The sequence below is a fragment of the Homalodisca vitripennis genome, chromosome 6 (genome assembly GCF_021130785.1).
Source record: "Homalodisca vitripennis isolate AUS2020 chromosome 6, UT_GWSS_2.1, whole genome shotgun sequence".
Lineage (NCBI taxonomy): Eukaryota > Metazoa > Arthropoda > Insecta > Hemiptera > Cicadellidae > Homalodisca > Homalodisca vitripennis.
In genome coordinates, this window is record NC_060212.1 from 152,089,502 (window position 1) to 152,161,590 (window position 72,089).

Here is a 72,089-nt window from a genome sequence, read left to right on the forward strand (position 1 = left end):
AAAAGTCAACCTAAAATAGTTAAATTGACAAGAAGTACTAATGAGTAACATGTACTTGTAACATAATATACTAAACAATAATCTACTAATATAAAGTGCTAATAGCATTAGGGATACTCGGCCAGCATTAACTCACTGGAATATTACGGACCTTTGGATTTTTTAAACCGAGAACTCACCTTGACAACTTTGTCTCCAAACTAGTTTTCTAGTGACGCAGTTAAAGTTACTGTTCTCTTGTAATCCCACTATTGAACTGTTATATTGGCTCTAGCCCCTATATAGATAATGCTTACTGTTTTAGGAAAAATGTAATATTTAAAAATATTACTGGATTTACTCTAAATTTTAAGAATTACCATTCTCTGAAAAAGGTTTACCCTGAAACATGTTTTAGAACAATTTTTAAAAAAGTAGGTCATAAACATTATGGCTGAGGAAAAACATGTTACCTAAAATATGAATATAATTGAATTATAATTCTATAAAATGGCAGTCACGATCATACTTGATAAAGAAGAATTTTTCAAATAATTCAATAAATATTTAGACATTGTAATGAAACTTTGATAAATTTTGCACAGGGTTGAGTGAACTAATTTTATTATAATAATAGAAAAGATATTCCAATTATTCTTTGTGTGTGTTTTAAAGTGATGTAAAACATGGGTATATAAGCTTTCATTCATAAACTAGTAGGGAGAGAATCGAATAGAGAATTGAATTATATTCAAATGCAGCCCATGTATTCACATACAGTATTCGAGTACCTCAAAATGAATTCGAATACTTTTGAAATAAATACGATTTTACCGGTAGGATTGAATTCAAACATGCAGTATTTGTTCATTTGGACTAATGGTATTCAAATAAATTATTAAAGAGCCGTATTAATATGCATTGGAGGGGTTTAAATGAATACATATCTGGACTCTGAAATAATACGTAAGAGGAGATTCATTTGGAATAAATAATTACAAACGTTCAAACTTTACAAAATGTATAATTGTTCAACTACTGAATTAATGAATACATTTGAAAACAATAAAGACAAAAATAAATTTTCATTTCATATTGTGTTACAACAATATACAATAGAGGTCTTTTGCTTCAATCTATTTCCACAATCATTGGAGACAAAGCCTACAGTAAAAGAAGAGAGTCTTTCAGATGAAGTAGCAGGTAAACACAAATATTTTTTCATAAATCTTGGATATGACATGTTTGTAGCGGTCACAAAAAAGCAAAGAATTTTCCCACCTTTTTAAAATTGGCATTTCCAAAATAACCAAGGAAAAAACAGCTTGCGGAACGGAAGAAAGACAGGTCTCTGTCAGAAATACTCAGCGCAGATAAAGTATTCGAATACAAGTATTCCAATACACCGTATTCGATTCTTATAAGTATTCGATTCTCTCATCACTATCATAAGCCCTTGGTTATTAGTAGCGCCTTCAACTTCTCAGCCTTGCTTTAAAACATCGTTCAGGTACTACGATGAATTGAAATTTCCGTTTCAATTTGTGAAGGCGTCATATAAAACATCATTACTGTAGTACGGGGAATATTTCGTTCAGTTTAATCTAAAACGAACAGTGTAATAGCACAGAGAAAGAATCTAACATATATTAAGACCACATACAGAGTATATCAAACAAAACACACACACACACACGAGAGAGAGAGAGAGAGAGAGAGAGAGAGAGAGAGAGAGAGAGAGAGAGAGAGAGAGAGAGAGAGAGAGAGAGAACTAAATGAAAATAATCCAAAATATAACAGACTGGCAGACTTAATTAATCACAATCTGTTGTACTGTAAGTTTCCTCTGTTAACTGTTGCATCAGTTATCATTTTATAGTATTGTCTATGTTATGTCGCTATAGTCTGTTGTTATAACTTTATAGTTTATGTTCTGTTATTCATTATATAGTCTATCTGTTGTTATAACTTTATAGTTTATGCCCTGTTATTCATTACGTATATAGTATATCTGTTGTTATAACTTATGTCTTGTTATATCGTTATAATACATTTACTTGTTATTTATTATATAGTCTAACTGATTTTATTACTTTAGCTTATGTCCCTGTTATCACATTATAAAATATATCCTTGTTATTTAATATACAGTCTACAGATTGTGTTTTATAAAACTTATTTTAAGAGAGTGTGGAGTATACTCCTACTGCATGGTCTAGAACAGTATGTTGGCTCGTGTGTGTGTGTATGTGTGTGTGTGTGTGTATGTGTGTGTGTGTGTGTGTGTGTGTGTGTGTGTGTGTGTGTGTGTGTGTGTGTGGTGTGTGTGTGTGTGTGTGTGTGTGTGTGTGTGTGTGTGTGTGTGTGTGTGTGTGTGTGTGTGTGTGTGTGTGTGTGTGTGTGTGTGTGTGTGTGTGTGTGTGTGTGTGTGTGTGTGTGTGTGTGTGTGTGTGTGTTGTGTGTGTGTGTGGTGTGTGTGTGTGTGTGTGTGTGTGTGTGTGTGTGTGTGTGTGTGTGTGTGTGTGTGTGTGTGTGTGTGTGTGTGTGTGTGTGTGTGTGTGTGTGTGTGTGTGTGTGTGTGTGTGTGTGTGTGTGTGTGTGTGTGTGTGGTGTGTGTGTGTGTGTGTGTGTGTGTGTGTGTGTGTGTGTGTGTGTGTGTGTGTGTGTGTGTGTGTGTGTGTGTGTGTGTGTGTGTGATTTTGAAGGTATGCAATATATCCATAACGCGGGATCCAAACATTCTACAATACATTTTTAAATATAAGAGTTATTTTCAAGTTATTTGAAACTAAAAATCTCAATAAATACGGATGTTGAAATGAGTCGACACAAAATATATCTAAGAAAATACAGGTAGCCCAGATTAGAAATATTTCTAATATAAATTACGTACTTCATAACAAAAACGTGAAGAGTTTTTTTTAGATTTGATTGTGTACGGTAAGGGATATAATTCCGATTTTGTTTGTATGACACATTCAACGCGCATACAGACTCGATGGCTTAGGAGAATAAAACTATCAAAGTTTCCAGATGCATTTACTAACTTTAATAAAATTATAAGTAAACAATGATTATTCTTTGTATATTAATGTAATAACGATCAAACATTACGTGATTAATAATTCATTTGAAAAGCACGGAGATGTAACTTACATGGATAATATTATAATACAATACATTTATTGACTCACTGTAAACTAACAGTGACATGCCGCATTTTTCTGAAGATATCCAAAAACGTCCATGAAATACAAAAAGAGTCCTTATCCAACAGGATGACGCTCGGACAGCACATTAGCACAATGAGATGCAAGATTTGTTAATTGGCAATTTTCTTGATCATTAATTATGTAAGAAGAATGCAACTTATTGCACTGCCACCAACAGTGCCAGAATCTGCAATCACTCTACCCCACTAGATCTACCCCTAATGGATCGATCCGACAATTCGTACACTTGATAAAATAGTTTACATGTACAGAGAGTGTATAGAATATACACGCATATGTAGATATTTACTTTAGATTGAATTGTCGAAGTGAGGTAGAGGTTTTCAACCATTTTCATCTATGTTGAAGAATAACAATCTTCTTTGTTTGTAGGTTATTTTTGACGATGGAAGGATTGTGAAGGAAACAGGATTTTTCCGAACATTTGCCATCGTTCAGTGAAACAATAAATCAGCAACACTACGTTTCGAGATCTGCAATCTGATCTCTTCTTCAGGTAAAGAACTAGCGTACCACAACGCTTTGGTAAGATTTGTTTATTTTAACCTAGTTTGTAATATTATGTATTAGGTTAGTTCTTTACCTGAAGAAGAGATCAGATTGCAGATCTCGAAACGTAGTGTTTGAAAATTCAAAAACTCATTACATATGTAATTTAAAGACCAAGTTGAACTATTAAAACATTTATCAGTACGGATGGAGATGGAAAGAAGTCTATATTATATCCCCTCTCCCGCCATACTAGTGAATGTCGCAGTCATCTCTAGGAGGTTTGAAATGGTCTCACCCTAATTAGGATGATTTTAAAAAACTATGCTGTTTGGGTGAAGGTAATAAAATATTATTGTGAATGTAGATTCCTAGAAGACTACTTTAAAGGAACTCAGCTGTCTCTCTCCCGCCCTCTATAACACGGCTCCCTAATTAACGTTTATGTACTGCTTCTCAGACATCAACAGTGTAATTTTGAGGTAGAGCCAGGCCTCAATTTGCCTGTGCTTAGCAGACGCCGCGTGCGTAGCAACCGGTTTATTTGCGATTTTGCAAAATAGAGGTGAAAGCCCCGCCGGCAGTCCTGCTCTTCGTGCGTCATCAGCTCGGATATTCCTAGGACTTTTCCTTTGACCTGGAAACCGGTCAAGGTCCGGTTGGGGTCAGTCAGGAATGGAGGTTTTTTGCTGCGGCGGCAGCTGCGGCATGTCCTGGCATGTCTTGTCGCGCCGCATCTTGTGCCGTCGGAGGACTGCTTTGACTTCAGGGTGAGCTCTACGTTATCTTATTGTGTTGAAACCTGCTCTGGAAGACTTAAAATTGTTATATAATCTGATAGCTTGGTCGTAGCAGAGATCTACGTAAACATAGCACATCGTACAAATTATTTTACCGATCTGCAAATCGGTTGGTCAAATCGTTTAAAAATGTAGCCATAAGAGAATCCTGCCAGCTTCTTGATGCCAAAGTATTCAAGCAATACATTTTATGGGATATTATACTACTATTTTAATTAAGTTTCATGATGTGGAATTTAAGCCCTTTTATTTTTATAAGCTAATATCGAAAACTAGTTCAATTATTTTGTGAATTAATAGATTTGTGTGACCCATATTGAAAGGTTTAAAAATTTTTTAAATTAAATTAGTAGACAGTTATTAAACCCAATTCTACGCTAAATATGGAAAACATTGTAGAAGTTTAAAATGTATATTGCTGAAAATATGCAAAATAAATTTCGGTCCAACTCATTAGATAATCAATTCTACCACTAGTCAATAAACGAACGTTTCGAGAGGAATTCCGAAATATTTAAATGAACAAAATAGACAGCCCAGAGCTATAAGAATAAACGACTAAGTGAACCATAATTTGTAAAATAGGGCTTTAGAACATAAATTGTGTATGGTTTAAAACAATGTAAACCACATCCCTTATTGTGCACCTGCGTGTTATTTTACTAACAACATTCTCGTAAGCCTCAAAAGATGAAAATCGTTTAAAAATTGAAATTTTAATACGGTATACTGGCAATAGGCAATAAGAAAGTTTCCAAGATTAACGTTGTTTCTGGTTTCGTGTAATTACGATGGAAATTCGTTTTATAAGATTTTTGACAACATTTCCAATTAATTTATTGCAATAATTCGTGGTTTTGTAGCGCATTACATAACAAATAGTATAATTGTAATAATGAAAATACAACATAATATGTGCTTTAAATAACAACATTACATGGAATTATATTGCTGTTTCATATTAGATGTACAACATTTTTCCGCAACTTGTTTTTGTATTTTGTTTGTAACACACTGGTCCGTAAGTATTGAATAATAATGATAAAAAATTGACGGCACAGGAGAAAAACAACATAAACTAAAAATTGCCCTCTAGGAATTATTACAAAACATATGGATTTAGTGTGTGGCTCACGTATTATCAAACAAAAACCATAGATGGTGGTCGTTTTGCAAATATGGTGAGGGGCAAGTGCAAGCATTCTTAAATTAGTGCATAAAATTTAGAAATAGTGCTTTAGAGTGTGTGGAGGTATGTGTGCGCACTTCTTAGTAGCGTGATTTTGCTTTAGTGTAGGAATGCTTTAATTTTGTAATGGTATAGTTTCAAAAACCCACTCGCAACATTTTTTTGTGATTTTTTTACTTTCTTTATGGGTTATAAAATATTTTCCTTGCGCGCTCTTCAAGCTTGTCCCGTTTTTGTCCTGCATCGGGTCTACAACTGAATTCACACCATGTTATTAGTTTTGTTTCATATTTGTCACGTAGTTTTGTTGTATATCTAATAACTATATATTATGATTAATTATCATCACTGCCGCGCTTGGTAAACGGACTGTAGGTCCACGTCGTAAAACTGTCGGGGTAATTTCTTACCTGCTTCTGAAGGGGTGGACAGTGGGTCCCAGGCCGGGAGCGTGGCCTAACGGGTTTCTTTTGACGAGGGGTTGACAGGGGATCGCCGTACTCACTCTACTGCCCTTGAACGGTTGTTTCGAGATCTATATCTGATAAATATTATTCAGCAGACAACTGTCTTCTTACTAGTTCTTTCTGACTCGCTATAAAATAAGACATGTACAGAAAGATTTAAACAAACAGCTAAATGCATAAATCAAAGTCAGGCTTATTTTATTAAGGGGGTTCGGATAGAATTATCTTTACCATGTTAAATTTTCAATATTGATGACCCGTTTTCTCAAAAACTACTAAAGTTAAAGAGGTGAAAATGATTTTGGTACTTATATATCATGTATTAAAGATTTTAACACGAGGTTTCCTTTTAACTTTTTTCTTTGCATTTTTATGATTTTATTAATATTTTATCATAAAAACCATGCTGTAAAAAAAACTAAAGAATAAAAATAAAAAAGCCCATGTTAAAGTGTTTATAATAACTACAAGAGGATGTGGTAAAAACTGTAGAGTGTATCTCTTGTAGTTTCTAAGATATCGGGTCATTTATGTAAAAAATCACGGTTTTCGGGAAAACGCAAATAAAGATTTGGCCTTTAGGAAATTATTGAATTGCTGACCTATAAAATTTGTTTAGTACAACCCAGCACCATACGATGGACGGTCTGGGTCCTCTTCTTCAGAAAATGCTTCTTTCAACCTCCTTTTGGCACTTTCATGTCGTTGTCTGGCTTTTTTCTGGAGTTTTGAAAGTTTTCGCTCGCCCCTTTGCACTCGCAGTCTGTCTAGTTCACTCATTACTGAAGCTGTGTTTTTACTAACAGTCATTCCCAGTTCCTTCAAGACAAGGCACCTTGTGGCATTTCCTCTGTTAAAACTTAAAATGGCTTCATAAACACCAAACTCCAAGGTTTGTAGACCTACAAACATCGTTTTGGGTAGTCGTGACCAAATTACAGCATTGACCGACTCATTGGGATTTTGGGACTTACCATGCAGGCATTCCTTCAACAGGGCAGGATCTGCCAAATCCTGAATAATAGGCTTGATCTGGCTCATAATAACTTCAGGTATATGCATGTGCTTCAAATGATCATATATTTCATTGTTGGCGACAGCTCGCTGATATTTACACCAGCTCTCTTTGCCTTTTTCACAGAGCCCGTGCTGTGGATTTTCATTACTTGACAACAAATGAAAATATTCAGCCCATACTGCTTGCCTCATTTATCTAAATTTCCAGTATTCCTCCGATTAGCTAATCCGTAATATTTCTGAATGGCTAAGATGCGTTCATCTGTAAGGCGATTTCTTCCACCAATGGTTTTTCCATCGGCAAGGACAAGTTTTCCCGATTTTAGATTTAGTTTCTTTAGGCGAGCACCCATTCTTTTTTGTACATGTCCACAACACTCCATTTTCTCAATCACATAGTCATCTCCATAAGGCTTACTGTCAGCAACAGAGCTAAACGCACTGGAATCGCCATCCCCTAAATAATATTTATATTTTACGCCAAACTCAGTTTCTGAACTACCAAAGATTTGTTTTGCTCCATGTACTTCCATAGCCCCACTAGAGCTTATGAAATTAGCTTTACAGTTTTCATTGAGTATGTTTTGTAATTTATCTTTGCATGTACAGAACCTACTTACAATGGCCACATCAATAACATAACCCAGGGCTGCCCAACCTACGGCCCGCGAGTCAGTTTTATGTGGCCCGCCTTGTTGCCAAAACAACCAAATTTGTTTACAAGCATTTGAAACGTTAAATAAATACAAATTTTGAGAACCAAGCAGTCCAGCCGATTTCACGTAGAACGAGCCGTATTCATTTGGTGGAGTATGAGTGTTGAAAGAAGTAAAGTAGTTGCAGACAGATTTCACTGACTACGGTGGTGGCTGCTGGCTGGCGAATAGAGCGCGAATAAAGCACGGCACAGCGGGCGGTGCGGCGACGTAACCCCTACCCAACTCAAGGTCACCACTCGCCACGTGAGCACTAAGCAATTCCAAGGATCTCATTGAACTTTTTGTCAATACTGGTATTTTGATTTTAAAATATGTAAAACAAAACAACCTCACTCTTTGTCATTTATGGTGGTAATTTGTATGTCCTAGTATCCTAGTAGGATTAATTAAAATCAATGTATTCAATTTATTGGTGACTTTTTTATTGTTCCCTCAGAATTTGAGCAAACATCCAAAAGTCTGGGTTTGTATTTATTTCTATTAAAAGAACATAATATATTATAAACCTTTACCTAATAACTAATAAATAATAAGAAATTACAATAATCAGGAAACAAGGACCAAATAACTTAACACTCATATTTTGCACAAGATTTCTGGAACAAACCCCGGGCAAGACGTTTTGTTTGGGGTTCCAAATCCCTTGGGATGTTGGCCCGCCTGGCCATAAAGGCTTTACAATGTGGCCCTTGGGTAAAAAAGGTTGGGCACCCCTGACATAACCTGTATCTACACTTGTTACAGTCACAACTCCATTATTTGATGTGTGCCCCCTCTTTTGCCAGGTGCCATCTACTGCCACAGTTAGTTCTCTGCTTCCATCATTTTCCTGAACAGCTTTCTCTTGCTTCCTTCATTACAACTTTACAAACTTCCTTAGTGACTTTGCCAATAACTTCATAGTACCGAAAGAATCTTGCAGGAGGGTTCGGAAGATTGAGAACAGCGCACATTGTTTTAAGCCGCAGATTGTCCCTTACCTATAGTGCGTAAAACGTAAACCAGCCTAGTGTTTATATCATGTAACCCGGTACTCAATGTCTGTTCTGGAATTGCAGTACTCTACTTTGGAACCGCAACTGTGCACAATACAGCTGGTAGCTTGTCGCTAATCCACCGACCCTATTTGTACTGTAGGCTAGTTTTGCGCCACAAAACCTACATGCACTAATTTCCAGGAACTTACGCATAAGTGACTCTATATCTACTAGGTCATATATGTTCTCTGCTTCATACTCACTGTAAACTTAGTTCTCTATCACCTATTTTTCATCTTTGAAGAGATTACACTAGGTAAGTCATCTTGTTTTGGGGTTAGGCCTAGGACTACTGTTGAATCAACTTGATCACTTTTTGGCTTGTGTTTTTGAACCCAAACATTTTTCCTTTTCTTGAACACACTTTTAACGCTTCGTCATTTTACTTTATCAATAAACTATTTATCACTGAAAATATGTTATAATATTTACAATATCATAAGACACAACACAATAGCCTATGTTTGGTAAACAAAACAGATACGGCCACAATAAAACAGCAGAAACAAAATTGTCTTGTTTATAAACACTAAGAACTACCAATCTTAAAACATTCAACAGAAATAGAACTTACTAAAAACTGTGCACTATATAAATTTCATTGCAGAAAGTATAAGTTGTTGCTATGCAATTTGCTCCTGTCTTGTCAATTCACGGCAGAGATACTAAAGATTTGGTATAGACGCATGACATAAGCCCACTAAAAGTGGAACAGATTTTGGTGGGAGTGGTCTTAAAATGTTTCTGACATGTATATGAACACAAATATCTAATAAAATAAAAATGCATTAAAAAACTATTTTTCTGCCATCTGAACCCCCGTGTATTGTTGCTTTGTGGGTTCGTTTTCACCCCGCTATCATAACTACTATTCAAGTATCGTAAAATGCACGGAAAAATCAGGTAATTAGAATAAGAATTTTAAATAATATGAGCCTGTTAACTTTAGTTAACAGTTTTGTTAAACTATTCTGTTTATATTTTGTGATAGCACAATCATAATGTGTAATTATTTTACCACTATTTTCAATTTATTTATATTTGGGGTCGAAAGCATAGAATTAGCTTGATAAGTAACCACTAATTGAACCTAAAAGGAACCACTAATTAACCTTTTCTGCAACCACTGTTGAACACAGAGTAAGAAAAATATTCAGATAAGAAAATTAAAAGTGTTGGTAAAAATCTACTTTTAATTGTACACTTTAGCAAATATTGAGTATGCAGTGTTTGGTCAGTACTGTAAAGCTGATATCAAAGAAGCATGTAATAGGTTTCTAACTTTGTAAATTTACGGTTTAACTTAAAATAGATATGTAATATTTACTGTAGGGCTATCATATAAATCTCTAGCGCTAAACAATAATACACAAGGATGCAGTAAACTTCATTTTAATAACATTTCTGTTGAAAAATATTATTTTATTGTTAATCGTCCTCCTTTTAAAATTTTACTATGGCTATAAATACATATATGAGTAATACACGTTTTAATTTATCACCTACCTGGACTTTGGACAATGGTCCCACTTATTACATGTGCATATTTTATTATTTTCTTCAATAACAGTGTGCGTCGGTAAAGTAATTTTCTTCCAGGATTATATTAAATTTGTAAGTAGAAAGTTAACGAAAATTTTAGGTTAATCTAGCGTTAATATTCAATTAAGAATTTATTTGTAAAATTGTAATGAATCATGTATTGGTAATTCAAAAATAAAATTTTTAGTATGAGATCATAATTAGTTTTCATAATCTTTTGTAAAATTGTCCATACTGCAGGCATGTTTTTTTAATAATCATAAAGTTCGTTGTTAGTAAAAATAATCAACAAATCTCCCTAATTGAGTTATACCTCTTTTAAAAGTTTAATTTTTAATGTATCTTACCAGCTGATAAACATTTTAGTACTCGCACTCTTTTGTGTAAGCTAATAATATGTCTCTGTAGACAGTTTCATTGAATTTTTTGTTTATAGGTCTGGAGCCACTATTTAAGGTAATACAATATTTTGTCTATGTACTATTCATAAAGTAATTTCATACAATTATAAATGTGATATCTTAAATATGATCTGAAGTGTTTGTTTTAATTAATAACAGTAATAATAAAAACAATCAACTATCCATTTAAATTAAACGTGTACTATGAGTGACGTGTCTACTCACATATACAGTATTTATACTAACGATGGACCAAGATAAGGAATAATTAATACAAACTTACTGTAGATATTTATCATTCAATTAGGATATTGCCGAATTACACAGATAGTGATGTGTGGAATTTGTTCAAATATAATCCCAATTAGCAATCCACTTCAAGCAATCCATAGCTTGAGTTTTGGTTTGAGTAAAACTGTTGTTTATATTTACTGCCTAAGCAATACGCTGTGCGTGTGTAGTGGAAGTAATCACTGATATTCTACCACAGAATGAAGATGAGCGCAGGTAGAAAAGTTATTGCACGGCCAGGTCAGTTTTGAAAAGTAGGACAGTTAGTCCACGGGTGTCGGCGGTGACGCCGAATTAGAATATTAGAAATATTAATTGCAAACTCGAGTGAAGATGGACTCGATCCTTACACACAGGCTTTTTGTCCATGTGGCATCCTTACTTAATATAATCTGTTGGCATCATATATTTTGGTATATATGTAAAAGAGATGAACAAATAATGTAAAGGCAAAGATGTATTACTAGCTGTTACCCGCGGCTTCGCACGCAATTTTTAGAACCGAAGTCCTTATAAAAACAATTATGATGTAATATGAATGGGAGTCCTACAAACATTTTAAAACGTAAGTAGGCATACATCAGGTAGATATTATCAGAGTGGTAAATAGTATCAGAGTTTAACTTAATTATTATATCATGTTTTGGCACGTGTAAGAGCATTTCTGGTTCTAATTAATTATATACATAACGTCACAGCTGAATCTGCCTTGTAATCCCAATAAAGAAAACACAAATCTCGGATCACACAGGTCTCGGGAAACTTACTTTGGTCAAAAGGCGTATATTTCAGGTCTAAGATATTTCCAGTACCATAGAAGAGTTCGCCTTGTTGTTCCTGACGAAAAAGAAATACGCACACACACACACACACACACACACACACACACACACACACACACACACACACACACACACACACACACACACACACACACACACACACACACACACACACACACACACACATATATATATATATATATACTTACGTAGGACCGAGATGCCTACTTCGGTTAATATAGTGCCTACTTAAGACCATTTAAATTCACTTACCTACTATGTCACAGTTTTGCGTTACACTTGTTTTTTTGGACTGTAGCCAGGGAAAGAATGAATCGTTAAGGTATGTTAGTATTCATTTCTCTGTTTTTCCGTAAGCCATTGTTAAAATGTAATATCATAAGCACTCTAATAGTGGTAATTTCAGACCAAAAGCTATACCTGTTTTTCGAATTCAGCCCAATCCGTATAGCAGTATCAGCGTGATTCGAGGACCAAACCTCCAAACATCCAAAAATTCTCAAACTTTCGCATTTATAATATTAGCGGGATTACATTTTTTTAATTAATTTGTACAACACTGAAAGGATTCGGACCTTAATTTTCCATCTTTATATGTTACGTTAACAGAACACAAGTTTTGAGGATTAACATATAACCTTTACCTCGTGCGTCAAATGCCGTTTTAAATCATCCCATCGTTATTAACAAACTGTAAATAAAGAACTGATATTATGACTAGCAAAAAAGTAACAAGTCCCTTTTCAAGTAAAAATGTTACAATATACACAACATGAATTAGTTGTACCATATAAACAATGCACTAAATTTATCATACACTAACAGTTACCCGTCACGGAATTTCCGTAGGCTTTGCATGTAGACAATATGAGCATTTTTAGGTTCGAGTGACTTATATTTCCCAACACCAATGTTGAATTTGCCCTTCTTGCCACAATCAAGAAAATGTGTCAAAAAGTGTATATTTATGGGACTCCTGTGTTGATATCTGCATTACAGTACTGACCAAGGACTACATACTGAATATTTTCTCAAATTTTACAGTTAAAAGTATATTTTTATTAAAACATAATCTTTACCTGCATACTTTTGTACTCTGTGCTGCAGCACAGAGAAGTGGTTCCAGGAAAAGGTTAAAAAGACGTGATTGTTACTATCCAGCTTACTCTATGCTTTCAAGACTAATGAATGTATCAGCCGCTATCCTCAAACCTTTTTCGTAATATTAAAACAGGAAAAAACGTAAGAACAAATACTATTCACCCCCCCCCCCCCCCACCCCCCCCCCCCCCCACCCCCCCCCCCCCCCACCCCCCCCCCCCCCCACCCCCCCCCCCCCCCACCCCCCCCCCCCCCCACATATATAATACATGTGGTAAATATTTATGTTGTGTTTATGCTAAGTTCGAAAACATTGAAGTAAGATACATTTCAGTGTAAAAATTCAAATATTTTCAGAATATTAATTAGAAAAAAAAAATCACTTACTTAATGAAAAATCATGCAATAAAACAAATACACTATTTACCATATACACCCTACGATTATCAAAATATGTTTCATACTAAAAAAATACATTGAAACAGTTTTTATTTTGTCGAAACTAAAAACGATGCTGACATGGGTATGATATGATAGAAAAGGATAATAGTTAGTATTGATAGTTTGTAGCCTTTTCAAACTATTTTCTGGGTTGGCCACTATATCTCAAGGTCTCAGTCTCACATTTGAGTAATACTAATCATGAATTAAATAAAGTACAGATAAGTAATTTACTTGACTTAGGCATATGTGACCTTATTACTACAGAATTTCCTATTGTTGACTCGGGTTTTAATAAATGATGATATTCTCTTAATTGCTTCAACCTTACAAGAATAGTTTCATACTTTCAGTGCAATTGAAAGTTAACTCTTTCCTGACTAAACAAACATAACTAAACTATCCGAAACATAAGTACTTTATATGTTGCTAAAGTCAAGTTTATCGAATGTTTCAGTATCTATTTGGTATAGTTTAATTCATTGTGCACATGCATATATCATATTTTGTTTATTTGTTGGGGTGATTGATAGTTTAAATACATCACAGAAGCAAAGATGAAACAAAGACTAGCTGTGAGTCGCTGGGCAACTGGTTGAGTGAACCAAGAGTGGGTGAATTCATTTTTAGTTGCTGAACTTACAGCCTGCATTCAACCTAATACTCACTTAGTTTCAGCAAAACTAAAGGAAATTGATCCACTATCTAAAACAGTTTTTGCAACATTTCTCTTGATGTAAAGTTTTAGTTCGCACCACGATATTTTTAGTGTGGAAAGTTTAAAAAAGTACTATTGTGCCATATGTGTACTAAATTTTCTCAATACTTGAGGCTTCACTTTAACATTACGAATTCAAGCAGTGGCCGTAGATAAAAGTGATCAATTGTGTTTCAAGATAGACTTCTGGAATTCTTATTCATTACATGTCAGTTGTAATCTTAAGGAATGTTTTTTGTTTTGCTCCCAGTTGTGAAGGGGCAGTTTCGTAAGGAGGTGGTGTGACCTGCATTTCTAGCTGCAGTCATTCATGACCAAACCTTTTGAAATATTTATCCATTAATGAGAAGATACTCATTAGTTTTCTCATGGTACTGCCGGTGTACTGGCAGACAAAAACTCTCTCCCCCCTTATTCTGTTTGATTAAGATCCTCGCACAGGCCAGTGGCCCATGAGGACGGGCAGAATAAGGCATAAAAGGAGGATCGGCCTCTCCTTTAAAAAAAAAAAAAATAAAAATAAAAAAAAAATAAATAAAAGAAATTACATCTAAACAATGTGGTGAAATTAATATAATATTATAACATGTTAAAATTAAAATTTAACAAATTAATAAATTAACTACTTCTGTTATTCTTAAAACATATAAAATAAAATGAATAAGACTGATAATGTGAATATATGTATACAGTTGCCAAAAATCTTATACCCCTGTGATTTTCACATTCTTTCCATTTTCATTGCATTCTTTTTCAGTGCGCATGAGGTGAATGTGATAATTTTACTTTATTTTCTTCTCTAATCATTTAATTCATTCATGTTGCATCATACAATTTAATCTTGTAACTAATAAGTACAGTGACCATTTATAGTAACTAGTATTGTTATTTTTTCAACAGAAATTGGAACGTAAATGGCAAATCTAGAAAAGAATCTGAATGAGTTACTTCTTGAACTACGTCAGAAAAGAGTAAGTATGCTGATGCCTCTGTCATATAATTAAGTGTACATTTGTTATTGGTTCTTACTACTTGAGATTGATTACCCATGAATAGAGGAAATGATAAGAGGAACGTTAGTTGATTATAGAAATTTTGTTGTTTGAAATTGTTGTCCATGATTGTTTTATTATTTTTTGTTTTGTTTTAGAAAATTTCATTACTATATATAAATTTAGTCAAAATCTCATTAAAATTTATTGATCACTGTTTTGAATCCTAACTTTTTATACATAAATGACATATTATACTCCAATAAGAAGTGAGTTAAGAAGAACTGCGCAACTATTTGTAAGGAATCAATTGCTATGAAATTTAATGAAGGCTTCCCGAGTTCATTCCATAAATACTTGTTTACCGTTCTTTTCTTTTCGATCTCTAGCCTAAAAATTCTAAATTAGAACAAAATAAATGTTAAAGTTTGTTTTAAAATTATATTAAATATTGTTTTTATTTCACATAATGTTTACATTCAAGAAAAGTCCGTGACATAGTTATTATCCAGCCACAGGAAAAATAGAAGAGTAAAGATAATGTAAAGGAGAGACCACCCTCTCTTGGAATGAAACATTACAATGGGTTGAGGTGACAATAATCATGAAACCAATTTGTGAATCTGTAAAGGTTAAAATGTTGTAGTTGCTTAATTAGGACATAGCTGCCTTCTCCAGCTTGTTTTCCTTATTTAATATCTACTTTCAGATTATTCTCGCCCGCATGAGAGTAACTTGAGGTCTGCTTTGTCCTTTGTGAGAGATTACATTCTTAGTTAGAAGTTAACTCCTCCAACTCGCCACTAATCATTTTGCAAATTCAGATTGCTAATTAAATTAGGAGGGTCTTTCCTAAATTGTTTGGACAGTTAATTGCTCTGATTTTACTGCTGTTATGTTATGACAATAATAAATCATTTGATCAAGGACATTTCCTTCTAGAAATGAAAATTTTGAAGGTATATCCAAACTCAAAAAAGTATTACCAGCAACAGCCAGCAAGTATAGACCAATTTCCTTCATATACATTTTTTTCAAAGTTGTGCAAACAATTTTCCTCTAAAGATTACTGACATACTACAATGAAAAACTATATACAGACACAGTGGCGCACCCAGAAGTTTTTCTAGAGGGGTGTTGGGAACACCGTGGAGTTGGAGGTATGGGAACACCTCCAAATGAGCAGCGGTGCTCAGGAGCTGCCCTCCCCCAGGAAATTGTTGAAATATTAGATCTTAAAATGGTTGTTTTATGATACTTTTGAACTAGTAAAGAGAGCAAGTGGAGAGTCAGCGTGTATAAAGTGTGCAGTAAAACCACTCTACCACCAAGCACCAGAAAGTTTATACTGGGATAATTAAAATCTTCTGCAACAAATACAGTTTATATCACGTTTATTTAACTAAAACCAAATTGAATCATAACATTAACAATAGTTAAGTTTAAATCACAAATTAACACCAAAGCTAAATCTTGATGTCTACTCTTGTATCAAAAAGTAGGTATAGTTATCCGAATTTGAAAGTTGACCACAAACTAAGAAACAGGGTGGGCCATAAGACTTACTAAAAGGTGACGAATGTATACTAAAACAGTTTATAAAAGTAACCTGAAGGAAGGCGGCTCCGAGGGAGGCCAAGATAGAAATGGTGGAGTCAAGTAAAATCTGATATTGATGTAACTGAAGTTACAAGTCTGTTGCAAGTCTAGGCATAAGGGCATGCTACCCCTCTGCCTGCCTTAAATGGAGAGGCTGGTACAGAGCTGGCATCTCCATTTTCCAAGGACATATGACTTAGATTATTGCCCAAAATCCTTCGTCATGGATCTCGAGAGGAGATGGCCTCTACTACCAACATTACCCATCCAAAATATCCTGTTACTCCAGAAATACAAAGCACAAAGGTCCTTTTAAGACTAAGTGCAATTTCTCAGCTTCTTGTCCTACAAGAAAAAATAACTAAAGCTATAGAAGAAGATACAGGATATTGGTTAAGATAAAGGAGACATGATAGCGCGGTTAAATAATAACTCAGATATAAATGGTACTGGGTGTAAATAAGTAAGTTAAAGTTTAAAGAATTTTGTATTAGAGCATACGTACACGTTTATAAAACCAACAGTTATTACAAAATATTATAAATACATTTTTTTAAATATTTTGGTAAAGAGATGTTACTATAATTATGTAAAGTTACTATTAGGAAACAAAATTTATGCTCTGATAATCACTCAAGAACACTGGTAGACGATGTCAATAATCCTAATTATGTGCAGTAATCTGATGTAACTGAGCTGAAACATTACAACAGCTGTTTCACTTATCTGCTTACATCACAGTCTGGTGTTCACCCCACTAGATCATAACAGCTGATAAGTGCTTCCTGCTTAAATAAATTATTTTAGTCTTAGAAAAATTGATGGGCTGTTATTGTACACCCTGTTATTGTATAATTGTTAGACTGTTATACAAGTACGGTTAGTTGAAGCCTTAAAACTTGTGTGAATGTTGAGATTAGCTCCATTTCACCTTCCTCCAGTCCATGTCCTCCAGGTTCCAGGAGTAAAGTATGTCACAGTGAAAGATATCTGACACTTAACTGAGTTGAATGTGAAATGGAGCTAAACAAATGGACAGTAACAAATTAAGTTTTAAAAAATATAAAACATAACGAAACTGACATTCGCCCTAATCAGAAATGATCAAAAGTATCAGTCTTTTTAATAAATTTGTGAACTAAACTTTATATAATACTTTACAAATGCCACAGTATATACTGGGGTGTCTTAAAAGTCTTCCCCTCTCCCCTCCCCATTAAAATTTGGTGAACTGAGATGGAGTGAAGTGAGACTTCTTTTTTGTTACATCAACCAATTAATTACTATTTACAAATCTTGCTAATTATTTATAGCACTTTCTTGTCTTTGTAGTTGATGCTCAGACTCACCTCTTCTATAGTTAAAAATCTAAAAACAATTTAGTATTTGGTTATAACGTGGATTTTACTTTAAACATTTAAGTGTACATGTTTTGAATTACACACTAAAACCGTAGACCTTATAGTGACTGAGATTAAGTGTTGTTCATTGTAATCACAATAAAATTATAATTAAAACCATTCACCTCATTGGAGATCATAAGTCATTCTTAAGAAAATAATGACTGGTTGTTTTATATGTGAATAAATCTTTTTATCTTTGAAAGGTGAGAAAAGTGTCACAGACCCTAATTCATACCTAGATAGGGTATATACTGGATTTGTATAATATCTGGAAACACCTTAATACATTTTAAAACATAACTGATAAAATTTACAAACTGCACAGTGTCAATATGGTTACCTTAACTACTTTTCATGTAAATCTGTCATGACATGATTTACAGGAAATGTAGTTGGTGTCATGAAAATCTTCAAATGCAAGCCTAGGCCAATATGTATGTCATTTGAAAGGTATTTATTATTAGAACATACTTCAAATCACACTTCAAAAGGCTTTATTCATTACAAAATTATTGAAATATGATAGATAGCTGTTGAAATAAGATCAATATTGAACTTACAGATGGTCACCACTTTGTATAGGATAAAATGTTTTAAGAGTCACTATCAGAAAATAGAACACTTTTAAGTGTTAAAAGTATGAATGTCAAAAGTGTTAAAACTAATTAAAACTTTTTTATTAAAAGAAATATTTGGGAATAACACCCATATATTTCTTTTAAGAATTAAAATTCAATTTTTAGAGTTTTAATACTTTTTGAAGTTCATCATTGCTTTTACTACACAAAGTGATTACTAAAACATTTTTCTTATACATAATGATGGCTATTTAAAGGGTCATTATTTATATTATTGCAACAGCCATAATTTTGTAATAAATAAAACTTTGGAAGAGTGGTTTGTGGCATTATGTTCTAATAATAAATACGTTTACAATAATATGCATATTGACATAGGATTACATTTAAGATTTCCATGAAACATCCCCAAGTGCCATCTCCCCAGTGTAGGTGTGGGGGAATCAAATAAGATGGCGGATGCTTAACACCTAAGTAAAGTGCTCGCCTCGTAAATTCAAAGTCAAAATCTCTTTATTTATATATTTTCCAAGACTAGTAGTGGTGTCAAAATGATATAATAACATAGTGAAACAATGTAATAGAACTAAAGTAAAAATATTACATGTAATTTTTTGTCTTTATAAACATGGTTGTCTCCAATTGTAAAATTCATTCAAGGAATAAAACGGTCGTTCTTGCAGCTAGGTTTTTAGATGTCTTCTTAAATGAAGGTGGCTGGTCGTCTTTAACTTCTCTGGTAGTATGTTCCAAAGTTTTGCTCTTGTGTAACTCGGTTTCTTCTCCAGTGGATGCTAGTCTGTGTACTGGAAGGCAGATATTTCTTGCATTTCTGGTGTTGTACTGATGATAGTGTACTCCGCTGTGGGCAGTTTCAGGTGCTTTAATGTAGACATAGGTGACGGTTTCCAGAATATAAAGGTTGATGACTGTAAGAATTTTCAGTTCATGGAAAGCTCCTCTACAGGTTTTTCTAGGTGGTAATGTCCCCAGTATTCTGATGGTTCTTACAAAAAAAAACATTTATGGCTTTAAGACACCTTAAATGTTTAACATAGTGGTTCCACCCCAAACAACAATCCCATACCACAGGTGGGTTTCGAAGAGAGCGTGATATGCAATTCACGCATTCATTTAAGAGGGGTTTTTTTTTCATAAATGGAGTTTTTTTAGTGAGTTCACCAGCAAATACTCTACTAAAGTATTCACCAAGACAACATTAAACTGTAAGTCTACCTAATATTAAATAACACAAAAGGACCTGCAAAATATGACACCACTTAGCTGGCATGTTTCATCACTAGCCAGCACTTCACAACTCTCAGAATTAGTTATCAACTTATTATAAAAAACCTAAACATCTGTATTATATTTTATTAAACAAGATATATTGCATCATTTTAAGAAAATATATACTAAATCACTCCATAAAGATATTGATAATAAAACTAAATGATGTCAGTGCTGAGTAACAGGTGTCAGGCCATATGACGTGTGCCAGGCCACTGACCTGAGACATTCAATGTCAGCATTACCACACCTCTCATTGTTGATATTGCTTGCATTTGATTGTCACTTAATGAAACACCATTTACAATTTTGACAACAACCTACTTTGACAACTTGGAGTTTGCCAAACCAAGCTATAAAAAGAAACAGTATTTTTCATAACAATAATCCTATTTTGACAATTTGGAGTCTGCCAAACCAAGCTATAAAAACAGCATTTTACATTGCAGTAACCCATATCTGTTGCCTTCACTTTCTATACATGCAACACTTTGTACAGATATATGTTGTGTTTGCCTAGTAACATCTGAAGGGCGATAAAAACAGTTAAGATTGATTAAACTCTTCAAAAGAACATTCTTTTAACGTGGATTCAATTCAATTCTCAACAGGCAGGATAGGTATTGTAAGGTTAAAAGGCTTCAGCACTGGTCTACAAAAAAAAAAACCAGAAATAGCTCATACCAATGAACAAATTACATACAAGATAGCTTTGTTTTGGTGAAAGTACAACCGCTGAAGTAAAAAATCCAGTCTACATTCTTATCTCAACAATATTCCCAAATATGGGATCTCAGTAGTCGATAGTTACAAAAATAAAAATGTAATATATCTCTAAAAGAAGCCAAAGATGACTTTAACTCAATTGCCTTTAACAAAAGCATAATATTATATACAAGTGACCTGCCAATAAACTCCCCCACTCCAAAAGATATTTACTCATTAACAATTAGAAAAACACCAGATAGAAAATGACTGCCAGTGATGAAGAGAGGTTTAATATTGCTGCTACACTAGGATCTGCTCTTCTAGAAGAAAAGGACGGATTGCCATACTGGAGGCCAAGTTAGCTAACAGTGAGGCAAAGACAGAATAGATGGATCAGGATTAATATAAATATCAGAAAATTGAGATTGAAATTTTGTAGAAGACAAGCAACTGCCGACTTTATTAACAATGCTGATAACAAGCCTAAAGCGATCTGGGACACCATAAACAGTGAACGACAAAAAAAATGCACGGAATCAGCAATTGAACTGGAAGTTGACGGAAAGAAAAACTCAGAATCCACTCCAAATAGCAGAACACCTAAATACTTATTTCACAACTGTAGCGGAGGAAAAACACTGAAAGAATGCCGGTCAAAATATTGACCTCACTGACAACCAAATGGACATAATCAACAATGTTCTGATTTTAAGTTCGAAATGACAAATCTAACCGAGGTTGAAAAAAACAATTCTTTCACTGAAATCAAAACCCTCAGCTGGAATTGACGATATATCATCCACTGTATTGAAATATATAGTCGAAGAAATCAGGCTTCCATTGACAAACATAATTAACAAGTCTCTCTCTTACAAGGCATTTTTCCAGACGATCTTAAAGTAGCTAAGGTTATCCCGATAAATAAACAAAAGACATGCAAAGTTGCAAGTGATTATAGACCGATATCTCTTATTCCTACGATTTCTAAAAATAATTGAAAAAATTTGTTTTAACAAGATTGATGAGACACCTCTATTCTAACAATCTCTTATCTGAAACACCAACACGGCTTCCTACCTGGAAGATCCACCACTACAGCCATCATAAGTTTTGTTGAAGGTGTAATAGACCAGTTGGAAGAAGGAAACTTGACCACAGCTTTGTTCTTAGATTTTTCTAAAGCATTTGGACAGTCTGGGACATAACTTGCTCATTAAAAAGCTTTAAAACATTGGGAATTCACAAATACAGAAGAAAGGTGGTTTTCAAGCTACTTGAAAAATAGAACTCAATTGGTTGAGATCAAATATACAGTGAACAACACAACTTACCATGCAAGATCTGATCAACTTCCTATCAGTAGAGGGGTTCCTCAAGGATCCGTCCTTGGACCAGTACTCTATATTACTGTTCACTAATGACTTACCCAATCATCTCAGTGAGTATGCCTCTTCTACAATGTATGCAGACGATACTGCTTTGATGTTTGCAGAAAAGCAAACCTGATAATTTAGACTGTAGGGCCTTCATTGCTTTAAAATGTAGCCAAACAATACTGTCATGTTAACAAACTTGGCACTAAACGAAGGAAAAAACAAAGCAAGTACTGTTTAGTAGAGCACAAAATGAAAATGCTGACTCCCGATGTTAGAGGTGGAGGAAGAAACTAAGTACTTGGGAATTATTGTAGACAGTGCTCTATCTTGGACACCTCATGTTGATTTGGTCTGCAACAAATTGGAGTACTGCCCTGTATGTGCTCAAAAGAATTAGAGCTGTCACAGAACCTCGCAACAGCTAAAGTTGCTTATTTCTCACTATTTGAATCCCACATAAGATTATGGACTGCTTGTTTGGGGTGGATCAACTGCAGGAAATCTGAATAGAGTCCTAATAATGCAGAAAAAGGCTGTGAGAGTGCTAGCAAGCTTGGGACCAAGAGACACTTGTAGAAGTGCCTTTAAAGACCTTGGTATCCAAACTGTTACTGCCTTGTTTATCTTTCAGTCCATCAATCACATTCTCACAAGCAATGCTGAAAGATTCATTGACATCCATACCCACAACACCAGAAACGCAGTAAATTTCAACCTTCAATCTCACAGACTTGCAATGTTTGCCAAAAAACCTTCCTATGCAGGAGCAAAATTTTTCAATCTACTGCCAAGACATCTCAAAGAAGAGAAGAGACTATTCCCATTCAGGACACGTCTCACCACCTGGCTGGCCGACAAGACATTCTACTCCGTTGAAGAATTTTCAAATTGGAGAGATTTGTCAACCTAATTTATAATTACTTTTATCTATTGACACATATTCTGTACTCTATGTTCACGAATAAAGTTTGCTTTGACTTTGACTTGACAGAAAGAGATAGAAGCCCTTCTAGTGCAGCTGAATGAAACAAGCTCAGGTTGACAAAGAAAAACAAACAATGTTAAAAATCGTTGAAGACCATGACATAAAACAAGAGGCACTTATCAATTAACTAACTGAAAATGTTACACATTTAAAACAAACCATTGCATGCCTCAACTGTAAATTGATCTAACAAAGTATGACCATTCAAACAGCGCTCTGTCATACCACAGACATAGAGACTCAGACCTTAACCTGATTATTTACTACCACTGAATTCTACAGTACTAATAATGGAACTTGCTCAAATAAGAGGTAAACAGAATTCAATAATATATACCGTTATCACTTTTGATAAATGCACTGACAGTCTTTGCTTAAAAGTTTCCAAGGATATTTCAACTCAGACTGATAACTGTAAAAACATTACTGCCTGAAGGGCTACACAATAACAAAAACAATAACATCAGCACAGAACAATGGGTGATGACAACCTCCCAGTATTGAGTCCCCAACATTATTGCTTACCCAACTGAAGTCCCAGTAAGTTGAAATATTGGCTACTGTCCAAGAACTGGGAATAACTTTTAATTACCACTGTCCTATCGGTCAACATAACCAAAGCCCTGCCTAAGAAACTAGTGACAGAACTAAAACCACTAAAAATACGTCTCCTCCTTTCTTCTGATACCAATGATAAGCAATACGAAAACTTACAGGGGCAATTCGAAGGATAAGTTTAGTGTCTCCCTTCAAGTCCGCAAAGCTAAAACAAACTTTAGCACAACTATAGAACCAGTTGTTATGTTACAGAAAATTATAAATTTTAACTTTCAAACTGGAAATCACAATCCCAACCCACCAGTTTAATCTGTCTAACAAGTTAAACCTGAGGATAATGAAGGGTTCCACCCTTAAACACAAAACTCAAAGGCGAGCAAGAAAATGTTGAGAACTTTGTCTAAAAGACGTAGATTTCTTCATCCACAATATGTGCAAACACTGTAACTACAAAAAAATACAATAGCTGCTACTCTAACCATGGATTTAATTGATCCCTCAACCACACCAGATTCTTGCCAGACATTGGATCAGACAGAAACCTCTCTCCCACAAGCCTTTTTTAGACAATGCAAACCCAAAAAATCACTACCCATAGCCAAATCTGAAGCTAGGCCTGGACATCTCCTTTTCTTCCACCAAACATGGACAGAATAGCCAACAAAATTGAACGTTTAGAACATATGCTACACTGGAAAAACCCAGATATTGTAATAAACATAGAGCATGGACTAAAGGAAGGCACAATAAAACATGACAAATTGGCAGACTATATACTAGTCAGCACATATGGTAGGAATGAACATCTTAAAGGAGGGATCACTATATACAAGTACAACCAATGTGCTTATAAAATAAAAATTCTGGGACTAGAAGAACACAGTATTGAGATGGCATGCGAAGTCTCTGCCCTAAAAATAAACCTGACAGAGAAAAAGCACTTATGCATATTGGGAGTATACCAACCACCAGGTTGTCCTTATTACCTTATCACTACACTCCATGCTTATCTGAAATCCTTGACAAACTTGAAAATCTTTGAAAACTTTTAATGGGTGACATAAATATTGAGAACTTAGATATGCTTTCAATAGATCGGAAAGCACTAAACGAACTACTAAAGGGATATGACATCCACTAAATTGACCTTCCACTAACGAGAATTACTGAGACTTTGGGGTCCTCAATTGACATTTTATGTTCAGATTTGGAGGATTGCATAAATGTGGAGGTTACTACGACAGGACTCTTGGACCACACTGGACAGTTTTTTTCACTGAACATGCCTAAGGAGACTGGGAAAATCCTACATTTTACAAAGACAACTTACCCATAACAACCTTTTGTCCCTAAAGCATTTACTATCAACATAAGCCTGAAATCTTGTTCTTTCTTCACAAGATGTAGATGAAGCCTACCTACACTTCAGTGCAACAATCCAACTTGCACTTGACTGGACACGCCCCAAGAAAAAGTCTTGGGTGAGACAAAAAGAAAGAAGAACATATCAATTTCTCTGAGGAGATTTCAACCCTCAAACAAAAGGAAAGAGGGGGGGAGAGAGGGAGAGCTGCAGAAACAAATTTAAAGACTGAAAATTATTGACAGTGACTTCCATTGTGGAAACCATTATGCACTGCTAAACCAAGGATCCTCCTAAAAAAAGTCATCATCACTTCATCAGATAAGAAGTATACTATACACTCCCTATTCACTGAACTGCCTTATTTGGAAAAAAATCCGTCTTATGCGGTCCAACAAACTGCCTGACTACCTGAAAGATGACAACTCAAAAACCATGGAGAATCCTTCACCATTGCCTGACTACCTGAAAGATGACAACTCAAAAACCATGGAGAATCCTTCACCATTGGCTACAGAACGAGGCCCTCTACACACTTGGGGAATTCTACTCATGGAATGACAATGTTTGACAACTAGACATCCATCTATTCTGATATACTATTGACTCTGTAACATCTCTCAATTATATTGTTTAATAAAGAATATTGACTATTGTGTGATTGTTATTCCATAAAAAAAGTAGTTAACATAGCTATACAACATTGAACAAGGTTTTAAGGTTTAAAAATATTAAGGTGTGTTCAGAGATTGTAGAAGCCCTGTATTAATCAATAGCATCAGTTTATACCAAACTGGATAAGACACTATGTACTGTAGGAAGAATACAATGCTCTCCACCACAGATAACTTGATAACTAAAGTATTAAAAATATTACATGCGTGATCTTTGATGTTTAATTCTTTCTTCCTTTTATACTTATTTCTGTAATTTTTTAGTCTAATCAGAGTCCAGTCATATGTACAAACAAATATGGTTCTAATAAGGTTTTACTTTTTCCAATGCGCAGACTGATGTAGAGGAACTCCAGCAGCGTTACGATGCGGAACTTCTGACTCAACGGGAGCTACGAGCTGAGCTTGAAACCTTTCGTGCAGAGGGAAAGAGCATGCGTGCCCAGCTGGAACTCACAAACAAGGCTCTCCACCGGAGTGAGGAAGGCCATAGCAGTGCACGAGATATGGCAGTCCGCCACAAGCTCAGCCTGGAGGCTGCCACACGCACCATCGATGTTATGAAAGAGCAAGCCACTAAGCTGCATGTGAGTACTGCATAATTGTGTAGATTGTTGTCAGGTGTAAAGGTCATTTTAGGCAGATATTGTAGAAATCTGCTTATTGCAATTACTCATTACAAAATTTCAGTTAGATTTTGCATTTTTGCCAATCACGGCCCTCAGAACTTATAAATAATATTAAATTGTTATATATACGTTTTATATATATATATATATATGTATATATATATGTATGTATGATCTTATGGAGTATAATATAGGCTTGTTACACAATAACTATAGTAATATTTTAGTCAATTCAAAACTTGGTAAAAGATAGTACTTATACATAACTTGGATAAGGTTATTTAAATTGAATTATTTCATTAAGTTCATTTATTATTGATTTAACGATCATTCCACCCAGTGTTGATTCCATCTAAGATATTCTTTCTCTTATGTACTGCAAGGAAGCATACTCAAATCCCCATCAGTGTATAAAACACCCCCTGGCCTTCTGGCCATTTATAACTTGAACTCCATGTTAAAGTCAGTGTAAGGGCTTAATGATTGATGATAAGTATTCCATTTTAATTAGGAATCTTTAATTTTAGATTAAAAACAACCTTCTCCTTGGTTTTTAGCCCATAGTTAAAAAGTCACAAAAGGATCCCACTGCAATACAATACTTTTTAGTGACTGTCTCTGGCCATCTCCCAATCACCAGCAATGTTATGTGCTTTGTCAGAACTTATATTGTCTCACACCAAGTTTATCTTAATCAGGAGTGCATACCATTTTACTCTGAATCTTTATCTCCTATTAAGCACCACAAAAGGATCCATTCTGCCTCCAAACATTATAGCTAATACCGTATAGCTTAACATCATCCTGAAAGCTTTCAGTGGAGAGACAGAAATCCTTTCAAACATTCTTTAAGACTCGTATGTGTCTACACTACTTCAGTTTATGTGCAAAGGACAGGTTATCAGAACAAATTGAAATCAAAGACTCCTGTATATTATCTACTCAGCCACTGTAGTGCTGCAGTTATTTTAGGATTAGGATGACAGATTTTTTTTACGCGACAACGTCTTATAATTCGATGGAGCCGGCTGCACACACCAAAAAACATGATGTCATGCAGTGTTACCTCACTCTGAGGCGTTCCATTTAAGGCTTGAAGTGCAAGCGCGAGCGCGGAACATCTGTCTCTCTCCTACTTGAGTGAGCGATGCGTCCGCGTGGACAGCTGCTATACACTAATACATTTAAATGTTTTTGTCAAGTATGAAGTGCAGTGAAAAGTGAATGTGGTGTCAATTGTTTATAGCAACGATAATTGTGGCGATAAAGTTAATGATTCTTTCGATATTAAATATATGTTCAGTGATATATTGTCGAATATTCGTGCTTTCATCATTAAAATAAATAGGTCCGCTAGTGCAACGATCGTAGTTTATGCTATAATTAACAAAACTATAACAATAAGTTAACAGAACTATTTCACGATGAGTAAAAAATCAATGGCTTTACTATTCAATCGAAATAATTATCGAGCGTAGCTATGATTTTAAAAAATTGAAGCATAAATGTTAAATCTTCCACATATCATAACAGCGTGTCTGAAATGACTGGTTAGACCAGTCAGCCATCAAAGGGAACAATTTTCTCCTATATCAAACACATTGAGGCAGGCTTTTTAAAAGCTAAAGTTACAAAAATTTTAATGATGTTTCCAAATTTTAAATTTTATTTATGATATTTTATGAACAATTGACATAATTGTATTTATGCGTGCAAATAAATGTAACTTGATCAATTCCATTGTGATTTCCATTTCGTGACGTTGTCACGTTCAACTATCGTCAGTAAACCGACTTTACAGACAACCGGTTTTTTTGATCGAACTCTAGTCTATATCCCCATTGTGCAGACCCAATATGTTGTTTCTTGTACAAGATTAACATTAGGTTGAACCTTACATGCATGTGAAGAGCCAAAGAAGACTCGGTTTAACTGCTCATAAAACTGTATACCCTGATCATGGCAGAGGGGGCAGAACTCGTAGTAAAGTATGAGTTTCCACCTCAAAAACTGAATTGTATGAGTGTCAAGCTTGTTTAATGTCCGTATCACTTGGTAACTAGAATTGCTTTGCTTATAGTATTTATTTTACTATTTCGCTAGACACTTATTGTAGGTTAAATTATTTACACCTTAACGGTTCTAGCATTAATTTTATTATTCCCCCATACATGTCCAGCTCCCTCTATCTATAGTACGATATTGTTCCAACTCCCTTTTAGGTGGACCTAAAATTTAATCATAGGGGGAGTAACCTGAAGCAATAATAAGGTGGCATTGAATATTACAACGAGTAAGAATGATTAAAATCATGACTAGATCCCGACCTGTAAAATCAGAAATGGGCCTGAACACTTAATGAATAACAGTAATTGGCCAGACTCTCCTTTCTTTTCTGATGATTTTACGGATTTTCTTAAATTTATTTCAGAATATGCTATATGAGTTAAAATAACTGTTTTTTTCTTGCAGTATGTGTTCCTTGATTAATTAGTTTTAATTAACCTGACAAAACACCTGTACTTTTGTATATAATGTGCCAATTAAAGTTTTCTAATTGTCAGTAATTTTGATTTATATTATAATAATCTACAAATCTACAATAAATCTACAATAAAAGTCATGCTCAAATGATAGCCAATAAGACACATAAATTTCTTGGGGTAGAAACAGAAGTGACCTTTCAAAGTGTAGCAGTCCCACAACAACCAAACCCGGTTGATTGTGGAGTGTACACGATAATTTTCACTGATATAATTTTGCAGTTAGCTATTGACGATAAACTGGATAGCTTAGATATGTCATGTGGTAGACTACCATGCACAATAAAACAATCTGGACATTATGACAAAGCGTGCACAACTGGCATATTTATTACACAATTATACAAACCTACAATTAAACCCACAGACAACCTCTGATATGATGTTCAAACCCTTTCCGTCTCAGCCACTGCCAGCTTCTGATTCACAAAAAGCCAGTATGTTATCACAAAACCAAGGCAATGGTGATAGCAGGTTGATATATTTTATGATGCATGGAAAAAAGAAAAACATCCTAGGAAAGTGAAACCATACGAATTTGCCTGCAGAAGTTCTTGACTTCAACATGTCTAATAGATATAATGTGCTATCCCATTCAAATCTAGAGCAACCACAATTAAAAAACACAATGGAAAAAAGAAAAAAAACAAAACTAGACTTAAAAGTAAAAATAAAAGACAACTTCATGTCTCTGATGAACCTTTTCAAGAACAAGTGAAAGTTGAACTATATGCTGATAGTCAGGGCAGAGGGCTACCAGAAATTGTTGGTTTGTGTAGCAAAGGGAAAGGTTTACATGGACGGGCTGGTTTTAAACCCGGAGCTGATATTAGTTTATGTCTATAATCAAGCTAGCAAGGCACAGCACGACCCATTTTCCTCCTAGCAGGAACTAATAACCGGGGGGGACTGGATCCCTCCAAGACATCTATCAAGAAATGGAAATCAAGTTACTGGCTCTTAGTCAGTCGAGACCAGTCTGTATCACAACCATTCCTCCTCGTTTTTGATGTGCAATCCAATGATGCCATTCACTATGACATAGCACTTGCTAATAATTACATAAGGGAGCTTGTCTCCAGAATGAACAATGTAGATCTTATTGACTTGGAACTATTCGAAAGACATTGTTTTACAAAGCATGGACTGCACTTAAACTATAAGGGAAAAAAGAAGTTAGCGTTCAAGATAATTAGTTCAATTTAAAAATCTAGTTACAAAACAACACGTAACTGTTGCATCTGGAGATGGCAGCCTCACTGTAAATAACTTAGAAAATCCTTCACATGACACCGTAACCATAAAACATACTTAACTCAAACATGGCAGATGTTATTAAAAAACTATAGACACAAGAAAAAAGTGGGGGTTCGCTCATAGATCTCTGCTGATTTCCACGATAAGCGCCACATGACAGCTGGAGTGGCAGTCGTCTTTAAAAAGCAGTTTGGGAAACCTAATACTGCCCATTGCATCACTAGACATTTGGCTCTGCAGGATAGTCCGAATGGTGCTTCTGTGTATAGTTTGATAACCAAGAGTAGGTACTACAACAAAGCAACTGCACAGGATTACAATGCTGCCTTTTCTGACTTGGAAGCGAACTTCAAGAGTAGGGAACTGGATCACTTGGTATGTTCCCCAATTGGTTGTGTGCGTGATAGAGTAGATCTGTCACACTTTATATGCAACATAAAAAAATTTCAACGTAAAACAGGGCTTAGAGTCACTATAGTCTCATGTCCTGAAGAGAGTCTTATCGGACCCTGAGAAATGGTATGTCTCATGAAAATTTCTTAGTACAAATGAATAATCTGATATATGGAAACTCAAGAACTTCTTCCTCATCAGTTATTTTTATATAACAGCACAACCAATGATCATGCACCTGCTGAACAAGAAGATAAGGAACACAACCGTTCTTCACTAAATGTAACACCTCTGGCTCATGTTCAAACAACTGTAGCAGCCTCGAAAACAAGTGCAAAAGTTATAGTGGTTCCAGGTGACCTCACATACAGTGAGGCACTAAAGCAGAGTATGAGTGAATGTGTATCAGTGTTTCACCAGTTGTAATTAATGTAAATAAAAGTAAAGAAGTTTGTACGGTTCAACGAGGAAAGACCTGCTTGTAAATAATAGTTTAAGATCTGAATGTTTAGTTGACTCATGTAATGATTCTGACAATTGGTAGCCAAGAAGAATACAATAGGCCACAATCTAGTTTTTTTAGATTTGGGAAAAAACCGAGTAAAAAATAATGTAGTCCCCTCTAAGAATATTAAGATTAGTTCATTTCCTAAGGAATGTGAAAATGTAAAAATACTTTACCTCAATATTCAAGGTCTCAGTAATAAGGTAACTATTTTGGATAGTTTCCTATCTGATTTAAATAATGCTTATATTGTTTGTCTGACTGAGCATTGGCTATGTTATAACGATATATACTGTTTTCTTTTCCAACAGGGTACCATTGTGCTGGAGCTTTCAATAGGTCCAACCATATTAGAGGGGGTTCTGTGGGTGTTTGTCCATAACTCTTTGCAGACTAGAGTTTGTGACATAAGTAGATATTGCTCGGAATTACACTTTGAGAGTTCTGCAACTTTTATCGATGAACTGAATATGATAGTAGTAGCTGTCTATCATTCACCAGATGGTGACTCCGATATCTTTTTGGATGCATTAGATAACTTACTACTTTTTCTTTCTAACTGGAGGGATTACTCTGTGGTGGTCGGTGGTGATTTAAATTACAAATTTGACTTAACCACTAAAAAATGGACCTGCCTCTGCACTACAAAATCTTCTAAGACAGCACAACTTCCTTTATCTGAACCGTAATGCCACAAGGGGCAAAAATTGCCTGGATAACGTTTTTATAAATAACAAAAATATTTCGAGTCATGTCTCCTGCAAAATTATGGATTTTCCCTATTCTGATCATAATGGTATCCTAGTAGACATAAATAAATTCCTAAAATATAACAGTGGGTCCTCATAACAGTGTCAATAATTTTAAAACTATTTTGCCTAAAAAATCATTAGATAGTATTGTAATAACATAGCTCATATGACTGGGATAAATTCATGACCCAGCATAAACAATGTGATGCAGTTACATTTTTCAATAATTTTTTTTCAACCATTATAAATGTATTATTTTATTTTTAAAAAAACTAAAAAAATCAATCGAAAAAATTATAATATATCAGGAAATGAGTGGTATACCTCAGATTTGTCTGAAATGAAAAAAGTAATCTTATATACCTTCATAAAGTTGCAAAAGATGATACCCAGTTATGGCAAAAGTTTTTTTAAATCTAAAAAAAAATTACAGACAAGCTATTGCCTTAGCAAAGCAACGCCATAAATGAACATTTTAATAAATACAAGCAAAAATAAATGCAAGGCAGCCTGGAAAATTTATTAATAGCAACAACTGTTTTTTCCAATGCCAGTGATGATAAGCCTGGCATTAGTCCTGACGTTTTCAACCACTATTTCATAGACTCTGTTCTCAATATTAAAGCCAACTTTAGACAATGCAACAATTTCTGCAAGTGATTTGTTAATAAAAAGTAATATCAATAAACCCTCTCAGTCTTTTCAGTGGGCTAAAATAACATCAGATCATATTCTAAATTCAGTTCAAAAAATATGAAAAAACTCTGACAGCTGTGGACGTTTATTGTATGTCTAATAATATGATAAAGCAAATAACCCCTCACATTTTATCTCCATTGACACATTGCTTTAAACCTTTGTCTAAAAGATAGTTATTTTCCCGAGGAGCTGAAAATTTCAAGAGTTTGTCCGGTCTATAATAAAAGGACCTCAAAAATAAACCAGAGAGCTACCGCGCCCGAATATCCATTATTCCGATTCTTGGCAAACTGTTGGAGGCTCTAGTGCATAAGCAAATTAGCAATTATCTCGAAACTAACAATCTTCTTAGCTCCGTGCAATTTGGATTTAGGAAAAATTGTTCCACTTTTCAAGCTCTAGATAAATTGTTGCGGGATGTGTCTCTGGCTTTGGAGGATAAGGCCTTTGCTCAAGCCACTATGTGTGACTTGAGCAGGGCTTTTTGATTGTGTAAACCATAATGATCTTATAAGGAAGTTGGCATATTACGGTTTTGGTCAAATGCCGATTTTATTTTTTGAAGTCTTACCTTAATAACAGAAAACAAAAAGTTTGCATTGAGGAAAGCTGGTCTCATGAAGTAATCGTGAAGTACGGAGTCCCGCAAGGATCCAGTAACTTGGACCTTTGCTGTTTTTAATTTGTATAAATGATCTGCCTGCTTCAATTACAGCTTCAACCATCCTTTATGCAGACGACACTACATTTTTAAATATTAGCAAAGATTTAAAGTGAACTTAGTTTAATTTCAAAAAATTCTATTTCAGATGCTTCAAATTGGTTCACGAGCAATGGTTTCTTATTGAATGAATCAAAAACGCACAATATTATTTTCAGTACGAGGGACAGTTGACAGTCGTAACTTAAACATTAGTCTCTCAGACAATGTAAAATTCCTAGGAGTATACATTGATAGAAACATGAACTGGGGACTCTCATATTACGTATATTTCTTCTAAATTGTCAAGAGTAGTTTACCTCCTTAGGCGGACTAACCTTTTTCTGTTAGCACCGACTATGTCAAAAACCGCCTACTTTGCATTTTTTTCAATCAATACTTAGATATGGGCTGGTTGCATGGGGCAATGGTAGTAAGATCAATGACATACTGATCCTCCAAAAAAAAGGCCATAAGAATTATATCCAAATCATCTAGCATAGAACACTGTAAACCGCTATTTAGATTACTAAAACATTCAAACTGTCATAAACCTGTATCTATTTGATTTAATTCATTATATTTTCCAAAATCCAAATTTAATAAAGCCCATTGGTGATACCCATTCACACAATACAAGATGCAAGAATTTATCAAAAATAAAATTTAATAGATTAAGTAAAACTTTAAAGAGTCATCAGGTACTTTCCCTGAAGGTATATAACCATCTGTCACATTTAATCCCAAAGTTTGACAAACACTTTTCTTAAAGAAATATTATTTATGGCTTTTGGAGAACCCATTCTACTCTGTAGAGGAATTTTTCTCCAATAAGTCTGTTTTGTTTTAATAAGATTATGTTATGTTTTCAATTACAGATCCATCGATGTAACTACAGTGGTACCATTGTTATTTACTGTATAGTTCTTTGCATTGCCAAATAATGTAAATTATTATTAAATTACATTAAGTGCATTAATGCTGATATTGTTGATGTAACTGTGTTGAAACTTTTAACTTTTAACTATCTATGTTGGACTTGGCTACCAGAATGTGCTGTATTTATGACTTTGTCAATGATCATGAGATTTATACGACAATAAAGTGATTTTGATTTTGATTTTGAATGTTTTAACTGGATCATTATTTTATTCTTAAATTTGTTAAATTGTGATATTGTTTTAAAAATTATTTCAGTTGGAGAATGTAAAATTAAAGAAGCAAATGGAAGATTTGGAACGGGATATGAAGTCAGAATTGTTCTTCCGAGAGTCATGTGTATCCAAGCAATCTAAAAACCAAGAGATGATTGAATCACTTACTGTGTAAGTCTTTTGATCCAAATCTAAATCTAAATACAGGACTACTATTAAATTATGCTGATTAAATGTCAAAGAATATTTCATTAAAAATAGTAAATGCTCATAACAAAATTAAGGCAAATCTTGTGCTTTTTTCTGGCTGTCATAAAGAATTTGTAACACTGAGTGGTGGTGATTTGTGTTATTGATATCTTGTATCACTGAACAAGATATCAAATGTCGGAACAATGTAAATATCTGAGAACTTCGTATTACCTTCACAATCCTTCCTTTGTTAAAAAGAAACTTTAGTTTAATAATAATACTGCAATAATATCTTAAATATCATGCTAATATTTTACAACCATTAGCAAAATCAATATTCAACAATTTATGGAAACATTTACACTGTTTACACGTTATTGAGTTACTTTTACTGTCTAAACTCAAATTGCAGTTTTGGTAAAAATCAAGTATTGATGAAATAGTAATTACTTTATGCTTTGTAAAAATTTTATCTCCTTAGATTAAGGATCTTTCAACCTAACCCAGGTTGTTTCCTGATATTCTTACGTATTATTTATATTTGCTATACTTATAAGACAATGAAACACTTATAAATCTGAGTTATTTCAAGGTGACTTTTATATAATGTAATTAAATCCTTTTTTTTCTATAGTAAAAATATGTAGTATAAGAAAATACCGAAAGGAGATATTCATTAGACAGCTTATATTTTCTTTTTAAGTAATTATTTTCTCATTTTTTTAAACGGTTGAAATGGAAAAAAATTCAAAATCTTCACTAATAAATACATTATCTTGTGAACTATAAAATAATAAAACCTCAAAAATATAACCCAACAAGATTGTCCCCTGAATTGGACATATTAAGTGTTAGAGAGATAATTTAGACTTGTCAACATTTTATTCTACTATAATAAAATAATGTACACATTTTGATTTTATCTAAGATACTGTATTTATGCAGGAGAAACAATGAAACATTTTTATCTCACATCCACTTTTCTGGTTGTCATTACTCTTCCATTTCATAAAGTGGGAAAGATCATGAAGTGAGGGTGTTTTCTACCCGCATATTTCAAGATGTCTAACATAAAACAAGTTTCTTGTATAAGAGCTGAGATAATGCTTTATGTTTACCACCTGCTAAAATTTACATTATATTCACAAATGTGTCATACGCTCTTAATAGTTGTATTGTTATTACCTATTATCTTAGCTAATACAAAAACTAATGATGATGGTGATGACCTCACCTTAGTTATGTCACTTCTGAAAAAAATGGGAAAGGTCTACTTCATTGTATCACCAATTATGGGATTGGGTGGTGATCGAAACAAGGTGAGATTTGGTCTATTGGTAAGTCACAACATATGCATATGTATTAGTTATATTGTTTTTACAGTAATTTAGGGATTATTAAAAGTTTTACTTATGGATCAATTAAGTAATCCATGACAAAGATCTGGCTATTCATTAGTAATTTGTTCATAATTGAGATTTGGATAGTCTTTAGTTTTCTTATTAACCTGTTACTGTGTAAAAGTAATTAACTAATTCATTCAGATATGTACTGTAAATGAATTAATAATGAACAAAAATTCACTAATTAATATTAATAAAGTTTACAATTACTTCAGTATTGCATAAAACAGTATTCTATTACCAGTTCTCTTTATTGCTTAAAACAAGAAATATAATGATTCATATATATATATATAATATAATTGATCTTTTATTAAGGGAACACTTAAATTATTATTGTGAAAAATTAACATCAACAACAGATCTTTATTGCCATTGTTTTATAATAGCTCACTTGCTGCTCATTAGAAAAAGAAAATTAGGCAGAGATTTCAGTAGCCGTAACTTAGAAACTAAAAAGGAAAGTCTTTCTTTGAGGATTTCTTGATAATCGAAAAATGTTTTAACAAGTACTTTTTTATATCAATGATTAAATACCAGTCCAGGAAAGTTTTACAACCATATTTTTACTTCCAATTCACACTATAATTATACATCCATATAAAAAACAAGGGCAAAGAAGAAACAAAAGCATAGAAAGGTGTTTAACGAAGAATCTCATAGGTTAAAAACTGACTATCTGAAGACCTTGGACAAACAATATTTACATGGAAGAGACATAGACAAAGTTGAAACTGTTGAAAAAAAGGGCGTATGATCTACAGCTTAAGGAACTCAGAAAACAGGCTACATCACATTTCATTGAGCAATCTAGTAATAAGCAAAAAGCCCTATGGCAAGTGATAAATTATGAAAGATGCCAGGACAACAGGACTTCAGACTCCATAGAACTAGAAATTGATGGGAAACTCCAATCAGACCCACTACTTGTTGCAAACCACCTTAATCTTAATCTCTATTTTACAACAGTAACTGACAAAACCTTAACAGAATTGGGACTCACACAAACAAGCAAACAACTCAACAAGCTACAGAATCATATACCTGATATATCACTATGGCCTTGTACCCTGAAAGAAACAGAAGAAGCCATTTCTAACCTCAAACAAAAGCCAAACATCAGCTGGGGTGGATGACATCTCATCAATCCTTTTGAAAGGCTGTTTAGAGGAACTTGTACCACCTCTGACATCTATTATCAACAAAACTTTCTCCTAAGGCATTTTCCCTAGAGCTCTATAAAGTTGGCAAACGTGTTTCCAAAACTAAAAAAAAGGATCTCCAACTGACAACAACAACTACAGACCTATATCCCTTCTCTTTACAGTTTCAAAAGTGATTGAAAAAGTAATGCTAAACTGGCTTATAACACATTTGACCGACCACAATGTCCTAACCACCCAACAACATGGGTTTCTGAAAGGAAGATCAACAATTTCAGCATTGATAGAACTCACTGAATTAATTATAGATCAGATGGAAGATGGAGCTGCTGTGACTGGCATTTTTCTGGATTTTACTAAAGCATTTGACTGCCTGGACCATAATATCCTCCTTTAAAAGATGAATTGTATGGGAGTCAGAGGAAATGCAGCCAATTGGTTTACAAGCTACCTGGAGGGAAGAACACAAATGGTAGAAATATCATATACCAAAAACAACACCTCATATCGTGTAACATCAACACCACTCCCTCTAAGTAGAGGCGTTCCTCAAGGATCTGTCTTGGGGCCGGTACTTTTTATTCTGCTCACCAACGATCTCCCAAACTATCTCCAAGAGCTTAGCCAGGTACTCATGTATGCTGATGATACTGTCCTCCTCATAGAAAATAAACAAGTACAAGAACTAGAAATAGCATCCTTTATCGCTCTAAATACAGCAAAACAATATTGTAATCAGAATTACTTAGTATTATACGACCATAAGACTCAACAAGTGAACTTTGGAAGAAGAACAGTTGAATTGACAGGACTCCCAGAAGTTGACCTTGATAATAAAGCTAAATACTTGGTAGTAACTATTGATGACAAACTCAACTGGACACCACATATTGATCAACTTTGTTTAAAACTTAACTCCTGCATTTATGTCCTTAAAAGACTAAAGGCTACCAATACTTAGGAGATGACTAGAATTGCCTATTTCGCACTTTTTGAGGCTCATCTCCAATATGGCATAACAGTCTGGGGCAACTCCTCAGCAAAGAATGTGCAACGCATCCTGGTAATTAAAAAAAAGCGATTAGGATCTTAGCCAACCTCAATCTACTTGACTCCTGCAGAAGTACATTTAAAGAACTAAAGATACTCACATCAGTATCCCTCTACGTCCAGGAAGCTATCCTTTACACTACTAATCAAAATCTAAAAAGAACAGGACAGCTCCATTATTACAACACCAGGCATGGAAACAATTTTATTTTGCCGAACCACCGTCTCAGCCTATATGAAGAGAAGCCAAGCTACATGGAACAAAAATTGTTTAACTGCCTTTCTGACTACTTGAAGAAGATCTCCAGATAATAACATTTTAGGAGGAAACTTCAAGAATGGCTCCTGGAGTGGTCCTTTTACTCGATCAAAGAATTCACTGACTTAAAACATCAACATCAAAATTTTTAAAATTAAAAACCACTTTTGTACATTTATATAAAATATGACTTTACTACCATGATGCCATTGTATTTCTCCATGAAATTACAAATAAAGAATTTTTGATTTGATTTGAACATAGTAATTTGAATATATTAAATAATCATTATAAATTATGTAAAAGTTTTACAGAATGTGTAAAACAAACCAAAACAATTGCTTTTTTTAATTCGACTAATATGAAATGCTTTTTCTTATGAGAGAAATTTTCAAGAAACTTTGATTATTGATGTTATAATGTTTCTGAACGTTTTTGCACAGGCAGATACACAACTTGGATAAGGATTACCGAAACACAGAAAGACACAGCAGCCAGGCACTTTCCTTGGGTAGCAAGTGTCAACTTATGTTGGAGCACAAGGATAAGATAATAACACAGCTGCAGACCCGAGTCAAAGAGTTATCAGCGGAGCTAGTGAGCCTTAACAGTGAGTGTCATTTGTCTGTCTCAACTTGTCAGTACATACTTTCTGTGCTGAAGCTGTGTTGAAAGTCCACGGTAATGAACGGGTAGCTTGGGTACTAATTTAAAGTATTGATGTAACAAATCTGTGTGAAAGTACGTTGTGTTATGTGACACACATAAATCACCCATTTTGTACTTTTTCCACTACTTAACTCTTTGTAAACTATTTTTCAAAGTCATTTAAAAAAAATACATGTGAAAATGTATGTGTGTATGTTTGTGAATAAGTTTATATATTGCACTCATTGCATGTTATGTTTAATGGTTTTAGATAAAAATATGAACCTTGAGAATGATTTGAAGGAACAAAAACCACCAGAAAAACACTATGTCAGAGAAATATTACAAGAGGTGCGTAATTGTTTAGTTACTTGTACACTAAAATTATTTACTTTATAATTTTTATAGAAATATTTATTCATGGTCATCAAGAGCAGAATAATTGTCTAAAAGCAATAATTAAATAAAAAATTAAGAGTGAGAATAGGTACAAGATAGAAAACATATCATTAGGAGACAATGATGGAGACCTCCTAAATGCTGTAAAAAGACTTTATCAACTGCATTTAATCAGCACTTTTGGTAAATAGTATGGATCTTGGAGCTGGTAGGCTTTTAATAGTCTATCTCGTTTTAACAGGCATGCGCCTCTATATTTCTCAATAAAATATCATATAAAACTGATCAAATTGAAAGTAAAGGGTCAAATAAATCTGTTATAGATTTATTATATTTGATAGAACTTGAACAAATAAATGAAAGTCATTTTCAAAAGTCAAGTATTGGGAGTGCCAATGGCCGAGCGGTCTAAGTCATTGGACTTTGGGTCTGAGTTAGAGATAGCGCAGGTTCAAATCCTGTCTGTGACCGTTGCACTTTTTATCAGTACCATCAACCTTGTACTGTATCGACTCTCCCCCTTATTCTGTTTGATAAGATCCTCGCACAGGCCAGTGGCCCATGAGGACGGACAGAATAAGGCTTAAAAAGAAAAAGAAAGAAAAAAAGAAGTGATTAATATGGTTATAAAATATGCAATGCTGTAGAAGTATAATTTAATTAAAATGGAAGCAAGTTATGTTGATAAAAAAAAATGCAAGGATTAAAAATTATAAACTATTTTAAATATTATTAATCCTAAATTTATAAACATAACCAAATTATTAATTTAACTACAATTTATACAATTTTAATTCCTAAAGTATCATTTTAGCATAAACAGTTCTCAAGAAAATTGAAATAAAATGGCAAATGATAAATTTAGGCTGCTTGTTCATTTTCAATTTTGAAAAACAACAGTTGTTGTAAGTATAAAGAATTAATTACTTTATTTGCAACAGCCGTTCCTGTTGTAGTATATTAAAACTGGAGAGCCACTTTAATAACAGCCTATATTTTTATACCATCAGCTTTTGTGTTATTATCTTTTGTTACACCTAGATTTTGGTTTTCTTTTGTCTTCATTAAGCGAATATTAAACTTAATTGTTGGTCTGAAAAAAATTGTCAGAAGATTTTATGAGAAGTGATTTTTTTTTTAACTCAACAGTTACTCTATTTTTTTCTTTACTTAATTTTACAGTGGCAAACCTCAATGAATGAAATGAAAACAAGAATTGCAAACAGTGAAAAAGAATCAGAAATACTTCATCAGTCACTACAAAATGCTCTCAATGCCCAATCAAAGTTCCAGGAACTAGAGACATCAGCAAATAAACGAGTCAAGTAAGTGAATGTGAAAGTCAGAGTACATAATTTGGTTTTCTCCTAATTAAAATATGCCTTACATACTTGCTCATAAAGTTGTAAAAATGTATAATAAGTTTTTAAGGTTAGTAGATTCCAAAATAAATATACATGTTTTTTTTTAAATCTTGAAGATATCTGTAATCCTATTTTTGATTTTTAATATTGCCTATATTATTTTTTTGTTGTTTAAGACTAAGTCATTGGACACTACTCTTTATTGATAGGAAAGGCTCTTTCTGCGTTAATTAATAGTTTACTTACATTAAAACATTAAACCAATATTTAACACTTTTATTATTTTGTGAGGCCTTTCGATATCAAAGATATCTTCTTCAGACACATCATAAAAGTGTTAAATATTGGTTTAATGTTTTAATGTAAGTAAGTTATCAGTACCAATATAAGCTCCATCTACAACATTAATTAATAGTTGCTCTTTAGTATAGTCCATTACTGATTGACTGTCTGTTAATAAATGAGTTGGCAGAATATAAGTAACTAGAAGAAGTAATACTGGTCTAAAGACTGATCCATGTGGTACTCCACGCTGTGCATGCAGTTAGTAGTTTTGATTGTTAGTAGCCTTTTCTTTGGTTGTTGGTAGTTTGCTTCAACTCAACAAAGTGTCTAACAACTACTTCCTGTCAGTTAATAGTTGTGGAACCTTTGCTGATTTATCTGCTATTTCAAATGCTTTGATTATTCCAATTACGTAACTGAGATTGAGATAGTTAACAGTTTGGCTGAAGATTTAAAAAATGGTACAACAGATTAGTTCTTTTCTAGTTTGACATGCTGTACAAGTTATATCAGAGCAGTTATGGTTATCTACTTTTTAAGAAAGCATGTTATTGTTGCTAATTTATAAGCAGGTTATTTTGCTCAAGGAGCTGGTACAAGATGATTTTTTTCAATAAGTTTGGAAGAAATTTAGTATAGGAGAGATTGGTTGCTGTTTATTTCTGTAGCAGACCACAGACTCCTTCTTTTACTTTGGATATATTTTAAAAGTTTTAGTTATATCATGTTTCCATGTCCCAAACCTCATCATATTACAGTAGGGAAATAATACCTATTAAATACCTGTCACGTAGTAAGGAATTACAAAATACTTGAAAATAAAAAAATCATTTTCTAAGTTTGTTTATTAAAAGTGACCAAATACCTCTTGGTTTTGCATCAGTGTTAATGGTCTATTTTAACACTAAAACTTTAAATCTGGCATTCCATATTTGTGATTAGCTTCTGATGTCTTTTCAGTTTTTAATATGAACTTTAGAATTAACACTGTATAATTAGTATAAAATTTTATACTTTACTAGCTATATTTGTATAACATTAAATATGTCTATGCCTACCTGTTTGTAGGCTGAGTTGAATGTTAATTTTTCATAGTGGAAAAATTTCCTCTAACCCACTCTCATCATCACTGTCACTTTCACTGCCTGAAGAACTGTAATTTAAATATATAACAAATTAGTCTATGGAGTTGTCGATGACTGGTTCCAGTTGTCTGCAGTGGTTCTTGACTGCTTCTACATGTTTCACTTTATGTGTCCCATTCTTCTTGTCCCATGTCACTGTAATTTTCATGACATAGATTCATCACTTCAATTAAATTAATATGTTGTGCCTAGCCACAAAGCCTTTCAAATCTGCCCAAATCAAATAAGTTTGATATGGTTCAAATCTGGGTGGTAAGGGCGCAAGCTTATTTTCTAGTTCATTCATCACATACGTTTTTTAATATCCATTATGCAGATTAATGAATTTGTATAGTTCAGATTTTAACATGGAGTCTGATTAGGTAACCTTTCTTCTGTAAACATAACGTCATATCCTCTTTTTTACTGTTGGGTTTTCCACAAACACGTTATGATACAGAGCATTTATCTGTGACAAGAACGGTTTTCGGCCTTGAATAACTTAGGTTTGGTACCAATTTGTCATTAATACATTAAATATAGTTTGTTTTATTCATATTTTGGTGGTAGTCACCTGATGAGGAAGAGGCTTTCCACATTGTGAGATCTTTTGGAATAAAACTTTTCTTCCTTTCAGAATGAATTATATTATCAAGCAATCACCTTTGAAAATTTGGGTATGAATTCCTCTATTAGATTAGTGTGACATTTGAGGATGAACTGTACGTTATTCTCCATAAACATTATAGGACATTGTGGTACTTTTTAATTTCATGAAGATAACTTTTTTCTTTTCTCTTATATCTGAATTTTCTATTAATATCTTTCTGTTGCTTCTCATTTTCTTCCACTTGAAGCCAAGCTCTTTTAATGTTAGTCAAACACTTTTCTCACTTTCCTTGGAATTTATATGCTCTTCCAACTCTTCTTTTATGAGTTTAGCTGTTGGAGTTGCTGTTTTGAGTACCTAAAATATTTACTGAAATTGTTGGAGTAATTCATTCAAATATATTGCTGACACATTTGTATATTTATTTGGTACTAATTTTTTATGCCATTTTAAAAGAATACTCCGATGATGTTCTTGTTATTCAATAGAAACATGCGTGCAAAGCTGTTTGTAACTGCTAGTATAGTAAGACATAATTAAGAGATTTATATATAATTAATTGACCATATTTTATATTGGACATGTGTATTTTACTTAAGGTTAAACATACAAGGTAGGTCTACTTGTTCAATGAAAGCACAATGATTCATTGATTCTGTTGTAATGAAAGAAAGACTTTAGTTTGTTACATTCAATTTCTTCAACTATAAGTTTATGTTTATTTATTGATGTGTATTCTTTATTCTATATGTGTATTGCTTTAATTATTAATGTATGTTTAACTATTATGTTAAATTTACAAATAATGCAAATGGAAAAAGTGTAATGACAACAGGGGGGATACAGAAAAGTGGGCTCAAAAGTTATTTAAAATGATAAAGAATTTATCAAATATTAAAAGACCAATAATCGATCTGGCAACAAAACAAAATTTATGAGAGCTCTATCACAAGCATGCACTTGTAAAATTTGTTGGAATGGTACCCAGGGAATAAATTAACTCAAATCTTCCTCTGTTACTGCTGATGAAAGTCGTAGGGGAATGACTTCAGGAAGCAGTGACTCATTTAATTTTCCCAAAAATGTAAAAGGAAGTTGGCCGTCACTGATCACATCGCTGGTTTCCTCCATCAATCTGTATTGTACTATAACTGCTGTCAGGGTAGTGAAATGGTTTTTAATGTATTAATAATAATTAAATAAAACTTTAATTAACATTAGTACATAAATATTTTCCAGAATATGTGAAATGAGATGTGTATGAGTGGTAAGATATTAAAATTCAGATTAGAATTTTGTATAACTACATTATTTAACTAAATTATTGATAGGATAATTGAGCTTTGCACATATAAAAATGCCCAAAACTTTGTAAACCTCTGTTCCATTTATGGACTTAGAATCACAATAACGGACTTCACTCAACAGCAATTGTTCGGACAATGTTTTCACTTTTTTAGGAGATCAGTTAGATGTTAGTCTAAGAAATAGTGATCACTTAGGCCAATTTTTCTATTAAATAAGTAGAGTTAATTTCAATTTGATAGAAATAATTGCATTGTCTATAAAAATGTGCCTAGTATTAATGATAAAACAGTAAATCATCTAGATATCTTTTAAATAGGGGAAGCTGGTCTGAAGTTTTCCTTTCTGAAAACATTAGCTTTTCTAAATGAACTAGAATAAACTCAAACATAAAGAAGTTTAATAGGTCTACAAGGTACTCAATGGTACACTCTTGAACGTGGAGAGATAAAGAACAGGCTTGACATTCTGTACACATTAGCTAAGAATGAACCACAAAATAGTTCTTTCTTTGGAACTAGTTACAATAGTCTAAAAGCACGTTATAGGTACAAAATAAGAGAAGCAAATAAGATGGCAAATATGTCTAAAATAAAGAGTTTAGAAGACCAATAATGAAACCTTTGTGCAATATTGTCTAAGAAGGGCTTATTTGAAATGTTTAGGTCAATCAACAATGTTTTTCTCCTAATGAATTTAGTAAATATTCTGTAATTGTTACTAAAGAAATCTAGCAAACTCTGACCAGACAAAATGTTACTAACTGTACTCTAGATTTTTTTAGCTCGTAAGAACATTTCTGAGAACATAACTTGTTTTAGTATTAATGGTGTTTCTGAAGCTGATGTACTAAGTGTGGTTAAACAGTTGACCAATAAGTAAAGCAAAGATCATTTTTCAAATAGGCTAGAAGCCTCCCATGCTGAAGAAGTATTTATAATGTAGAAGAAGGCTATCCACGTTATTGCCGGAGCAGGGAGGCTTGTCCATTGTATGGATATCTTTATAATTCATTCTCACGTTGCCATATCTTTATATAATGCAGTGTTCGCTATACCTTAGAGATAATGAAAACAGAACTGTGCTCAGAAATAAAATCCACTCACAAAATTTTCCTCAACATAGACTAAGGAAAAGTGAAAAAATCCTCTGTATATTCCATCTAGGTTAATGAATAAGTTTCCAATTAAAATTAAAACATTAAATAACTGTTATTTTAAATCAAAACTACAATTTATTGCTAAGTAATGCTTTTTATTCAGTAAATGAGTTTTTATTGAGTCAATGGACTGAAAATTGCCTTTTTAACTGGTAATAAATAAATTTTAACATGAATGGTACTGACCTGCCTATGTATTTGCTTAAATATTTTGTGGCCATTAAACTATTGCATTCATTTATTAATATTATAATGTTATTGAAGCAAATAATTTCTAAAATAGAAAGTAAGTCAATTTAATCAAAAGTAGATTGATAATATTTTTGGGGGTTGGATAATTACTATAATAAATTACTATAGTAAATTAAACATTGCAATAAACTTGAAAAATTCAATTCAAAATGCTTTGGTTAAGCTTCTAATTCAGAACTATTGAGTTAAATTTAATATTATCAAACATCATTATGAAAGATTATATAGTCATTAAATATATTCTTAAATTTTTATCCTTATGTTATCTCCTAAAGCAATGTTCAACGAAAATGTTATCATATTCCTTGTAATGAGTATTAGAGTATGACGTGTGTAACAAGGAAAATAAACTCCAATGCTTGTTACATAACTCCTTAATTATGTTTACCTGAATTAGTAATTTAAACTAGTTAATGACTTGTGTTAACTAGAATGTTTATCTGCTATAATCAATAGGGAATTAGTTATGAATTATTCGAACAGTTACTTGATAGTAATTCTACTTGTCACAATCACCAGTAATATTATATTTCATATTCAGATCTAAAAACTGTAAAATTATGAAATTAAATTATTATCTGTCTTGTGATTGAAATGTATACAAACATATTTGTTACATCACCATTGTTAACAATTATCATTTGTTAACATTAAGCAAATTATTCTACAAGTTATCGTACAAACCATAGTAAACAAAAACATATTCACTTATTTCTTATTATTGTACATTGTCAACAGTGTTGGTTAATCATTGGGTCACACTCTTTAAAATATAAGTAAAGTTTTGGAGGTTTTCAGTTAGAAAAAAAATATTGAAAATTGATTGGTTTTGTTGACAGAGTTGTTGAGTTTTTAAAATAGTACATCAGATCAAATTAAATGCAGATATGATGTAGGATACCTTATAGTTCAGATAATTGTCTTAACATATTTGTTGGTCTACGAATGCTGTGTGCATTAAATAATAATGTAGACTTTTTATTGTGTTTTGAGTTAATATTGCTGATAGTATTAGATGAAACCTGACAGTTCAGTGCTGTACATCTCTGGTCCATCCCCTTCTTGTACCATAGATGCAACATAACTCTTTATACAGGGTGTTTGAAAAGTATGGGTACGGCTTAATATTTAAAAAAACCATAGGAGATAACATCTATAAACTTTGCACAGTGTCATATGGCTATGTAAACTATTTTTTTCTTGCTATTACCATGACATGCCAACCATGGGGGGACAGCCCACAGAGGAAAACATGGAAATCTTAAATTGAAGCATGGGTCGAGTGATACCTCATTTAAAAAACATCGGTATTTATTTAATTAAATACCGATGTTTTTTAGTTTTATTTATTGTGTTATAAATTTATGACATAATTTGCTAATTAAAAAAAGTCAGTGAAAACACATTGGTTAGTAGAGTGAAACGCCGCCAACCGCATCAGAATATGACGATCCAGTCAGAAATGGCAGCGCATAATGTACTTCACAATGTGTACCTAAAACAACCCGCCATTTCTGATTGGATAAACCTTTTGAGATGCGGTTTGCGGCATTCAACTCTACTAAGTGAGCTCTTTCATGGCTCACTCGACCCATGCTTCAATTTAAAATTTCCATGTTTTCCTCTGTGGGCCGTCCCCCCATGGTTGGCATGTCATGGTAATAGCAAGATAAATAGTTTACATAGCCATATGACACTGTGCAAAGTTTATAGATGTTATCTCCTATGGTTTTTTAAATATTAAGCCGTACCCATACTTTTCAAACACCCTGTATAATGTTATCCATCAACATGTTCATAGGAAGGGCCCATGAGATCCGTCCTCCCTTCTAATTGTCTGAGAAAAATAAAATTATCTGACAAGCTTACACTTTTGTAAATATCTTCAGCATTATCTCAAATTGAACATCAAGCATTTTCATTTAAAAACCTCAAATAACAACACAATGAAACATGGGTAAAAATCCCCGAGAAATTTGGAACCTGTTCAGATGTTGGTGGAAATCAGTAAGAAAGCCCACGTGGTGAACCATGATATTACGTAAAAGCAATATCTGAGTAGCTGTTATTTAAATTTATACGCATAATTATTAGATCATAATCCCCCCCCCTTATATTGATTGTAAAAATGTCAATACAAATGTAACTGAAATCTTTAGAAAGAAAAAAAATCACATTACTTTTATCTTGTGCTATGTATTGCCTGTTTGATTATTATATCTTGCATGTGTTTAAGTTCAGAAATTTTTATTACAGTTGCAAACAATTTGAAATGTATTTTCATGAAGGATTGCTACTCATAGGATGAGGTTCAGTAAAATTCTGGTTAGTTCATAATCTGCTAAGTTAATGCTGAGTCCCAGAAAGGTTAACTTCCAGTTGAACCTGCATTGGGTACAGCAAAAACCAATGTGCCACTTACATCTGTCTATACCTTGTCTATCTGTACTGTACGCAGATGACACCACACTGATTAGTGCAGATGGGAATATTGCCAATGTAATGTTGCAATTAAATACATCCCTAGAACGAGCTAAAGCTTGGTATTCTCCAAATAGGCTTTTAACAAATGAAAACAAAACTGAAAATATAATATTCACACTTAAAAACCATTGGATTAATGATAGTTTATTCAAACCTGTAAAACTACTTGGCTTCTATCTAGATAGTAAACTGTGCTGGAAAGTACATATTGATAATCTCTGTAAAAAATTATCTAGGGTAATTTTTCCTGCTAAGAAAATTGAAGTACTGTGTAAACTTAGAAACACTTATAATGAACGTACAATGGCTTATTTCATAGCCACTTGTGTTACGGCATTCGACTGTGGGGTAATTCCAGTACAAGCAAAAAACGTTTTGTCTGGCAAAAAAAAAAGCAATTAGAATAATAGCTGGATTGTCATACCAAGAGTCTTGCAGACATTTTTCTAGACTTAAAATTATGACCTTGGCATGTACTTATATGTTCTATAACCTAATATAATGTAAAAAAATGAAGATAGATTTGAAACACAATGTACACTCCATGAGTATGATACCAGATCAAAAGATAATCTAAGAACTCCTAATATAAGGCTAGATAAATATTATAAAAGCCATGAATACCAGCAATTAAAACTATTTAATAACTTCCTCTTTTTTGTTAGAGCTTTAACCTTTTAAACAATTTAAATCAAAACATGTCAGAGTGGCTTAAAAGCTGAAGGAATTTTACAGTGTTGAGGAGTATAATGAAACGTGATATGTTGTAAATAACAAATATATATATATATAATATATATATATAAATAAAAGGATACTCCATAATTTATTATATTTATTTAAAATTTTAGATTTTAACTCATGTCTCTGTGTGTTTTTATGTTTTATTTATTTGAGTAAATTTAAAGTATTTATTATAATACATATGGGACTGGAAACTAGTATATATTTATATTATATCACTAGAATTAAGCTGAAAAAATAATGTTATTTTGACGAAGCCTATTGTAAATCTTTGGAATACTTGATGGCCAAATAAAAAACTTATGATTTCTGGGAAACCCCGTAGAGGTACAATCATCGGAGTGGACAAGATATAGGAGTAAAATAGTTGATCAGTCCAGTTTTCCACAATCTCAAATTCTGCTTCTTTTTAGATTCATTACAAGATAGACAGTTTTTGCCAAGCAAGTGGTTCTCAGTTCTGTAGGTTTGCTTAGCTACTGCATTTGTTACATGTCAAGAAGTATTAATATGTGATTTTTAATTTTATTTATTTTCGTGCAAAACAAAATTTTTATACGTCCACAATTATATTGCAGTAGTTTATGCTTTGTAACTCAATAAAGTGGGAAATACAATTTAAAATGAATAAATAAAATATTAAAAATAAAATGAAGTTCACTTTACCATATTACCAAATCCCAGCTTTCATTGTTACTCGTGTACTGTGGAATAAATCCAGCTTCATGTTACTCGTGTACTGTGGAATAAATCCAGCTTCATGTTACTCGTGTACTGTGGAATAAATCCCAGCTTCAATGTTACTCGAATGTACTGTGGAATAAATCCAGCTTCATGTTACTCCGTGTACTGTGGAATAAATCCAGCTTCATGTTACTCGTGTACTGTGAAATAAATCCAGCTTCATGTTACTCGTGTACTGTGGAATAAATCCAGCTTCATGTTACTCGTGTACTGTGGAATAAATCCAGCTTCATGTTACTCGTGTACTGTGGAATAAATCCAGCTTCATGTTACTCCACGTGTACTGTGGAATAAATCCAGCTTCATGTTTACTCGTGTACGGTGGAATAATCCAGCTTCATGTTACTCGTGTACTGGGGAATAAATCCAGCTTCATGTTACTCGTGTACTGTGGAATAAATCCAGCTTCATGTTTACTCCGTGTACTGTGGGGGAATAATCCAGCTGAAGATTATCAAAATGAATAATAATCAATCAACCAATGCTCTTTAATACCGAATCACAGTACATGTAGAGGTAAATATCAATATAAGTACTAAAAATTAAAGTATCATGTAAAAATAGAATAAAAATATTAAAATAATTGTTAATGACATACAAGGGTTGGTTTTTTTTTTAACCTCCGATCTCATGTCTTGACGGGCGAGACGTGTGGCAGATCTTTGGTGTGCGTAATAGTTAATTGTGTATATTCCCCGCTACAGACATTTATCACTGCCCAGATCAAGTAACTAGTTTGTACTGAGCAGAAGTTGCATAAATTTGGCCACCTCTATTGATTCTCCCGCAAAAATGTGAATTGAGGAGTTTAATTATTAATTCATTTTTTTTTTGCAAGCAGAAGGTAATAGTGCAGCAGAAATCCATTCAGGAATGTGGCCTTGTCTATGGAGAAAACATTATATGATGGTGTTGTACATGAGTGAAGTAGAAAGCCAAAGAATGTTGACTGACACAAAAATCACCAAAGCTTCAAACTTTGACATTTCCTCAAATTGATCCTTGAATTTGACATTCGGCCAATCCTTTAAACTTTTTGATGTGATTATACATGAATAGTCACAGGGAATATGTGTGATCGACTACAGCCTAAACAGGGGATCTATCTCGTGTCTGGATGACATGGCGTAAGATTGGAAGTTAAAAAACCGCACCTTAAATCAAATCAAAGTGGAATCTTGTATTATTGTCTCCTTCCCTAAAGAATTAAAGTTAATAATATAGTTTTGGCAATCAGCTAAGTGTATCCTTGAACATAACTTTTATTTTACAGACTAGAATAAGATATACAAACTGATGTCAGGATCTACATTTTATAACGTAATATATGATTTATTTATTTATTTACGGTAACACCATTAGTACATGGAAAAAACAATAAGATATTCTTATATCCAACAATAAGGTAATGAAAATGATCCACATTATAAATTATTAACAATGCCAAAATAAATTGCTACAACATAACAATAACATATAAAATAGACTGATTCTAATGCTAGAATTTACTTCTAATAATACAATTTACTAATCCTAGAGTGTTACTAGCGAATTCTGTTGACTAGTTCCTGATCTTTGTGATATATGTAGGTAAGTATATATTGTTTTGGATTTCTGTATGTATGGATGTAGCTGTTGGTTTATTCCAAGAGTGACAAGAAACGTCATTAACTAAATGTTACTCCTGTACCGAAAAAATATTTTTGATGATATTTATCCCTGCTGATATTATCCCCTTGGTTACTCACCCTTGTGTAAAAAATTGTTACTCGTATCTATCTACGCTGAAAACAAATTTGGTATACTCGAAGTTAAATTACGTTGAAGGATACATTTCTTAAGTTAGCATTCACTATCGTCTAATCATTGGCCCGAATTTGGGCAACACCCCCCGAGCAAGCTGAAGGTGAGTTATTCACTTTGGTTAGGAAATGTTCTAAATTGTTTTTGAAAGTGTGAACTGCTACAAGTGAACTATGTCACAGGGAGCTTGAGATGAAGCTGCAGGAGGCGAAGGTGATGAAGCACAGGAACGTGACAGACTGCAGTGCTCAGACAGATGTCAAGATCACCATTGACATCGCCTGTGAGACCTCCATAGAGATGGTAGATGTTTCTATCCAGACTGACTCCAGGACTCAGGTAAATCCTGGTACAATGTTAGCCTGAGAATAATGATTTTGTTCTGTAATCCGGCTACTTAAGGGCTAGGGTTTGGTCTAAGAACTAAGTATAAGATCTAATAGTTTGTCTTCTTGTATTGTTTGATATCGAGCGAATCGTTTTGCTTGAACTTGGGGTTGTTCATTTTGGCAAATGACTTTCGTAGCATTAAACAGCATAGTATTTGAACTTTATCAGTGTTATCCAAAAAAGTAAAGGTTAGCATCCATGTTATGCCTCCTGTGGATTCCATACCACCACGATGCTTGCTGAATATTCATTCTTTTTCTCATATGCAAACTAAAATTCGTCCCCTTTATAGACAATTATTTTATTTTATTGTATTCTCTATTAATTAGAAACCAATATAACAAAACAGTTTGTAGAATCTTAATATTATTTCCATTACTCTAAAATATTAAGATAATATTGTCATTAGATAAATTGTATTTTTTACATAGATGATTTAAAGTCTTCAATATATTAGTCTTTCTTTTATGTATATTTAAACATTGTATGTAAGAATAAGATTGACTAGAGTTTAAATTGATTAAGTTGTGCTCTTATCAACGTTAATGTATTTTTATTTTAACGTTGATTTTAGTTAAATATAGTGAGAAACTTTAAATATACCGCAGTGATCTGCACATCAAGTCCTTTTCAGAGAAAACCGGACTGTTATCAGACCTTTCCTTGTTTATTGTTTAGTTTTATCTAACCACGCAACTTGTTAATGTGGTTAGATTATATTCCTTAATAATCTTGTTTGTAAAGTTTATATTTTTTTGGAATAAATCTCATTATCTCAATAGCAGCCTTCCTTTCTCTCTAAGCTGAGATAGGTTTACCAGTTTACAGACATTGATGTTTTAAAAGAAAAGTTAGTAGTAAATACCATTTAGGTTTAGATAAACATAATTTTAAGCAGAAAAATATTGTTAGGAGAAAATCTTTTTAAATCTAAATATCTTAAAGAATTTGTAACTCTATAGTCATTTGTTGAAAGTATGTGAAAGTAATAACAACAGATATTCATAAACTTATCTTTTTTAGTCTTATTAACAGAATACTGTACAGTCAATTATTTGTATTTGATCAACCAGGTAACTTAGTTTTGTGTTATTTTAATCCTTGGAACAGTAACAAACCATCCGCAGTGACAACGTCACTGTTGTGTTTTTCTATTTATCCTAAAGCAGTTTAAATGTATATGTTTCAATGTACTTTTTTTTGTTAGTGAACTATCTTGGCATCCCCCCGCGATTGTTAGAAGCAAATTTGTGTAATACTAATCATATCTGTTAAGTGTCACAAGCTTATGTTGTGATTAATGTGAAGCAGTACTGGATGGAGCCAGCTAGCTTCCTCTAAACACTAAAATTAACAATCCACCTTCGCCGCTCGTCGTTCAGCTGTTTCACTGTTACCCACAACATGTTTCTTGATTAGTGTCATGTCTTCACGAATAATACCTTTATATTTTAGGATAATACTTACAAAATGATCTAAGAAAGCATTTAGGAAGTTGTCTATTGGTTACTACCAAAATTGAGGGTTTTAAAAAGTTTGGTTTACGTAAAAAACAGCAGTTAAATGATATTTTTCTCACAAATTTTTTACATTTTTGAATATAATAGTTAACTTCTGCTAACATATTAGGTTACTTAAAATTCATATTTACTGTATATGCAAAACAGATAATAATATTTATTAAGTGGAGTTGTCAGTGCATGCTGGGATGAAATAAATGGAGTTCTAAATGTTAACCAATAGAAAATTACATACAATGTAATCCAAATGAAGAATATCTGTACTTTTAAATAATCGATCCATCCAATTTCAGGACAGCAATCAAGACATAACTGTGGTGAAACAAAACGAGAGTTTTCAACTTAATCAAAACAATCAAACTCCATCGTTTTCCTCTGTACGGACCAGTAATGATTTGGTGAGTGAATTTTGTTTCTATAGCACGTTTTTTAATACAGATAATTTTTATATAAAAATAAAACATAAATATTGAAGAGTACAGTTAAATTTATATTAGTTAGGTACACTGGATGTTTCTGATTTTATAATTATTTTTCCTTTATTAAAATGTATCTTGTTTTCGTCCATTCTATGTATATAAGAAATGTACTAATCATCATCACCATAATTAGGGGGTTAGAGGCTTGCTGCTGGGAGGTCTGTGGGGGTGACGGGTGGTGCTGTTTGTTGCGGTCATGTGGTCAATTGGTGTGTTAGATTGATTGGATGTTTCTTTGATTCTTACTCTTCAATTTGAATTTTTCTTGTATTTATCATAATACGTATACAGTTTTTCTTTTGTATTTTAAGTATTTAATTAATTTCAATATATATATATAATTTTAAGTTTATTTAATTTTGTATAGGTTAGGCATTTTTGTTATTTTTAATTTAAAGAATAAACTAATAATTTACCACAATTGTATCAAACTATTGTAAATTTACTGTATACAATATGAGGTTGAGTGTTAGGGAGGGCTTGATATAACCCCTCAACACTATCATTATTATTATAATTTATTAATAATTCTATTCTATTCATCGTTATGCAGGAGCTATTTGCTACATATTCTTGCTGCCATAGATACAAAACCTTCTTTCTTTTATTTGTATTTCTTAAATCTTTCCATTAATGACAACATACACCTTTCCTCACTCAAGCTGTATCAATTGGTTTACCTTTTTGTTACTTAAGCATCCTTCTTGACGCTCTACTGTCCTTTATTCCTCTGACATATCAAACTTTTTTATCTTATAGAGATCCTACATTCAACCTAATTAGCTTTGTTCCCTCAACTTCTATTCTTCTCAATAGACAACCTTTATCTTGCTTTTACTTTACTCTTTTCGTTAACGTTCATTACCTGTTTATAAACATGTATAGTAAATTTCAATATGGCTTCATTATTTTTGTTTGATCATTCTCTCATTAATACCCTAAATTCTTACAAGATTAGATTCTGTCTTGGTTTTTAGTTTTTTCTTGTATTATTTACCTTTATCATCAAGAATCTTTATTGTCGTCCCACACAATTACATTGTAGTGACAAAGTCCTTTGTTTAAAATGGTTATACAAACATGTACACAGTAACAATGACCATAGAAAACAATACATATAAGACATTTATGTTGAGAAGTACAAACCAAAATAAATTTAATATCTAAAAGGCAAAATTGTCTATACTGCATTATAGCATAAACTGATCATCCTTTTTCTTGCTATTTCATTATAGCACTCTTGAAGTTTTACAGTAGCATCTTTTGCAGTCATAGGCATTTTTTTTACAGTTTAATACCAATATAAGAGTGTGTATACATAGTTTTAGTTAGTGTAGCGTATTTTAAGTCATTGAGGTCTCAATGTCTAGTGCGATAACCATAATTAGAATCTCTAAGTTTAAACAATTTAAATTTTCTTAATGTACATCAAGCTTTGTTAAATAAAAATACCGTACAAGAAACATCATTATATTATACTTTACAAAAATTTGTTTACATTTACATTAAAACAGTATGTGCAAGGCTCTCTTTTGGCATAGGAAAACTTCTTTAGCTTCATTTGAATTTTCACAATTCCATGCAAAAGATGTGAGTGAAATAATGAACAATACACTTTCATTATCAAGCTAGAGCTAGTGCAAATTTAAAGTTTTTTTAACAGAAATATAATTGTAGTACAAGTATAAGTCGAGTACAAAGGGCATCTTTATGGTGTCTCAATGTAATCTTTGAGTCTAGGTTAATTCCAAGTAGCTTTACTGATTTAGTTACAGAGCTGGTGCTTCAGTTAAAATTAATTGTTTCTGTCCTATCTTCATTGACACATTGGTCTCAGGTGGCAAACTAGAGATTGGACCTTTCCCTCTCATATAGCTGCTAATCATAGAGGAATTAATTTCAGAAAGTAAGTTGGGGCATATCAACATAGTGTCATCAGCGTAGAGTACACATTTATCAGGCATGAAATTTGGGAATTCATTATTGAAGACAGTGAATTAGATCATCATGAGACAGATACAAAATGTCAAATGAATAAGTGTAAAGCATATAGCTGTAAAATACAACTAGTGTAAACATGATCAAAGAATTAAAGAAAAATTTGTAAAGTATTGTATTGAATGTAAAGTAACATTCAGTTCTACTAATTACAACGGCTCCATAACACACTGGGTTATGGTATATTACGAATTGCTTCATCTTGTGACTAATTAATTACCCAGCTGGATAATTTTTATAAAGTCAAAGCAGGTCAGTTAATTTCAAACATTTTTTTTAAATATTTGTGATCCAAAAAATGACTGATAACCAATGTTTTGAGATTTATAACTGTTCTCCCCTTCAAGCAGAATAAACGTTTTGCTGCTTTTAAAACAATAGATTAACTAACCTTGGAAGAAGTGCCTTGCAATATATATGAAACACCATCTAAAGAAGATGCATTTTCAAACCTAAAAGCACGTGTTTAAGAAAATTTGTTAATTCTTTCCTCCTCACAGTGTAAATGTTATTCTTTGTATTCTGAACAAAATCCAATTTTTTTTTTTAACTAGTTCTTTTTCAAAGTTTTCCAAACTATAAATGAACAACAACATATATGGTATTCAATAAATCATATATTTAAATATTATTGTTAAGTATAAATAACTCATGAATTATTTTAGGCAAATGGGAAAAAGCAGCTATGCACCACTGTCAAATTCACAGTTTCTGTCAGTGCAAACATTAACATGTTATACAAACAAGGATTATTACCATTGCAAACCAATTACAAGCTATCATGTATTGTGCACAATGTGGGGTTTACTGCACTGTAATGAGTTAAGCTTATCTTATTGTAGTTAATTTTTCTTTTTCTTTCAAATGTTAACAATAATGTCTTACAAAATATTTGAGCGTACCCATTGACCGATGAAAATAATAGTACATTCTTAACAATGATCTAAATATTATGTTAAAAACACATAGCTACATTTTATTATAAACATTGTCTGCAAATCACTTACAAGCTGTTGTTCTCTATATAGTATTACTAAAACTTTGTTTTAAAACTAAGGGCAGCTTCAAGCTGAGAGATTCAAGGTCTCGATAGCTAGACAACAATGCGTATCTACACCCAATCTATTTATCATAAACAAAACTCAAACACACTGCTTTAAATTTGAACTGTTATCACTGAATATCAACAAGTGTCTATATTTCTTTTTGTTCTTTTGTTAATTCTAATGGCCAATTGAATGGAATGGATGCTGGGCAATGGTATGGAGTGTCATTCAACGACTTTTCTTGTTTGTATTGTAAACTGTATGATTTACAATGAGATGCAAGTATAAACAAATTAATTTGTGTTTTTAAAGCCTAGGTTGTCCTATCTATATTGTAACTTAAGATTAGACTTGAGGAGTTTTAACGATTTTTAAATTATTTTGTATGAAAATTCTTTTGTTGAATTTTACCAAATTCCTCTTTTTTATTTTATTACTACTTATCTTCATTGCTGGTACAAAATTGAATGAGGGAACTAACAAACAATTTTTATTCACTTATCTCCTGAGTATTCTGTACCATTAAATATTGTCCTCCTGTACTGCTCAATACTGTTTATGACGGTATTCAACATATGATGATTAGGAAACTTAGTAGTTATCTTTTTCCAACTCCACTTCCAGTATTGTGCATTATCATTCCTCCTGAGATCCAACTCAAGAGGCTCTGTCAGTGTATATATTGTAAAATAATGTGTGCATCGAATTTACCTATTTATTGAAAAAAATCCAACTTTAAAAAATGAGTAGAAATGCAAACAGCGAAAGAACAGCAGGTATTTTTGTATTTAAAGGGAACATCTCATCCAAACAGCATGAGCAAGATACAGGAGGAAGATCAAGGTGTGAAATCACACAATGCCTCGCCCAACAAATCCAGATGGTGGTATGGATATCATTACAACTGGGGTGGATCATATTAACTAGATTTCACTTCGGTTTGATAAAATGCTGAGAAATTCAAGTGAGAGCAGGTTTTCAATCATTATCCTCTGTGTGCTTTTGCAGAAGTGTTGTCAAGTTTTCATCCCTAAGTAGGCTAAAGGAGGTTGACTTGGCTGCAAGAAACGAAATAAGTTTTTATTAATTATTAACCATATAAACAGATAGAAGAGGTTTAAATATTAGGAACAGGTTTATTTAAATTCTACGTATTTCATCCTATCTCTCTGTTACATGAGATCAGCGGAAGTTTTGTCACTAGTGCTTTAAATAGACAAGGTAAGAGTACGCCACACCTTGTCTCACGTAACAGGCTTCACTGAGGTCACATGCAAAATTTCAAATGTTCATTTCATTCTTGAAATATCCTGTAAACAGAGACACTATCGTACAGAAAAGAAAATTTTACATTCCCCCAGAAGACAAAAGAGAAATCGTGCCAACCTTCTGAATGATATGCTTCAATGGCACTCAGCCAAACCCCATGAATGGATATGTACCTTCCCAAAATTCATTTTTGTCTGTGTAGAAATAAAGTTTCATGTTAAATTTAAAGGATACAAATATTTTTCTCGAGAAATCTTGTGGATATTAAAGCTGCAAAGGTTAAAATTTCATGTGATTGTACTCAGTATATTTACATATTTATGTATTCTGTGATTTTCTAATTGCCATTATGGTTACCCGTAAGACCAATGTGAAAATGTTCGCTAATGCTCAGCCAAATCCTATTTAATGAAATGCACCATCATTGACCTCAACGTTGCCTATATGGAAATGAAGGGTCATGCAAAATTTTAAGTCTATAGGTCAATATGTTCGCAAGATATCATGCCTACAGACAGAAATGACATTTTTCCAGATTCTCAAGTAATAGGCTGATCTAATGCTCAGCCAAAAAGGTTTTATGACTTGTCTTTGACTCCAGTTGCAATTGTTCCAGATTTCCAGCAATTACCTCAGTGCCCTCATGTCGAAGTACCAGCTGGAGAAGGAACCCTCCTCACCCACCCTTACACAAGACTTGAGTGACATGCCAACCCAGCCCAACCCGAGGCTAAACAATATGTAGTAACAGAACTAAAGTCAACTCTTTCAACATGAAATGTTTCCAAAATAAGTCTGTGATTACATTGTTAAGACTCATGATTATAGTTAAGGTTCAAGATATGTTTTGTATTATTTATAGTTACATGTGTAATTCTTTGTTTGATTCAATGGAACAAGAAACCAAATTCAATTCAGAATGTGATATATGTAAATAGAAGTAATAAATACAACCATAGATGTAAGATGTAACAATGTAACAATCTACAATCTAATAATAATAAAAATATGTATATAAATCGTAGTTATGAATTTTATCATTCTCAACCAATAGATGTAATGTACTCTACAATTAATCCATTAACCATTAAACATTTTAGCAGCAACATTTGAAAGTTATAACTGTGATATATAATAAAAAATATGATATGAATGACAAAACTTAACTTAGTAGTTATTGTCATAAAATATATAAGGGAAATACTACAATACGGTAGTAATAGGTAGATTTCATAGATATGTGGTTATTGTAATAAACAAAACATATACATGGATAGTAAAAGAAAAATACAATAATTTGTAAAAGTAACAATTTACCTGTTGACCAGCTGCATTGACAAAATTCAGTAACTTTGAAAAAATCCACAGGAGTTTTTATTTTTGTATAGAACCTTCAGAGTGGCATTACTGAAATGTTCCAATTCTTGAGCAACTATGGCCAGTTGAGTATTTTTATGTAGGTGTTATAGTTTCATATAACAGATTTTTGATATTATGTATAACCAGAAATAAACAAAAGTTTCAATAGTTGTAAAACCGATGAATCTTAATTTACTTTCTACAGGATGTGAATTACATTTTCATACCGATAAACAATGCTCAACCTAGTGGTACAGCGACTGAATCACACTGGAGTTTGCTGTTTTACCAGAAGGCTTTACCCCTTTCTTTATTTTGACTCTATGGGACAGTATAACTTAAAGGCAGCAAAAGAAATAAGATCTGAGATTTCAAAAATGAAGAATTTAAAAAAACAGTAGCAGTCGTGGGACTGCCGATAGAAGTGAAAACGGAACTATTAAGTTGAGAGTAATTAAAACTATATGCAAAAATTATATGAAATTTTTTATGTTTTATTTATTAGTTACATATGATGGGTTAAACAAATCATGAACAAAATATAAATACAAAGTGGTTGAAAAAATAATTAATATACAATTATCTTAACAATATCTTAATAAAAAAGTACTGTAAGTATTAAAGAATATTATTTTAATGAAAAAAAGTTCAATGCAATCATTATGCTTGTTGTAATTGCTCAATATTAATAGTTAGTTAAACATAGAATACAAGTGAGTAAACACCGAGTGAACAACAGTGAGTTGAACACCGTTGTAAATAATACAGTTATTGCTACGGATAAACTATATAATTGCACCAAGTATATAACAATTAAACCCACAATATTTTTAAAACTAATAAATTAGTTAAATTAACTTGGTTCTTTCGTAAAGGTATTTTTATTGCACAATAAACTAATTTATTGAGTTAATACGGTATCAGTGAGCCAATGCGCCAACTACAGTTCCGGCAGAAACGTTCACTCATCACTTCATACGCTACTACAGGCTAAACTAAACTTCCAATAAAAAAATGATAAATTACAAAAAAAATATTCATCTATTTTCACACAACTTTCTCGCTGACAAATTTTGTCTGACAAAAAAATCCTCGCTTACTACTTTTTTTCTTGTCATTGTAAACGCTATGTAAAATGTAAACAATAATCAAAATTATTTCGAAATTTTTTTAATATTTAAAAATGTAACCAATAGATTGCCAATATTAAGAGCTTTAATTTGTCGCATCTTACAGAATTGTACGACATTGGCTTCACTTTTAAATCGCGAGAGGAAGCCGTAAAGGTCACTGATTTTCGCAGTCTGTTTTCATACTCCGCCGGGACAGTTTTAACACAGCGAGATTGACTTTTTCATGCAGGTTAGTAGTCCGCGGCCAAGTCTACGGTTAAAAAACACAGCGAGACTGACTTTTTCATGCAGGTTAGTATCATTAGCATGTCGGTGACGCGAACCGAGGATTTTACCCTCTACCAAAACGCTCAACGCGCCTAAAGAAGTTTTCACTTCAAAAATGATAATTTCATAATTATCCTATGCCTTCAGCAACGGATCATGTTTGACCGTGGAATCTGTCAGTGTTCATTTGTTGACTTTATGCTTAGTAGCATACTCAAAGGTAGTGTGTTAATATCTTCCCTGTGTATTTTATTTATCATCCCTATTTCCTTTGAAGTTGATGGTTTTGGTTAAAGATGTATATGATAGAGAACACATCAGTATGGTACCAGTATAAGAGCATTTTCACTGAACATTCATCCCACATAAAGAACAAACCACAGCTCAAGTACTAGTTAATTAAATGTTGTAGTATTATTCTCCAACAAATGAAACCTCAATGACAGCTGCAGAATAAATTGCTCTGTCATTGAACCTCTCTCATAGCTTAACGTTTATCATTTCTGTACAATTTTTAAACTCATGCCTTTATCTATTTATGCCAATTCAAAGGTTTAAGAGTCAGTTGCACTTTGTTTGTATGACTTTATTTTCAATAGGAGAATTGTGGGAAATGTCGCATTTTAAATGTATTTATAATTAATACGCATACAAACGCTATTAAGTTTTTCAATATTGTTTTGGGTTATTCAGAAAAAAATTTAAACTTTTTTTGTACTTAAATGCTTAAAGATTAAAGAATTATATACTTGCCAAGGGAAAGTGAAAACTGTTTAGATATATACTTGTCAAGGAAAAGTGAAAACTGTTTAGCTATGTATCAGTTATCATTAAAACTAGATTTTTCTCACAATTTTCTAGGGGTGTTAATTAAAATTAGGGGGCGTAAAAGTGTTTGAAGCTTAATATTGTTCTTATTTGGTAAAACTCTAGGTTGTTTCATAACAGAATATAATAAGAGAATATCTCATCATATGTTAATGTGACACAGTTTGGACCAAAGGGGAAAATACTGACTGAGTTCAAGCTTCTTTCTAATAAATAATTATGCAAAAATTCTGTCAAGCTGATAGAAGAATTTATGTTTGTATCATCTATGGATAGTTCAACAGTGATACAAAATAACAATAAAATATTGAGGATCCTCATACATGGCTCTTCACCCAAATTACTTAAGTGAAGAGTGTAATTTTATTTGTCTTGTAAGAATGAAACTTCTGTAAAACTAACAAGTAATTTATGTAAAAAAAAACCACTTCAGTACATAGTCATAGTCATCATTTCTTTAATTGTGTATTAGTACAAAGGTGAAATAAGCACTGTATGGCCCTTTTACATTTTACCTTGAAACCAATTGCTAAACAAATACATAAATTCAGTAAAGGAATTTAGTCTACTTAAATCTGTTCGTAATTTTGGTAAATCTTTTAAAAATTAAAATTAAAACTAAATTTAACATTACTTTGCTTTTACATTACAAACAAAATATATTTTTAAACCCATTCTCTCAGTCATTTATTCAGCCTGCTTACACCCACATCCACACTATCGGTCTCGGCAGCCCGAGGTTATCCACTCTAAGAAGAGTTTATCGAAACTGCTTGAATTGAACCGTGCCCGGCTTTCCAGGTTTTTAATACCATCTGGAAGGGAATTCCAAGCTCTGCAACAATGAACAATGGTAACAATGAAGGACTGATTAAATATTGCTGTTCTATGACATGGAACAGCAGCATAGACGATGCAGTGGGGGTATTTCTTGCACTTCTACTGTTACAAATAAATTTGAAATCGTTGACAAAATATTGTGGAAACCCACTTTTAAGAATAGAATATAGCGCATTCAAAATTCAAATGCTTCTCAAATCATTTAATTTTAATTTTGATATGCTAATATAGTAAGTACATGGTCATATTTTCGTAATTCAAACAAAGTTTGATGCAATGATATGTACAGTTATAGTTTAAAATTTGTTGGTATTTACCCATGTAATTAAACTAGGAAAGGCACCGCAAATTGTTATTAGTACTAGTTATTATAACATGATTACACTGCAGATAAGACCTGACAAGGTGTTACCAGTAAGGAAATCATTGAATTTTAAAGTCAAGTCAAGGCCTATGATTAACGTTAAAATGAAAGTTGGGGTGTTTCCTGCTCAAAGTAATTTTGTTCAGTGAATACTTTCCAATCAGTGAGTGAGGAAGGAAGTGGATGCAAATGCAACCTTAAGACAGTTGTTATTTAAAAATAGTTTATTTTGGAGGTGTAGACTTAGACTGACTGGTTGAGCAGTGTTTGTTACTAGAACATGATTATTTAGACTAATTGAAGCAAAGCTGAAACACCATGTGCCAGTGAGTGTTTAAACTGTTTCTCAAAAACCACAACCAGAAGATTGTACAGGACTTAATGCTTCACTTCTAACTCAGGCAAGCTCTGATTGCTTTTTCTGTTACTAAGTTTGACCTAACCAATTAACCAAGTTAGTCTGTCTGACTTGAAATATTCTCATACGAAGGAACAGTACTTTTGTTTTAAGAATGTAATTGATCTGTTTGACTTCTTAATAACTTTTTATGTAATTTTTCTTAACCTATTGAAGGAAGAATTAATATTCACTCTGTAAAGTAAGCAAGTATATGAGATTTGTGCTTCATCTTTGGTTGGGTATTAGATCAGCAGGTACATTATGATCTGAGAATTGTCATTCTGGTATAACAAAAATATTCAAAATAGATCAAATATATAAATTCAGAAAAATAGACATGGAATTTATAACATGAGTACCGACTCTGTCTTTAAATTATGTGAACCCATTGCAAAAGTAAACTTTTTATATCATTCATAATACAAGCAATGGAAAATGACTCATTTAATGTGGAAGTTGAGGCTGGATATGTATCACTTAAGGAAAATGAAACAATAAATCAAGAAATGTTTGATTTAAAACAAAATAAAATACATTTCCAAACACACATAGAAGAAGTAAAAGAGCTGGAGGATAATCTCTCAACTATGAGAGGGAAAAGTTATAAATTAATTGAAGAGTTTTGCAATAAAATGAGAATCATGCAAGATACTATTAGAAAAGACAATGATTATAAAAGTAACTTAATAAACCATCTAGAGAGTGATAAATTAAAAAATGAAACACTTCTAAATAAGCAGGAGCAACAAATAGAACAATTAAAGGAACAGTTAAAAATGAGCAAGAACAAGTTAACAGAAGAACGGGACAAGTACCAGTCTCTCAAACTGGAATATGACAAATTAAAAGATTTTGAAGGAAACTGCAAAGTGTTTCCTCGTAAAAAAGTTATTTCCAATTTTGCAGTACCTACTGCTAATAGATATGAGATATTATATGGATTAACAGAAAATGAAGATGAAGATTCTAAATATGAAAGTAGCATAAGCAATTCTTATTCAAAAAAACTTATTGATAAATTATTTTACTCTAGATTAAGTGAGATACCTAAGAAGGGCATCAATTATCGTAATAAGAAACGTTCTTTATCTTGGTATCAACTTACAGACAGTGACATAAAATTATGGATTGATAATCTTCCGGCATTACCAAAAAATGCTGTGATATTGTATCCATGTGTGAGCCACATTATCAGATCCGAAATAGACTTTAACTTAGTGACGAATTTGTGTGATGACATGCATCTCAGGAATACAGCCTATGTCATTGCAGTAGTCAATAATCGTGGTGAACGAGAAGAAAGAGAATGGCTGTCATTGGTCATTGATGGTGTATGACAGGTCTACAAGCACAGGTTACCATTTAGACTCCATGGTCGACCTCAACCATGCAGCAGCTGCCCATCTTGTGAAACAGTTAACCAAGTACTACACAGGACAAACTGACTGTAATATAGTGGAACTGAAATGCCGACAGCAAAAAAGGAAATTCGAGTGTGGAGTGCATGTTCTGCACAACTTGAAAATAGTTTGCTCATCTCTTGTAACAGAACTTCCAATTTTTAACTGTGATTTGTATCTCCGGTACTTTTCTATTAACAATTACTACAGACAGATTGAATTGCTGCGTCAATCAAATCACAATCCGAATTCCATTCCACATGTTAAGAAAATAGGAAATAATATTAATTCATCAAATGAACCAGTCAATGATGGAAACATTCTTCAAGTCAGTGCAAACAAAACAGTTAATAACTCAAAACAAAACAACAAACACGGTGTTAATACCTACTCTGGTAGTCGTAGTAAACATTTACATAATCTCTTGACTCATCAGCTTCCTTCAAATTGTGACACATTTGTACATATTAAGCCTGATGATAATGCAAATCAAGTTCTTTTAAGTGCAACAGGTACGATAAAGGATCTGACAAAAAATGATGTAATAATAATTGCAGAAAACAGCAATATTAGTGATGTAACTTTTAAGAACCAAAAACCTGCAGACGAACTGCATGAAACTTATTCAAAGTTTGCTGAAAAAAATGACAATACAAATAATGTCTTTGTGGTTTCGCAACTTAGACATCATGATGTCCAAAATTACCATCTCCCAAATTATGAGGTTCATAATGCAATCGAGAAGCAGGGTCAATCAAAAATCTTTAGCCTCGTTGATATCAACAATTTCAGGACTCTGTTCACTGATCAGAGCCTTTATCTGAATAAATTGGGTAAAAAGATTGTAAACAAGAGAATTCCCACTGCTGTGAAAGCCTTCTTAAACCGTGACCACCAACAAACTGAAAGTATGAAGAATTGTGGCTCGCTTTCAGGAAATAAGGGTCTTGAAGCTGAGAATCAAGCCATATCTATAGAAGTGAAGTCAACTACAAAAGTGATCCATGATGTACAACGCAACTATGGCGGTACAGTGCTGGAAAAAGGAGTTTCTGATGGAAGTGTAAATGAGGATGATTCATTAAATTCAGAATCTGTCAGTGCCCGAATTCATTTAAATCGGAATGATTGTAAAAAGCACAGCGTTCAGTTCCCATCAATTGTAAATAGTAATATGAATGCAAAAAACATATTTGTAAATTTTTTCAAAAGGAGAAAAAGTTCTGTGTTTTAGTAACACTCATAAAGGAACTGAAATATTACGGTAAGTCAAGTAAAATTATCTTTATTTATATTATGCAGATAAGTACAATAAATAGTGGTAACTACAACTAAGTTGCTTTAATACTTTAAGTAATGAAGGCTTCATAACAATGTCATTGTATACAATATTTTAAATGAGTGTTATGCATTTTTAATTAAATATTCTATTAATTTCAGTTTAAACTTCTTGATATATTCAATACTTGTTATCATATTTTTAACTGATTTCAGAAATGTTATTCCAGCATAAAAAATATTTTCTTGAAATACTCTAAATTATGCTTAGGTAAAGCTAGTTTATTCATATTACTAGTGTTATGAGAATGAGTTTCACAACGGCTTTTAAAAACATTGTAATAATATATAATTGTCAGTAAAAAATAAAAAGTGTTTATTTTGTAATTAACATAAAACTAACACAAATTAAAAAAATTAACATTAACTTTTTAATTTTTTTTTTTTTGTGTGAAAAATATAGTTTAGGATGCTTTTATTAAATATCCCAAGTTTTTTAAATATTACTAAATGTTAATAAAAACACTACTTTATCCAAATTGTTTATTTTTTGGACGAGGCCTTTTGAAAACTCATGAACAATGAAGAGGGCCCTATTGAAAATTTCAATCTTCTTTCTTCTCAATTTATTCAAAAATTAAACTCTAGTCAAATCTAATTTTTCATACTGGCTGAAATATTTCCAAAATTTTTGTATTTACACTTTTACACCATGTTATTTTAATATTAATTATAACAAACAATGTGTAAATATTTATTTGTGGAGTTGCCTGAAGATGAAACCTTTGGTTTCGAAAGGCCTCGTCCAAAAAATAAACAATTTGGAAAAAGTAGTGTTTTTATTAACATTTAGTAATATTTAAAGAATTTTCCAATTACTCCAAGAGTCTACAATCCCAAGTTTTATTAAAATCTAAACAGTACAACTAGAGTAATGGAATTTTAAGTAAAATTCTCCATTTTGGGCCAAATTAATTGGATTTACTGTGGAGTTGAGAGGCTGGAAATACTAGTAGGCCAATGGGTTAAAAGTACATTTATAAGTCTTCTAACATACAAAACACATTCTAAAATGTAGACACTGTTAAAATGATCAGTTCAGTAAAATTATTTTTAATGAATCTTCCTCCCTAATTTTTTAAACATTATTCACAGGGCTCTTTTTTGCAATATAAGATTTTTATTTCAGTTTTGGTTTGTAGACCCTTTATACACACCTATTCCATGAACACTTTACCACCTAGGCATGGTAAACTGCATAAATAAGACAGGCTTTTAAAATATATACAATATCTAAGAGCAATGATATTTTTTATCTTGGAAGGCTTCATGTAAGCCTATACTGTATTTAATGAACAAAAATTTTGACTGTACCAAGCCTAAATTTTCAAAACCTTATTAACAATGCAGTGTATTATGACAACCTTTGTAGTAAAAACCATAAAAACGACCATAATACTAGATATAAATCTAATTTTCAATATCTCAGACTTCATCTAAAATTGGAGGAAAAGACACTTCTCAATAAATTACTTTTAAGGTTTAAGGAATTAATGTATAACATTCAGAGATAACATTAAGGAGCTGTTAGAACTTGAGTATTTTTTTATTTTTTAAGCTATGTATTACTATTTGTTGATATTGATTTTTATATTTTTAAATAGGTCTATAAGTTTACATAATTCTTTTCCTATGTTAAGTCAATTAATATCGTGTTTTATTGTGATTTGGTTTGTTTTATTCTATTTTATGTTTTGTTGTTAGGAAATGATATTTACTCATACACAAGTAGTGTAGCTTATATTAGACAATTATATCTGTTTTATAGTTGTGCTGTATTGTGAAATGCTTGTGACAAAGATTTATTTATTTAAAAGCATAAATTCCAGAATTTGTATGATTAATTATCTGCTCAATGTGCTAGCTAAGGTACTTGTCTATGATGAGACCTAGAAATATGTGTTATTAACTTGATCAAAATAGGTATCATATATTAAGATATTACACCTTAAATTTTTGTCTTGTTTTGTACTAAAAGAGATAAAGTTAGTTTTTTCTGTATTTAAAACCAATCTATTATCAATGAAACGTTTTGGTAATTTTGAAAGTTCCAATTATGTATGCAGTTATTTCTACTTTAGCTTGTGTTTTGGCAGATATGATTAGGTTAGAGTCATTTGCAAATATACAAGCTGATTTTTGTTCTTTTCAAGTTTACTAAAGCACTTTGGCATATCCTTTATGTAACATATAAATAATAAGGGACCCAGAATAGACCCTTGGGACACTCCATTTCTTATTATTTGGTTTTTAGATTGAAAATTTTGTAATCTGTTGTTTCTCATTTAAGATATATCAACATATTGTTTTCTATTAGAAAGTTATTGATTCCTAAATTTTTCAATTTTTGTGCAAATCCAAAAGCTTTTGATAAATCCATGAATATTCCTGGTACACATTCCCTTTTGTCTACAGAATCTATATCGATTCTGTAAACTGTATCAATGCAGTTGTGGTTTATTTATTTTTTCTAAATCCATGTTGTTTCATATCATAAAGATTATTTGCCTCTAGATGTTTGACTAGTCTGTAATACATGGTTCTTTAAAAAATTTGAAACTGATGGTAAAATGGAAATAGGATGATAATTTTGAATAATTGTTACTGAGCCTTTTTTGAAGACTGTGACAACCTTTAAATTTTTTAATTTATTGGGAAATATGCTTGTACCAAGAGAAGAATTTACTAGATGCAATAGTGGTTTGATTAAAGAATGCTTTACAAATTTTAACAATTTCACTGGAATTCTATCATAGCCTGTGAAATTTTATTTTTAAGCGAGTCCAAAATTTGTTTGAATTCAGTTTTAGTCAGAGGTGGGCATTGAAATTTTGAATAATTGATGCCGGTATTATTGTTTTCATGTTCTGGCTATACTAATTGAACACCTTTTAATAGTGCATCTGTCACATTTATAAAATAATCGTTTAAGCAGTAAGAGATGGATCGCTAATAGATTAATCTTTGGAATTTAAGACAAGCTTACCTTCACAACTATTTATATTCTTTTATGTTTCTTTATTTATATTTTATCATGATTTCTTGTTAATATTTTCTGTATTTTTAACTGTGTTATCAAAGTATTTTTATTTATTGTTTGTTTGAATTATATTGTTTAATTTTAATTTTGAATGATACTGTTAAACTTTATTCTTAACTTTGTTCTTATTGGATTTTGCAAGCCTCGATTACTGAGGTTAATATTTTCATTTTTTTCATCTTTTAAATCTTGTGTAGTCCAAGTATACTTTTTATGTATTATGTATTTATTTATTACTTATGTATTGTGTATTTATTTATTATTTATGTATTATATCCACATAAATGAATTATAATTGTTTATTTATTTGAAATACAAACTGTTTACTTATAACTAAGTTATTATAAATATATATATATATATATATATAGAAAAAAGTTATCTGAAAAAGTCTAATCTAAACTACAAAATTATGATGCAAAATGAAAACAAATAGCAAATTTAGAATTATTTATATTTCAAAGTATTTGAACAAACAAAATGCTTTCCTCTGAAAAGTCATTTCTGAAAGTTTGTCTCCAGTTATAGATGCTCTATGCTTGTCATTCATAATTTTGTATGTTTTCGGCAAAATTACAGAGAAGATTTCAAAACATTTTAGCCAAACTGCACAGATCTAATTAATTGTATTAAGCCATGTTTACACTGGGAAGTAAAGTTGTGAGAGAACTTGTGTTACTGCTGTCACGTAATGTGATATGCACAATCATGGAACTCAGTGTTCTTGCTAATGTTATGGAGATTACTCCACCATAACAAAATCGCATAAAAGTCAAAGTCATTAAAACAAATTTAACCTTTTTGTAACAAATCTCCCATGCTTTCAAACCCATTGAAACACGTTCTAATACTGTATAAATTCTAGTGACTCAGGAACATCTCTCGACATGAAAACAATAACACTTTATAAATCAAAACATTTAAATCCATTTATTTACCTCTTAAAAAGCCAATTTCGTTGAACATGGTCTCTATAGATATATTATAAAATATTAATGTCATGATCCCTTGCTACCGTCACAGTCCCTATTTTGATGGAAGTATGTCAAGAACTAAAAAAATTATGGTTGCCTGTAAAGTCGGTTTTACGGGCGAAGATTTTACGTGACAACGTCTTTTTCTCGGTAGAATATTTATTGATATGAATATTATTAAATTGCACAATAGGAACAAGGAATTGAATGAAAATAAGAATTGCACAAATTTTAACTATAGAAATATATTTTGTTTACTAAAACATTGTACATAATTTGAAATTAATTAAAATTTGTTATTGTAAATGGTAAAGTAGAAATAAAACATTTACTAAAATTGGAATTTGAAATTCTTGCTAAACACAGTTAAATTCTAACTCCGCGCGTGGTGATTAGTCGGTTTAGTTCGTTTGTTTGGTCGCACTGTTATGACAGGTTAGAGGTTATAATTTGTTATTTTAAATGTTTGACTAGCAATACGCGCTGTTTCTTCTCAATCGACTGAATTACGATTGATTGCAGAGTGATTTAAACTAATAATTTACTTAACACTATCAACATTTGTCAATAGTATGACATAACCTATAAACTCAGTTTCTCAACTTTTGTGTCAATCTAACAATTAATCAATCAATCATAGTTTACGATAATGAAATATCAGTGTACAATTATTTACCTTTATTGTTGTAGTTGTTGTAAATGACGAATCTAAGCACTCCACATTTTCACGAATAAACATAGTTATCTGCTTTATCCCGTGCGGCGGACCCACAGTTATCTGCTTTATCCCGTGCGGATCCTGTGCGGCGGACCCACTGGACGGGCATCGTAACGTTACCGGGCGTTACACTTTTTCATGAGTGACTCCGAGCCGCAACCTAATTTAAGACGTTGTCACGTCAAAAGTAACTCCTTAAACTTGAAATTATTACTCAAATCATCCAAATATAGTTTTAAATTTATGTTTTAATCTTTCCATTCTGAACATTACTTACTTTTTACTTTACATTCTGAACACCTACGTCCTGGGCACTCAGAAATTAGCTTCACCTTGAGTATATTACAAGATGTTGTAGAAACAAATTTAACAAACCGCAATACTAGTTTGTTAATTATGAGAAAAGATCTATTAACAGTTGTGTACAAAGTTAAACAAATTATTAAGAAATACTAGATTTCTTAAGTTTGAAACAAATGTAAAAGCATTTATAAAAGGTTCAGAGGAGTGTTTTAAAATCAATGGAACAAAACTGATTTTTAAAATCATACTATCATCAATACTAAGCTACAAGAAATGTTAAAAAAATAAATGCCTATTTTAGTTATATGTACATATTACATTGAATTTAGTAAACATGAAAAAGTTACCATATTGAATAATAAGACTTTCCATAAGAAATTTCAAAGTGGAGTGGAGGGATTAGTTATTGATAAAAATAGCAAGCACAATTTAACTATAGCATATTTTCTAGTTTACAGGTGTATGTATTATTGACATGAAATCAAATTCTAGACATTTTATTATAACATTCTGCAATACGTATACGTTTTAACTACTTTACCAAATGTAATAAACCAGTCCTCCTTGATTGTTATTTCAAATTACTTTTTTTTTGTAATGTAGTTGCCCTTTGTAATAAATTTATTTTTGAGTATACTGTTAACCTGTGGGATTTGCTAGTTAAATATCTGTTGTTTTACAATAGAAAACTACTGGAATTAATTGTTTAAATAGTTATAAACTCTAAACAATAATAACTGTATAATATTTCAGATACAAAAATAAGCCTCTGTAAACAAATTGATTAAACCATTTGTAATTTCCCATTTTGTATTTTTTTTTTTTTTTTTTTTTTTTTTTGAACTGATCAATTAACATGAGTCTGCTGAATAATGTTGTAAGCACCATGTTTTTCTAAGCAAATATTTGTGTGGAATAACAGCAATGAGTTTGTCTCTAGAGTAAAATTTACCAATATATTGCAGGCATTAATATTGGTTGGTAGCATTGATAACAATATAGCGAAGGATAAAAACCAGAGTAATACCAAAATAATTGCCAGAGTAACGT

General features: G+C 32.5%; 1 protein-coding gene across 1 annotated transcript; it reads left to right on the forward strand.

The window, feature by feature from the left end:
• Window positions 1-15,124: 15,124 nt before the first annotated feature.
• LOC124365023 (golgin subfamily A member 5-like) lies at window positions 15,125-59,099 on the forward strand. The gene is made up of 9 exons (XM_046820909.1): window positions 15,125-15,198; window positions 26,089-26,340; window positions 34,429-34,556; window positions 38,896-39,062; window positions 39,372-39,451; window positions 40,682-40,824; window positions 51,556-51,712; window positions 53,577-53,681; window positions 58,692-59,099. Exons 1-9 carry the CDS (start codon window positions 15,142-15,144, stop codon window positions 58,818-58,820), a joined length of 1,218 nt encoding a protein of 405 aa, XP_046676865.1. The 5' UTR covers window positions 15,125-15,141; the 3' UTR covers window positions 58,821-59,099.
• The last annotated feature ends 12,990 nt before the right edge of the window (window positions 59,100-72,089 follow it).

Excerpts from the sequence above, each read along its gene's own strand:
- LOC124365023 (XM_046820909.1), top strand. The coding sequence starts at position 15,142 with ATGGCAAATCTAGAAAAGAATCTGAATGAGTTACTTCTTGAACTACGT. Across the intron at positions 26,341-34,428 it reads AGCAAGCCACTAAGCTGCAT|TTGGAGAATGTAAAATTAAA; the intron begins GTGAGTACTGCA and ends AAATTATTTCAG. Across the intron at positions 39,452-40,681 it reads TCAGAGAAATATTACAAGAG|TGGCAAACCTCAATGAATGA; the intron begins GTGCGTAATTGT and ends TTAATTTTACAG.